The 72,089-nt window shown below is 40.6% G+C and overlaps 1 long non-coding RNA gene across 1 annotated transcript; it reads right to left on the reverse strand.

Annotated features, from left to right (window-relative positions):
• Window positions 1-10,878: 10,878 nt before the first annotated feature.
• On the reverse strand, window positions 10,879-54,638 carry LOC137143089 (uncharacterized). The gene is made up of 3 exons (XR_010917110.1): window positions 54,573-54,638; window positions 44,390-44,477; window positions 10,879-11,097 (listed from the first exon to the last, which is right to left on the reverse strand). It is a non-coding gene; the product is annotated as an uncharacterized lncRNA (long non-coding RNA).
• Between the last annotated feature and the right edge of the window lie 17,451 nt (window positions 54,639-72,089).

Here is a 72,089-nt window from a genome sequence, read left to right on the forward strand (position 1 = left end):
TCTCCAATAATTATTTATTTCCTCTGTCTGAACTGTAGTGGTAGACTCTTCCTCCTTCTTTGCCTCCTGGCTCTAATCAATTTCTGCTCCCAAATGCAGTGCTACCCCCAGTGGCAAGTTAGTTATCTCCATCAGGAAGATATCTATATGAAAGCTATTCCACATACAGTTAGAGAACTATGCACTCCAAGTATTATAGTATATACCCACTATTGGCAACGAACATACTTTCCAGTTCCAAAGTCAGCCCTGCATCTTCCCTTACCCCATATGAGGTTTTGTTTGTTTTGCACTTACAGCACCTTGTGCATTACCAGTATGCCACATGATCAACTGAAGAAATGCAGCTACCTAAGGTGTGAAGATTGTGCCTATAATGAGCTCTTTCCAAATTATGCTTCTGCATTTGATTTATATTTAGATATTTTCTTCAAGCCTAGGGTGCAAAGTGGTATGAGAAAGATGTGATAAGAGACACTCATCGCAAGGAATATTGGGCTAAATGTTTAAAAACCAGCCTTTAATTTTACATTTTTGCATCCACAATCAATTGCAGATACTAACACAAGGGCAGCAGGGGAGAAGGGAGTGTAGCGTTTAGATGTCTAACTGATCATGCCTGCGGTTGTTATAAATTGTGACTGCACCTGATTACACTTGTTGACTTAAGGCAAATTTAAAAATTTGCTCCCTTACATTAAATGTGCCTCCTTCACATTTTAAGAGGATTTCATTGCTTTCATTTTCTTGTAACTTTACATAGGTGGCATCCTATTTTTCTCTATCCATGATGCTCTTTGAAATATTAATCCTTTATTGTTATCAACCTATACATTTCAAAAATACAAATCTTTGCAGTGTGGCTAAAAATCAACGGGGCAATTCTACCTTTTCCATAATTATATAAGACTCAATAGGTCCCCCAAACAAACAGAAACCATCTCCCTCCCTCTAAAACTATTTATTGATTGTATACTTTCCCCCGCCTCTACAAAGTTTAAAAAAAAATAAATTGCAATGATGATACTTCCTCAAAACCTGTTTCTCTGACCCCTGGACCCCTCGTTTGGTCTGACATTAGTAGGGTAACTCAGCAATGAAAGGAGAGGCTATCTGAGCAAAAATGATTTCAGTATTTTATTTTCCTGCAGATTATGCCAATATCTTAAACATAGCTATGTCAAGGTATGTGTGAATACATGATAGAGGATTTAAAATAAGGCCATTGATATGTTATTATTCTACTGAGACTAATACACACTGATAAGGTTGCTCATCACTGTATTATCTGGGTGAATTTTACCATGTTTAAATCAAGATAAACATTTTCCCCACAAGCAGGCAGCAGACATGCTACATCTCTCAACGCAATATAGATATTCTCGTGTTTCTGAAAGGGAATATTCTATCCATTCCTTAGACAGGTTTTCAGTGACTTCGCCAAGCCAAGCCGAGCCAACCACCTACCCATTCCTTTCATCTCACACACTTTAGATCTAGCTGTTTTGTTTTGTTTTTCTTCCCCCTGATATTATCATTCATGGAACCATATACTTAAGATTCTGTATAAGAACTATAGTGCCCTCTGGTGGTATTTCAACCAAAGTAAAACATTCAGTTGACAATCATTGTGAAGAAACATGAAATACAAATACAAAAACAGACTTCACCGAGAAACTGCAGAGTTGGAACTCATATACAAACTTGACACAATCAAACTGGGTCTGAATAGGGACTTGGAATGGTTATCTCATTACAAGAAGTAATTGTCACTGTTCACACATTCTCACCATCTAATCAATGGTTGTGAATAGGCCTCAACTACTCTAACTGAATGGACTAAATTTACACCTACCCTCCCCATTGTTGCTTCTTACCCTTGGATGTATATATATATGTCCTATATGATTTCTATTTCATGAATCTGATGAAGTGGGTTGCAGCCCACAAAAGCTTATGCCTGCAGAAATTTGTTAGTCTTAAAAGTGCTACAGGACTCTTGTTGTTTTTGCTGTATACAGACTAACATGGCTACCCTCTGGAACTTTTATAATGGCTATGAATTTGAGTCCATTTTAGAGGGTCATATTATAAAACACTTGTAAGTATTAACAAAAAAGTCCAAAACTCTCTTAAAACAGTATATTGAGGACATGAATCTTTGGTCATTTAGTTAATGTGCATATTTTGTGAGCTAACAGTCAGTCCTTGGAAAACAAAGTCAAATTTATTGTACTTACAATCTCCAGGGTAAAGCAGAAGGAATTGGCTCAATTTTATTTTTGACAGCAAAATTACTGCATGGTCTGACTGTTATTTTACACAGTGCTATTGGTGTCCATGGCGATTAATTATTTGTGATGAGGTCAGAGGGCCTGATGCTCCAACATACTTCTGCAGGCAGAGGGGGACAAACAGCAGTACATTTCAAGAGAGACAAGGGAGAGGGAAAGGCAAAAGGGGACATACTCCCGACATCTATGGAAGCCCCACTATAGGCTTCTAGGGCATGGGAGCTTGTAGGCAAGGATAGGACAGGGCACATACACAAAGCAGCATCATGTCCCCACCAGTGCCATGGGAATCAGCAAATAAAATAGTACAGATCTGTTAAACCTGTAATTGTCTTGCTAGCAAATACCTAGCTATGGATCAGAACAGGCAGGCTGAGAACTCAGTAAGACTCTCCTAATGGGCTCAAGAAGTTAACTCTTTTTGAAGCCACATGATCCAATTAGCTGGCAACCATGTTAAGGTGGGTGTGTGAGCATGCATGAATCTATGGATATGCCGTGGAACATTCTCAGAATTGTAACTGGAATTGTACCAGCTCCCTTTACATAAAACATATTTTAAAAGGTTTATTAGCTAAGTTTCTAAAGCACATACAAAACACCGAAGTCATGCCCCACACACACACACACACACACACACACACACACACACACACACACACACCTCATGAAGGTACACGTCTACTTGACTGGCAACTGCCCAGCCAAAGATTAGTTAGGGTATTCAGAAGGGAGGAATCATTCTAATTGGTCAAAGATTCGAATTATATGCAATATATTATTACCATAATTATTTCTAAATATCTTTCCACATGGTGCTTTAAATTCTTAATAATTCAGGCAAAATTGTATCTTTAAAGATGATCTCTAAAAACAGAAAAAGAAAAATGGGCCTGACAGGTTTGGTTCCTCCCCAAAATGGAGGGAAAAAAATCTGTCTTTTTTAAGAAATTCAGGTTTTGTCTCCTTCCGGAGACTCTAAGGGCATCACTACACACTGATTTTGAACTAGTTTAACTATATCTGTTTTGAAAATGATATTGGTGCAACACCCTAGTATGGATGTAGTTATATTGATCTGAAAGTGTTGATATCAATATACCACTACCAATCTTTTTCTAAACAGATATAGTTAAATTGACACAAAAACTGGATGTAGACCAGCTCAAAGATAAATGGGGATCTAGGGAATTTGCGAGGCAAACTTAAATATCAAGAGATAAAAGATTGAAAGCTGAGCATCTGAGAGATTAGCTTTCCAGTCCGACTATTTCACATTTTGTTAACATCTTCAGTGACTGACTAACATTTTGGAGAAAGGAAGTCTCTGTCACACATTAAACACCCCGAATCTTCAATTCAGATGCAAGTGCTTCCAATACACATTGTTTGAGACTTTTACGAAAACAATAAAGACCAGACTTCACATTTAGGTAGAGAGAGCCAGGAACTCCCACTTCCGTCTTCCCAAACCTTTCACCCATAGCTTAAAATAACCACATTTTAGCTCTTCTTATACACAAGAAGCTAAAATAGGCACAAATTCAATTTTTAAAAAATATTTTGCAGAACAATTTTAAGGTTCTGTCCATGGCCGGTGGCAATGGTGTATGTACTTTGCCCCAGCTCCAGGAGGCATTAGGCCTCCAAGAAGCAAAGGGGCTCTTGGAAAGCAAGGGTTGTGGGACTGCTGCACCTCTGCTTGACAGAGTGCAGTATGCACTTGCCCTCCCTCTGCCACGAGTCAGTTCTGCTGTCAGTACTGGAGTAGGGATAGAACACTGCTAGCACCAGCAGCCTAATGCTGTTCTCTGCACTCAGGGGAGCAGATGCTGCTGTTGTGCCTTTCCCTGCACAGGGAAGTGAAAGGAAATGCTGCTTTTATCCTCCTCCTCTCTCCTGTTAATATTTGTGCTCTCATGCAGGACTGAGCACAGTCTTGTGTTAAACATATTGATCATTACGTTCTAAGGACACCACAAGCAATAGATATTGTGAGGACCCCCCCCCCAATCCACATTATTAAAAAATACCTCCTACTAGATTTTCCAAGAATTCCTAGTCCTGCCTTTAGCCACCACCAAGTTCAGATTTCAAGGGGATCAGAAGGAATGAATACAGTTTCTCTTTTAGATTTCTTTGCTTGAGGAATGCTGTAGGAAAAGACATAAAGCTCTCTTTAAAAAGATTGCTCTGAATTACTGCAGTGTATGAAGGAAGACTCCTATGCTCTTTCTTTATTAAGGAGAAGAAAAGTGGAAGGAACCAGTTCACAGAGTAGCTCAGTTTGAGCATGGGTTTGGGCAGAACATAGTTAAGGTTTCTGCTGCTTTTTATTTTGCCTCCGGTTCAGGATCGCTGAGAACAGAGTGATGTGAAGATTTAGCTTACTCCTCGCCCCAGAATCAGGGTGTAGGTAGGCCTGAATTTCCCTTGCTCTGCAGTCTCTCTCTGATGGTGAGGTGATGTTGACCATTTGAGAGGTTTGCCCTTTTGGCAAAGCAGAAGCTACTCCCTTTTCCAGAGCAAAATTAGAGTCCCAATAAAAGCTCAAATCAGATACTTTAGCCCTCCCTAAGCCGAACAATCCTTATAGTTGGCCCTCCTGGAACTGAACAACCATTTTTGCCCTTCCTGTGCTGAATAGTCTTTCACTCCTCAGTGCAGTGGTTTCCCCCTTTCTCTGTCAATCATGGGCTGACTGCAATCTGTATTGAAGGGCCTGGTAGTTCCTCACTCTCCCTGGCCTTAACAGTCCTTTTTCCTTTGGTGCATGGGTTTCTTCACCTCCTTCCTAGGTGGCATCACGGGGAGGAGGGAGCGAGCCCTCCCCCTTTACTATAAGGTGCAGCCCTGAGATCCAATACCATGAAGTAGCATCTGCCCTAACCCAAGACTGCCCTTCTCCACTGTTTCCCAAGGCCACCTCATGTGATTCCTCTTTCTGGTTACACCTTCCTCAAGTCTTTACAGCCAAATGCCTTGCAAACTCCATTCCCAGCTCTGCTGGCAATCACATTAGCCCTAGTGGGGAGGCTAGCCCTCTGCCCCACCCCTTCTGCCTAAGGCCTTGCCTCGCTCTTCCCTTTGCGCCTGATGCTCCTCTCCCACTCTCACCTCGAAACCCGGCAAGCACCTGGAGCAGTCCTGAGCCCTGGCCGCCCAGAGCAGCTCTGAGCCCTGCCCAGGCCATACACAGTGAGCGGCGGGAAGAGGGGGTTGAGTGGAGGAGGGAAGAGGCGGAGCCACCATGGCCCAGGATCTGGCTGCAGGTTGTTGTCACCTGTACCAGGGGAGGCTTAGCCTCCCCGGCCTATTATACCCACCACCCATGGTCAGCTTCCCAAGCCAATTGGATCTCCCTCCTACTGAGAGCAGTTAGCTATCTGTATGCTGCTTCGCCCTTCTCAGTGGGCTTTTCATTTCTCTCAGCCACAGAGTCTATTGTATTAATTCCCCCTACAGAAGGGAGCAGCTTTTGAAAAATATGAGCTGGTAAACCACTTGGACCAGCCTTTCAGGAAATAATGTAGATTCTTCTCTTTCACAGAGAAATACAGGAGAGCGGAAATGCCCTGGAGAAGCTCCACTGGTCTGTCCAAAACACTGTAAAGGACAGGTCGAGAGCAAGGAGAGATGCCTAATGGATAGCTAGACCAATTCAATAACATTACTCTGATGAGAAATTAGCTTCTCTACCATCCTGGCCTGTGAACATTCAGAATTAGATGGCAGCAATAAATAAATCTGTTCATCATTTGCTTAACAGTAAGAACTCAGCTTCATAAAAAATAAATCCCAGTAGCAACCAAGTAACAAAAGTGAAGGCAAGTCAAATGGATTGCACCTAAATCCTTACCCTCCTCCCCACACTGTTTCTGATCACAGACATAATTAGAGATTACTGAGCAGTATAAAACCAGCCCAAGGCTGTCTGAGACAATTCCATCAGCTATTTCAAACAGATCAAAAGAATGTCATGATCGACCATATCAAAGGTCCAAGGAAACCAATAAAGAAAAAAACCCTCATCTACACGATCACTATAAGCTTTTAAGCAATGTTGTTTCAGTACAAGGTTGAATATAAAATCTAGACAAATTCCTCAAACTGGTCAAATTGTACCATATGAGAATATAATTACAATATCAAATGTCTAGCATAGCATTTAAGATTATCTCCCCCCTCCCGGAAAAAAAAAAAAAGATGGGAGAAAAACTGGAAGATTGTTTAATCATCCACAAAAAGGAAGTTTAGCTTTTTCAAATGTTTTAATCTAATGGAGGAAATAATGTGCTCATTTCTATGCAATTAATTTGCTGGTTGTAAATTAATTGAGGACAAATGATCAAACATTACTCCAATCTTTAATATGCTTTCAGTGAAACCAAAGTCAGTCAGTCTGCCCTCCTGCCACTTCTATCTTTCACCTAAGCCCTTTCTCCATATCATTCACTATGTTTTACATGTCCAACATCTTAGACAGTTCCTTTAAAGTCTCTCTCAGTCAAAGGCCTGTACTTTATACTGGACCACTCTCTTTTACTGCCAAGAATCTTGAGTTTCTTTCCTGGCTGACAGTAATTATTCAGTTCCTGGACACAAGGACGTAAATCCTTGCTGTTCCCCATTCAGACTTTTCTTAAATTCTTTGTAGGCTTCAACTAAAAACTTTTCATTCAGTCCTGGTCTACACTGACCGGCAAATTCAGCTTGCGCAATTTACGTTGACTTCGTAACTTCTGTTTTACGCACTGTCTCCACTACACTGAGCCGATGGGAAATGCGTATCTGTTGACGCAGCACTATGTTTTTTCTAGAGGTGGTTTTAATAGATCGACTTTCAGATCGATTGAGTGTGTCTTCACTGCCATTCAATCGAACTGGATAAATCAATCTGACGGTGGTGAATTTGCCACCGTTAGTGTAGACATAGCCTTTCTGGAGGTGGTTTCAGTAGATCAAGTTCCGGATCCATTGAGTGTGTATTCACTGCTGCTCAATCGAGCTGGATAAATGATCAGCGAATTTGCTGACGTCCGTGCAGAGATAGCCTCAGTCAGTTCAGGAAACTCCGGACACTGAGAATTCAAGCGTCAACTTCAATTTGTCTTTAACATTCTTCACTTTTAATACTTTTCTACAGCCACTTGAAAGTGCTCAGGAAGTCTGAAGAAAAAAAATATTCTGCCAGATATTTTTTTCTTTTCTCTTCTTGAGCCAGAGGTTTCACTCTCCTATTTTCTTTCTATCCTGTGAAGTGTCTTCTACAAAGGCTTCAGGAAGCAGTGAGTCTGCATAACTCTAACTGATGCTCTCCTAAAACTAAACAGCACCAAAGCATCATTTAATGTCATTTAAATCACATTTTTCCACTGTCTTTAGACTCCTGAAGTCCCAGGAAAGAAATAGGGTAGTTTATATTTAGTGATACACATACGTAAAATAAACTATCATGATAAATAAAGTCTATCACTTCCAATGACAAGCAAGAGCTCTTCATTAGCCATTAGAATCTACAAAGTTTCAGCACTAGCAGGTGCCCCTAAGTTTGGATGTGTAGCCTAGAGGTGTGGCCTACAGAAGGGCCAGGCTATATACTGCTACTTGCCCTGCCAAGGGCTCAAGACTGTGTTCCCTCAGTGCTGGCCTGCCCTGCCAGAGGGCTAGGCCTGCGGCTGGTTCCTCGCCCCTCTGGGGCTAGGGATTGCTTCCTCCCCTTGCCGGCCTGCCCTGCCAGAGAGCTAGCCTGGAGACTATTGCCTCGCCCTGCTGAGGGATGAAGGCTGATCCCTGCTGCCGGCCTGTCCCTGACTGAGGGCCGGGCCCTAGACTGTTTGCCCGCCCTGTGAGGGCAAGGAACTATTCCTCTTTAGAAGCGGCCTGAACCCAAGGCTTGCCCTACTAAAGGCCGGAGGAGGCCCCCTTTAATTTGGACTCCCAAAGGGCGTTGGCGCCAGCAGGTGTGGCCTCCCTCGGAGATTGACACCAAGGGAGAGCCACCGGCGCCGCCCCCCCCGCAAGGGGATCTTCTACAGGATGCTTATCCAACATCTTGGAGCCTGCAGACTTGGACTGGATTTGTCACAAAAACAGGCTCTCTTGATAATGGCCCCTGGGAGCTGTTGGCAGTAGGTGTCAATCAGAGCTACCACAAAGGGTGCTCTAGTTTACACCTGGGACTGGACTACACCATGAGGAGGAGCGCACAAAAGCATCTTATTTTTGCAACCCCTCACTGAGACTTGCACTACGTGCTCTTTTTCTAGTAGTGTGGCTACTGAGAAGGCACTGAGGCTAGAAGACATGTAAATCCCAGTAGAACTTGAAGGTGATGGCATGATGTTAAGACATGTTTCTAATATGGAAAGGGACACTTCTTAAAGTAGCATCATGGGATTCTGTGTTTACTGTGCCCTGTGAGGTAAGAAAGTATTACTCCATTTTACAGACTGGGAACTGAAGCACAGAGTGCTTGCCCAAGGTCACAGAAAAATGACTATGGCAGCGCTAGGAATAGATCGCTTACACCTAGAGTATCAGTTCAGTGCCTTAACATCGACATCAGTTGGGTTGAATCCTGCTTCCATTAAAATCATTGACAAGTTTCTTATTAACTCCAGTGGGAACAGGACTGGACTACTGTAAAACGTAAGTCTTATATTTGAAATAACCTAAGCACCCGAGTTGAACAGGGGTTCATTCCCAATTGTTATTAACACAGGGAATATAAAAATATCAGTAATACTGATATACAAAAAAATCCTAACTTCCCCCCTTTATTAAATCAGGATTTCATCCACTATTCACAATATAACACCCCTGGCAACAACTACTGTGCCCCTCCTGGAGAAAGGCCAAACTTAAAAAAATAAAAGTTTGCACTAGCCTTGTAAGGCCATATTCTGCCTCTGTTACTCATACTTGAGTCTTTATATTGTCAGTAAGTTTACCAAAACCACAAGGGCTTCTGTGAGAGTAAGGTATTACTCAGTGTCTCACCTATAATGAGTAGTGCTACAATCAGAAAAGTTCCTCCACCTGAGACAGAAGTCGAAGTGATTGGGTCTTGAGGCTCTTAAAGGCTACTGGATAATCTGAGTTTCTAAGGAATCAAATTTGGGAGGCAGTATTGCCTGGTGAAATATTGAACTGGGACTCAGGAGACCTGGGTTCTATTTCCAGCCCTACCACTGTCCTGCTGGGTGATCTTGGGCAACTCACTGACCTCCACGGAATTATGATACTAACCTCCTTTGTAAAGTGCTTTGAGACCTACTGATAAAAAGCAGTAGAGAAGCTAGCTACAGTATTATTGTTACCATTACCAATGTACAATCCAACTAGTTCAGATTTTGTAACAAAAAGTGTTACAGCATATCCCACAATAAATACATTCACAGTAGAGAATGGTGACTGAGTTGAACCTACATTATAATTGAAATAGTTGCTTAAATATATTTTATAATGCCACATACATTAGGAAATCCTTCACAATGAAGCAGAATCCCCAGACTACCTCAGATCTCCCATTGTGACAGTTGGAGCTGGATAAACAAGACTCCCATTTCAGTGTTACTAAATATAAAATTAAACATAAAACATCTAAGGGGTGGTGATGAAGCGAGGGGCGGAGGGTAAGGCAGAGGAGGAAGGGGAGAGAGATTAAACATACTCAGTACATGTGCGTTTTTATTGTAAAATGTACCTAATCAAACTCAGACCCGTGAGCAGACATCCAGAACAGGAAGCAAAATTCAGAGTTTCCATATGTTCTAGGGGTGTGGTCACTGATGGAAAAAGGAAGAGCTGGGGGTGGGTTGTGAGGTAGTAAACACTGGTAGTTTACACTGGTAAATCTTAACTTTCAACCTCCACAACCATGAGGACTAAAAAGTGAACCGTAAAGGTTCAGAAACCAGAGGACAAACAGTATCCTAAGTTCTTTAAATAAAAAAAATTATGAAAAAAAAAAAAAAGTCTCATGATTTTTGGGAGCCTTAGTCATTTTTTAACACAAGAGGATGGCTATACTAGAACTTTTAATTTTCATTATACTTATAAGCAAAAGTAATAACTCAATATTAAACTACTGTCTTGGAGTCATTCTATTAAAAAAAAAACACATCAGGTTGTAAGTGCCCTACTGTGTTATTGCTACCACTCAGCACTGTGTCATACCAGCAATGCCACAGAAGCATATTAACAACACATCCCTCCTTTTCTATGGCTTAAGTCTCACATTCCTGTCTAATTAAAATTTCACATCACTACGTAATTCCATCATCTTGTATATGGACACCAAAACGTAAAATACAAAATGCAAGTTTTCAGAAGTACAATCAACACGATCAGAGCAGAGACATATTTGAACTTGCAGTACTCTCCATCATCTTCCCTCCAGCTGCTTTCCAAGGCAGAGAGAGTAAACAGCCTTCTCCCAGCTTCCTTACTTTCCACAGCTGAGAGTGTAGGATGTTTACAGTACCTGCCACTCAGAGCTCTCAAGAATGAATCACAAATCAGCTGGCTAAGTACAGACTTCATAACTAAAACTGCAGGAAATATACAGACATCAAGTCAATGGAGGAAAAATATCCACTATATTTTTATACCATAAAATTTTTACACTTTTTTTAAAAAAAATCCAGATGTGTCCTTCTTCCTTAGTGTATGGTGGGGAAGGAATAGTAGAAGAAAGTTCACAAGAACATTTAGTTTAGCATCACCAGAGGACATTCACCATCAGTTTGATAGTTGTGTTTCAAAATTTCATGCCAGCTCAATCCTGATGAAGTTGTGCCTGCAGACAGAAGAGATTTAACCATTTTAATTAGAGTTCACAACAGCATGTTAACGAAAGGAAAATATGGAACACAAAGAAATCCATAAATGCTGTCCAAACAGAATTCAAAGGTTTTTTTTTATTATAAGTAATAAGGGGGAAAAAAGAAGTTCTAGAGTGATGGGTTAGAGGAATGAGGAAAAACAACCTTACCGACTAGAAATAGCTACCCAGTCAGTACCCACTAAGTACTCAACCAACCTGCTGGGAAGCAGGATGGGGAAAAATATATAGCTTTAAGTGTTGTTTGCCACCATGGACTGTAGACACAGTTTAACATAGCATTTGAAGTTGCAGAACAGGCCACATTACATATAATTTGTAATGCTTTATTTCTGGAAGCACCCACTGTATGCTAGATGATGTAAACATAAAGAGTATTCATTCATACTCATAACACTGCTACTGCCAGAGAGATGCAATGAGGGGAATTTTATAGATTCAGATTAATCCACCCGCAGAAGACAAAATTTAGCCTGTTGTGAAGAGAGGGTTTTATGATACTGTGCTTAAGAACAGAAGATTTGAACTCACTCCTGGACTGGTTCTGGCACTGTTCTGATCAAGCTGTTCACTTGTAGCACAGAAGACTGGGCTAAAATTCAACGCATAAGTTGAACTAAGGTGTACTTGGACCAGAGTTATCATTCCTGTACCATCAACTACATCTCTTTCCAGCACTTCTGAAAAATCAAGTCAATTATTTAGGAGCCTGATTTGGCACTCATTTTAAAAACTCTTGACCATGTTTAAGACAGCAGTGACAATATCAACAATAGAAAGAGCAAGTAGCAGACTGATACTTTGGCATGAGCAGAAGGTTCACAACATTGTGCAAGTCTGAAAAGTTCAAAGAGACCTGAACCTTTAGATCACCTCTAACATTCAGCCTGCCACAAGGCCATGTGAATTGCCTCCACGTGGAATTAGGTGCCTCACTTACAGCCAACTGGCAAACGTGCAGGTACAGAAAGAATTAAAAGGTTTACTTCTCATCTCAAGCCCTCCCTGAGGAGTAAATCATCCCTAACTAGCAACTAATAACACAAATTCTAAATAAGCTACCATGCAATTTTTCAATTCTGCATTCACAGGATCTGTCAATTTCTAAAACACCCATTAACTGTTTAATAGAGTCAGGCGTTGGGTGCCTCTCAGAGACATTTGGGGACAAGAGAAACCATTGATCTTCAGCTGAGAAGCCAGGCTTTTGGGAGTGCCAGCTAACCCTTCAAGAAGCAGGATGGCCTGGTGCTGGCCCAGATACAAGTTAAGATACAAGAGAAAACAAGTGCATATAAAGCTCAGAAAAGGGAAGAAGGGCTCATGAAGTAGGAAAAGGAAAGAAGAAAAGACAATGTGTGTGACTGGCTGCTAGTTAAAATGATGAGATTTTTCTCTGAATTAAACTGTTAGTATGTTTGTCAGAAGGGACCACACATCTAATTAAATGGGAAAAAAAAGAAGTCAGGAAATTCAATTGAAGATTCCCATGGTAGTTTGGGCACAACCCTTTTGCAGATACATCTCTGATGGGGTTTCTTTAGAGCAGTGTTTCTCAATTAAATTTGACCACGGAACCCTTTTGAACTCGATAAATAATTGTGGAACCCCCCAAACTCTTAACAGTATTTTTATATATGGAGCCAAAAAAAGGTCAAAATAAGCAAATTATATACAAACAACTAGGTGAGCATTTCTCAATTAAACCTAAATTAAATTACACTTACACTCGATACCCTCCGCCGAAAAATCCGGGACATCTTCTCTTTTTCGGCGGCGCCAGAGAACAGCTGCTCGTGGAACCCCAGGGTTCCGCGGAACACCAATTGAGAAACACCGCTTTAGAGGTACAACATTGTTAGTTCTTCCAAGGGCTCTGACCAAATTAAAAACCCACAGTGCTCAAATCACACATCATGACGTTACCTCAATAGGAATAGTTTCAGAGGGGTAGCCATGTTAGTCTGTTTTTAGCAAAACAGCGAGAGTCCTGTAGCACCTTAAAGATTAACAAATTTATCTGGGCATAAGCTTTCGTGGGCAGAAACCCACTTCGTCGGATAGGAATATTCAATAGGAATAGTTTTACAGCTCAGTTAGGAATATTGTCATGCATTCATTGTGAATTCTATATGGAGAATAGTTTTCAAAGTTGAGCGTGTGTTCTGGCTACTTTATAGCATCCCATAACAAACTTATTTATCTATTACTTGTATTACAGTAACATTGAGAGGCCTCCAATCAAAACCCCTTTGTGCTACACACATGTAAGGAGTGACAATCCATTTCAAAGAGCTTACAATCAACCCAAGTGACAAAATACAACAGGTAGAGGACATGGCAGCAGTGAAATGATTGAATTGAGCATATATTTTGTATTTTTATTACTTTTCTATTTACCACATCTCCCTTCAACCTTCATTATTATTTATATTACTGTAGCATAGGAGCTGATTGAGACTGATGGCAAAGGAATAGATACCCTACTGGAAAAGGCACCTATTACTGTCAGGTGTGCCATTAAGTTTGGGTTTATTATAACCAGTGTTTATCCCTAGCATATCAGATAGTTTATCCAATGCCTATGAAGACTGAGAATGTTTGTGGGATGGGAGAAAACACAGAAGAAATAACAGAGATTGTATCAGCCTTCTTAACTGAATTAATTGAATGTTTGTTATGCAGGCTTGCAGAATGGGGGCTTATGTTGGCTTCTCATCTACTACTAGATGAACAGGTAGCAGCAGTAGCTAAGGGTATTTCTCCCCAATCTGTTGATAAGAATACTGCAACCTTTACAGTCAGATGCAGAGCTCACCACTATTATTCATAACAATCTCACCATGACGTTAGATTATTGCAGTAGATGTTACCTAGGGCTACACACCTTTAAGCCCTACCTGAAATTTTAGAGATTGCAGGTGTTGCTTATGAATCCTGTTCCACACCACAAGTACACTACACGATATGCACACACTTTCATTTGGTTTCAGAGTGATGTTTAAAGCTGTGGCTTTTGTTCTATAAAGCCCTTAATGGTGATGGCTCCAGCTAGCAGAGAGACTGTCTCATAATTTACAGAAATACCAAAATGTTGGAATCAGATAGGACACCTAAATCAACAGGTCTCATTTTCAGTGGAGAGGGATGGTGGAAGGCCATTTTATGTGGAGAGTCCTTTATTTTGGAGCTTAATCCCACCTCCACTACCAGAAAAAGATCCAGATTCCCAGAAATGTACATTAATTCTTTCAGCTTTTCACCAATGGGTGTAGAAGTGAGAGATAAAGGAGAATTTATGGTATCGTGGAATCCTGGATATTTATGCACTGGGATGTGGTACAGATTTTTGTTTTAAAATGTAAATAATGGATAAGTATCTAGATGTGAGAAGATGCACTTTTAGTACACACTAATATGTTTCTGGAAGAGTCCAGGAATCCACAGTATTTTCAAGATAGCATTCGGGAGGGATTAAGGGCAGATTAATCTGCATCTTGGGGTCTCTCATGCTAGAACTGTGGACTGGCAGAATATCTGTGTACTTTTGTGGGGGAGGGAGCAGAGACAACAGGGTGGAATGGAGGCCTGGGACCTTAAAAAAGGTCATTATTCAGGCCAATGGCTGCTGTTTGAATGCAATGTTTTACTTCACTATACCCTATGCATCTTGTTATCCAAAATGCCTCAATGCCTATCAGCACAGTCACAGTATGCATGAATTCCTAATACTGACATAGCTGGACCTACTAATACTGACATAGCTGGACCTACTAAGATTAAAGTGGTGCAGCAATGGCATAGGAGGACAGCTTAGAAGAAGCCATTAAGGTCTGAGGAAGTGTGGAGGAGAGGGGGTGAAGGTAGGCTGCTGGAAGAAAATCTTGTTCCCCAATACTTTAAGTAGCACAGTACTGGGCCTGAGCCTGGGTTAGCTCCCAACTGTCTCACTTTTGTCTGTTCTCATTACCGTTACCCTTCCCTTCACCCCACCAACCTACTACCAGTCAATGGATTTGAATAAAAAACAAAGAATATAGAGTGATTTGAAGAAAGCAGGAAGCAAAACCAATCCAATCAGTGTACCATGGCCACCCGGAACAGACTCCAATTTGCAAGATATAGACAGTGTTCTAAAGAGACTGTGGTCTTTCATGAACTTTTATTCCACATTAAGCACTAAAAGGAAGGACTTTAAATACATCCTAGTCCCTAATTCTTCTCTTTTCAGTAAGTCATCACAAAAATGTTAGGTGCGTTCTTACACAATGTCTTCATAACTCCGTTACATGTTTGTTATATTTAATAAGCCAACCTAGTATATTAATACACACAGCAGTTTTTCCTGATTTTTGGGCCAAACTGAATTCAGATCATGGGAGTTTAAATCAGGTATCTGAAGGAATTATTTAGGTGTCAGCTTGTAAACATGGAAGCAATGGGACATTACGCAAGTGCACACATACCTGAAGTATGCAACATTCTCAAGACTTGGAGTATCTGAGATCACAGTTCATTTACATGCTCCCTGACCCTTCCGGTCACAATGTTATTGTCCAGGGAGATGTTTTCCAATCCTCTGCTGGCACACCCTAGCTCAATGGTGTGGCTTGGAACACAGTAAGGATCTCTGGGAGTGAATGAATACTGGAGTTGTGCGTAGGCACAGAGAAAATGGCAGGTGCTGTTAGGGATGGCTGTGGTTCAGGTGTACTCCCAGTGTCTATGTCCACACACATGAGGGCACAGTTAAGGCTTCTAGGTGAGTGAGATGCATGACCTTAACTGTATTTCTTCTTTTCTTTAAATGCATTTTTTGTGTGGTTGAGTAGTTTATTGGTTCTCAAATACGTCTGCTTTTGGATGCCAACTTCTGGAAGGGTACCTGACATTGCTAAACAACCTTAACAGTGATTTTTGTTACCAAGCTTCTTCTTTGTAATACCGAAAAAATGGTAGTACTGAGGAAGGTGTGATCAAGAGGCATCGTGGGCTGGGGGCAAGATGTGGCTTCCTGTCACATCTCACCACGCACCAGCTCCACCCTGCCCCTGATTCCTCCACATTCCTGGCAGAGGTAGAAGGGTCAAGTTGAGGAGCGAGCCTGGTAGCTGACAGAAGGTGAAGAATGCATCTACCAGGTGTAGGCAGCATCAGTGAAGAGCTGTGGAGTTTTTGCTTCACATCGGGACTGGGGGGAAGAAGGGGCAGAGAGCGCTGCACACCCCTTGGCTCCTGAAATGGGTTATGAGGAATGCCAGAATCTCTTCCCCTGATTAGGGAAGGAGCTCAGGGCTCCTTCTACTTCTGAGGGGAGAAGGGAAGGGGAAATGGAAGCTCTAGAATGCCTCACCTGTCTCCAAAGCCCCAGGAGGCACACCCAGGCATTTGTACACCTCTGGAGCCATGCAGTTATATGAACTACTCCATGCATGTCCTGGCCCTGCCCCTCCCAGTATTACAGCAGTTTACCTGTAGAATGGACCCAGAGTGACTTAACTGCTCAACACGTGAATGCCAGCACTGTGTGCCAAGGGCACGCTCCAATCATTTAAAAAACTGGACATTTTGGAATTGGGCCTGCAGGAAACCTTTGTTCAAGTAATCCTAGTTTGTGCTGCACAAACTATTACACACCCTAAACTTGCATACTTGTCTCCTCAGACCAGTTTCCTTAAGTCTGTGGATTTTAGAGCGCTATGCAAAAAATGGCTCCCAACATAAAGCTCCTCTTAACATCAATTGCTTCAAGGGCCACTTCATAATACAAACTTATGAAATAAAGGTTTAGCGGATGGTTTTACAAGTTTGAGAGAAAGTAACAGCTATATAATTTGGTTTTGCACTAACTCGCTGGCTTACCTTTACAAGAATCTGAAGTAGGATAGTAGGGAAGGATAGCTAGCAGAAGAGTCAAACTGTTTCTAGGCTCAGTGAAAGAGAGCAAGAGCTGAAAATTAATAAAAAGTTATTTCCCCATCTCGGAGTTGAACCTATTTTAAGGATAGTATACTGGCTGCCACCAGGTGTCAGCACAACCTAAAAAATTGCTATTTGTCTCCTCTATTGCTGTTAGTAAGGCTTTTTACCCACTTGTTAGCATGTACAAGCAAGTGGCTGTATAATAGGTTTGGCATAAGTCAGGGGCCTAGGATCAATTAGAAAGTTAAACTCTTGAAGGAGTAGGTGGTTCCTCAAGGTCTGCACCTGAATACCATATGAAAATGATTTGCACATTTTCTAGATGAAGGGAAAACTTTTTTTTTTTTTTTTTTTTTTTAAAAACAAAGCTACTTAAATATCTCACGGTTCATCCCATCCTCTTCTTCCTCTTCCACCACCATTATAGAAGGCATCAGGAATCAGCATTAAGGCTCACTTCTGGGTAATTTATCCTCTTCTCCCCCTCACAGGCTTTGATTGATCTCTTCCCTCTGGCAATCTATTACACTCCTCTTCCTCTGCTCTCCTCCTCCTCCCCCAAATGCTTCTGCAGCAACTCTTCTTTCATAAATACCCCCTGAAGCTCTTCAGACTATACTGTTACTTGCCTGCGGGTGTTTATGAAGATAACTAAATATAGCTTCCCTCTGAAAGGAGTATTGCATTATTCAGATGGGCACATACTAACTGCTGTAGAAGCTCTGACTCCCACATGCCCCTGGTTTTCCAAAAGAGTTGCAGGAAATGGCTTGATAAGTCTTTCTGGTTGAGATCCTATCAGTGTACTTGGAAAGTTCCAGTAGCAGAGTTTAGCGTCAGTGAATTCATTCAAACGGGTATCCAACCATTCTACAAAATTATCATTACAATTCAGCAAGACAGACTGTGTAAAAATACTTTGCTGCATATAGTCTAATGTCAGTTGTGTCTTATGGCTTTTGTCTTACAACCTAAAATAGTTCTACTCAGGGCTGATTCACACTGACCGCGCGATTCAGCGGCTGTCGGCGGGAGTTACGCAAACTACGCAGAGTAGTTTGCGTAACTGACGTCGACTGCTCAGCTTCCCTTCTGCGCGCTGTTCACACTGCGCTGAGCTGATGGGGACTCAGCGCTATGCTACTTGAGGGGGTGGACTTACTCAGTCGACTTCCTGATCGATTGAGCGGGTCTCACTGACCACTCAATTGATCCTGAAAGATCGATCTGGCGGCGGCGATTTTGCCGCCGTCAGTGTAAACGTTGCCTCGGTTTGTTTCACAGGATACTTACAGAGATTATATTACCTACCTAGAATTTTAACGTACACACTAAAAAAATGTTTAATCTATAGCTATTTGGTCAATTTTAGCAAGAATTTGCAGATTCAGTAGTTCATACTGTGTGTGGTTGTTTTTGTTTTTAATTCATGGAAAATCTTCCTCAAAAGTAAAAGTATAAGTTAAGGCAGTGGTCCCAAACTTTTTCCCCTCCTACCCCTTACCATTACTGCACAGTTAGCTCAGTAGCGGGGCTTGGGCTGAAGGCAGAGCTAGGGGCAGAACTGGGGAGGGGGGAGGAGTTGGGGCTAGAGGCAGAGCAGGCCTGGATACAGAGGGGGAATGAGGGCAGAGCTGGACTGGGAGCGGAGCTGGGGACAGAGGGGAGCTGGGCTGGAGGCGGAGCGGAGCTGTGGCAAGAGCTGGGCTGGGAGCAGAGTGGAGTTGGGTGGCACTCCCTCCCTGCCTCCTGTGGGGGCTGGCCCAGGTGCACCCCCTGACCCATGCCTCTCCTAATGTCCCTCTGTTCCACAGTTGGGGACCACAGAGTTAAGGGAATACTAGAGCAGTACACATGAAATAAAGATAACTGACCAGTGACCCAGAAATACAGATTAAAAGGTTTCTAGCTAAACCAGAACAAAGCCTAGTAACATGCAAGGTGTTTATCAATGTCTGATAAAAGATGCCATTTCAGATGTCAAAAAATATTCAGGTAATCGAAGTGGCAGACGCTGTAGGTTCACATATGGTTTGTTTAACAACTCAAGACTGGGTGCCGTCAACTTTTGAGTTCTAACCAGGGCTCTGATATCACAGTGATAGTAGCACTTATCTTCTCTTACCATGTATAAAAAAGGCAATATTTCATATAGTGATATTATGAGAATTCATTTGTGTTTGTAAAGGACTTGGAAAATGAAAAGTATTAATGGCTTATCAGTGTCAAGGCTAGATTTTGTATAAATAAGAAAGAGGTCTCTTTGGGCAAATGTCTAGTAATAGGGCATCTCTATCTCCATATTTAGGGTTGTGCTAAAGCCAAAAGTTTCAATGCACCGAAGTTTTAAATATACCTCACAGGTGTATTTATTGTGCACATTTTCATGACTCCTAAATTTTGCCCCCCCCTTTTTTTTTGGGGGGGGGGGGTGGACAACCTAGAACCTAAAAATCAAATCATGTAAGCAGAGGTATTTAGTCTGGAGCATCTCTGCCTTCCAATGTGAAGTAAAAGAAACACTAGTCGACCAATCTGAATCCTGCTAGTCCAGAAACAGTAGGAGAGAAATTAGGAGAAATGGCAAATGATCATCACCCAGAAGATTCCATGGTGGGAATAAAGATAGCTAGAGGCAGACTGATCGTTCCCCAGGGACCTGAACTGATGAAAGAGTGGAACCTAGCCCGGCAGGGCCAAATAAATCCCACACTGAAACTCAGTAGTCCAAGTGTTCACGGATCTTCAGACAACATTCAGGCTGTTATGCTGCCCTAAACAAGGATAAGTATCCTATTCACAGAACGGAAGTGACTATGCCAATGCTTGTGTTAAGTGTCTGAGCATGCCTAGGGTGAACTAGATGTTCTCAAAAAGAGGCCATCCGAGTTCTCAAAAGAGGCCATCTACTGACAAATGCAACAATGCTTATTAAATATGGTAAAAGATCCTCAAGTGACTTTCATCTTGTTTTGGGTTTAATTGTGAAACTTTTGCACATCTCTGCTTATGCCATAGAAGTGTTAATCTTTGTCATGTTTACATAGGTTACCTCATGTTTTGAGACTGCAAACTGGACTTGCTGGTTCTTCAGTCTTGTTCCTAAACAAACAAGGACCCTTGAGACTCAAGCTTTCCCTCGCTACACTAATTTTGATTTGAGGATCTCAAATTTTCCATATCCAAACACTTGTGTTTGCCATATGTCCTCTACAAACATTTAGCTGAGTACTGCAGGGCCTGCCCCTCACTTTTTAATCTGAAATGACTTTTCATGCATTCAAAATATGTAACAAAAATAAACTCTTCAACATTTAAGCATTCCTTCTGCATACTGAAAGGGTCTGAGGTGCACATCATGCAACTTCACTCTGTCAAACTTCAAAACAGAGACTTCAAAAAGTGCTAAGAACATTACTAGTATCTAGAGTATTTGAATCAAAAGGCAGTTTTTTGTGGTAATAATGGAATAGTTAGCAAGCAGTCCACTTTTTTTGCTTTATAGACTATTGTGTATCTTTGAGCTCAAAGAAATAAAGGAATTCTAGCTTCTACAAAAAGGAAATAGCAAAGATGATTTAAAAAAAAAAAAAAAAACTGCTGAAGACCTTGCACCAATAACAGAATTAGTGCTGACTTTAGTCTCAGAATTTAAAGAGAGCAGGTTTTCTTTTATTTAAGCAATCTTAAATCAAAAACCAGTATTTAGCATTGCAAGCTTACCCTACAAACAACACTGCAAACCCTGAGCACATAGATATTTTGATGCAGGCTGTAGTGATATAAAGCAAATGTTTCAGGGCAGTCGAAACCCTGAATAAACTGGCAGGTGAGTAAAGGAAAAAGACGTTTCAAGCTTTTTAAATTTTTTTTTAAAAACCAAGTGCATTAGTTGATTATTAACATCATATGTGCAGGTTTACAGCTACTCAATTTTATTTCTTAAAATAACTTTAGCAGTTTATCTTTAAATCAAAGTTCACCTTTTTAGAAGGATTAGGCCAGTTCTTCCAATCCTTCTCTTCACCATCTAGGCTCTACCCGAGACAGCTTCTAACATTCCACTACACCCACTAACCAAACTAGCTATGCTGTTGAATGAATGCCATGTGTCACAATCCAGCCTGTAAAGCTCTGATGTGTGGTGGCACTTCAACAGTTACACTGCACTACTTATATGATGGAACAGCTGGGGAATGATGTCAGGGATGCATCTTTTTCCCACTGACCTAGTTTTCTAGATAAAGATGCACTTAAGAAAGAGAAACAATGTCATCTTGAAATCTTGTCTGTTAAAAAGTTACAAGTAGATTCAAATAATACACCTGTTCCTAGTCCCAGTGTTGCTTTGTGAAATAATAGGACAGAGTGAAATTGACTATAAAAAGTACTAATAATTGTACAAAGCAAATAAGATGAAAAAAATATTTCTTTAATATTTCATTTATAAGGGCACAATTACAATTACTCTAAAAATAGCAGGTAAAACATTTTAAGACAGGAGTGATTTTTAAGTTGATAATGTCACTTTAGTGAAAAGTTTGAAACCGCAATTTGAAGGAAATATGATTTAACATTTATTGCAGCTGGGGACTTTTAAGAGCTTAATTTTAGTGATAAGATAGAACAAAACACTTTAGTTTAAACTGCTACTGAAAAATCTCAGCCTTCCAAACAAGCAAGATCTAATAAGCATCAAATACAGAACTCTTTTAGAAACTTCAAACTTGAAATTGAGAGACTATTTATAAATTGCTAGGAGTTAAAATGATAGTTTTACAGATATACCTTTGAAAAACTCTCCAATACATATCCTTAGTCTCCTGATCAGACATTCCAGATAAAGTTTCTTTATAGGTATTTGTATGGTATCCATCACTATGGTATCTCACTGCCTAAAAGATGAATAATTTGATCTGTGTAAAACGATAGTAGTAAAGGGACACAAATAAGTGCCAATTCAGTTGAAAGAAGGGGAGGTTTAGATCCCAGTCCCATTTTATCTGACCCCTCCCCATGTAAAGCACTGGAATGGGTTACCTAGGGAGGTGGTGGAATCTCCATCCTTAGAGGTTTTTAAGGTGAGGCTTGACAAAGCCCTGGTTGGGATGATATAGCTGAGGTTAATCCTGCTTTGAGCAGGGGGTTGGACTAGATGACCTCTTGAGGTCCCTTCCAACTCTAATATTCTATGATTCTATAAAGGGTTCAGGTGAATACTCTAATTCTGGTTCTGGCCTGCATGGACACACACTACTTTTCACCACCCAGTCTGTTTTAACAGTACTATATCTAATTTAACATTTAATCAAATTCCATTTTTAGTTTCTCACCCCTTCCTCAAATTAGTAGATTACTGCTGAAGCAGGCAAGAAACGTGGCTTCTCCCACTCATCATCAAACTCATTTTGGCAAGATTCCAACTCCTTTTTTCCCCTGTAGAGGATACAGCTTCTGTAAATATGAACAATCTTGAACAAGAGCTTATACTCATCAACTCATTTCCTCTGTTGGAAGGGAGTCTCCCAACTAATTCTCTGCACAAACAGAGTCAGGGAGCCAGCCCATATATACTTTGTTTACAGAGACATCAATATCACTGAGATGACAGTTTCAGACAACAGATACTTAATAATAAGGGACTTGATGCAAAAAAAAAAAAAAAAAAAAAGTCACTACTAAAGAGCATATCATACATTAGATCAAATATGTATATATTTTAGTTACTTAAATAAATAGCCCATATAAAAACATACATTTGACTGTGGTAGCTTTTATTCAAGTAAAAAGTCCTGATTTGGCACCAGTTCTGCCTCCCTTACCCCACCCTCCCTTTTCCTCCTGCCTGCTTTAGCACACACACAAAATAACAAGCCCACATGATGGCAACAAAAAATAAGGGAAAGACTTTTTTAAATTGGACTGGGACACAATATTTTCATGGACTGGAAGTTTTGGCAGCATGAGGCAGGGCTAACTGAAGTATTTAATAAAATAGTTACAATTCTTCATACATATGCTTTGGTAATTCTATGTATTTAATTGGCAATCAACCCTTCACCATCTAGTGAACTACTTAAGATTGGTTTATTTATGTTAAGGAAATGAAACAATACAATAGATCACATCAGGATAGTGTATGATGTACCTCAAGCTTAGGCAAATAAATAAAACTATAGTCCTAGAGCAGGACATTGAAATTTAACACTTTCAGTGCTGCAAAATTTACTTGAATAGCAACTCTTGAAAAAGCCAGTCCAATGGTCAACTCGTAAAGAAATGCACTGTTTTAATCACTTGGCTATTGAACTGAATCTAAGACATCAGCATTAGAAAGTTATCAACTCATATTTTGACTGCCCACATAAAGTAAATTGGTCTAGTATTCTTAGCAGATGTGTGTTATACTGTAGTTCTATTTGTCATCTTCTCCACGAGTTCTACAATCTAATACAGCAAGTATTACAGACCTACCTGCTAGACAGCACACAGCAAAGAACCGTCAGTCACGGGCAATATAAATACTCACGCTTCACCCAAGAAGCAGAAAGGAAGAAGCAAACTGTTGAAGATAAGGACAGAGACAGGCTCTGGCACTAGGAATCTGACTGGCAATGGAAGCAACCCAAAAAAACCCCCCAAAAAAACAAAAAAACCCATGTCTCCTCCACAATAGTAATTGCTAAATCACATCTTGCTGTACTATTTTGGACTATGAGTCATCTTGTTAAAATGGAATTATTCCATTCACCTCCTGAATTTGGCACTTCCTATTAAAATAATTAATTGAGCTACTTCTCAGATAAATAACTTGAATCCAAGAAAGCCTTTTAGGACATCAAATACAATACAATGGATTTAGGGCTGATGATACAACATCTTCCTCTCTCAGTTTGGCCCATTTCACAACAGCAAGAAAATCTAAGAAGTACTGCAGGAAAATCAAACAGCTACCTGCAATTCTGCTTCAGGCCTTTGCTACCTAGAGTCGAGAGCATCCAGGTAGTATTTAAAAGCCATTGCTTGATGCAACTAGCCTATCCAACTACTTTGCTTGCTCAGGAGGCTAATACAGTAAAGAAAGAAGCCAGCCAAGGGTTAAAGGGATGGAGACAGGTACTTCCTTTATGGAGGATTTTTTTTTTTTTAAATCAATGCTGCCTTTTCAGAAGTCTAACCAAAAACCAACTGCTGGGTTGTATCAAAGCGTCAACAATACACTAATTTAAAGCCACTGTTCTGGGGTACAAATTGAAGGAGGCACTGACAGAAGGTGTTAGTAGGAAGTCTACAGATCAGTGGTTCCCAGTCTGTGGTCTGCAAGGCTAATACAGGGTGTCCGCAGAAGAAAGAAATAACATCCTCACCAAGGAAATGTACAATTTCAAATAAAAAATAAATAATTTCAGAGAGTTTCTAAAAACCAACTACTGTAATTTATTTTACAGCTAGTAGCATGTGGTAGTCCGTGAAACATTTGGAGGTTGAAGAGGGCGCCACACACTTGAAAAGGTTGGGAACTGCTGCTATAGATTAAGTGGCGTTTCCACAGTGGATTTCTCATTTTTGTTTCTCTTCTGCCCCCTCCATCTGCTCTGCCCCCCAGTCCCGCCCTCCTTGTCCTCTTAATGAGTCTAATAAGAGAAAAAAAGGGGGGAAAAGTTACAAATTGATTGTAACAGGAGATCCAGGGCTCCATGTCTCTAGCTTTAATGGGGGGAAGAGGAATAACCAAGATGAAGTGTAGGAAATGAATATTTAAGAGTCCCCCATGATTGACACTTTTGCCTCTTGGTAGGACAGGGCTACAGGATAGTGCGCACTAGAATTATTGGAAACTGGGATTACAGGACATACAATTAGCGGTCATCACAATTAGCACCATTGTTAGCAGTCTCAGCTGAGGCCAAGACTCAAATCCAAGAGGCACAGTAACTTACCTATACTCTCCCTCTACAATTCGGAAAAACCTGCCCAGCTGCTGCTCATTCTGAAGATGGAACTTTGTCCTCTAGAACTGCTGAAGTGATACCTTTCACAAACATGACAATACCTTTAAAACAAAAAAGTAGCAATCTATTCTCATGTAGCATTTAGAGGTAAATCTCAGGGCTAAAATGAATTAGATTCAGAAACATGCCCATAGTCCACACAAAGCAAGCTCTGAGAGGACATTTAGCACAAAAAAGTTTTATGTAATTTTAGAAAAGTTCCCTGATTCACCTCCTCTCTAACACAATCACATAATTCCCATGGTTCAGTGAAGATCTTCCACAAACCATCATTTTAAAATATCAAATGCCTGATGGTTTGCAATCCCATAGTATTTCAGTTTGCCTTTTGCATGTCTTACAATAGGGTTCCAATTCTGCTACCACCTCAGGTGATAGTTCCCTGGATCAAAAAGCGTCAAACAGCATATGAAATGCAAGCCAGGCTTCTGGAAGATTTCAATGGGGGATACACAACCAGCATACCATCTAGCTGTCAACAACAAAAAATGACCGATTCAAACAACTATGTCTATATATATTGGCTGCCTTTGCTGTGGACAGTCTGTCCACTCCAAAAGGCTTCCCATACCAACTCAACCCTGAACATCAAAGACTGCCAACTGCCCACTCAGAAAAAATAAAGTTATTCCCACCAAAGCAAGGACAAGGAACTAGAGCAACATATCAGAGGTGTAAGGTCAGTTATTTATGTTTCTGAACCTGTCATTTCTCTGTAAGAGTTAGTAAAATGCAAATTTCAGTCTCATCAGAGAGATGATTTACATGATTCTGATACAAGGCTGCGAGATTTATACCTTTAGATGACCTTTTCAGTTACAGTGACTGCAATTCAGTACTGGCACAATGTAGAATACGATGTCACAGCCCAATTTGGCTCACAAACCACATTAGCAAATACTGTTTCTGCTCATGCACTGCAATACCAAAAACTTAAAGGAGAAAGAGCTATTTAGAAATTATGGTTAATAATAAGTTTAAAAAGCAAAAATGTTTGCATATCTTAAAACAAAAGAAAAAAAATCATTGTACTCACATTAGAAGCTGAACTACATAATCCTATTAACCGCTGCTGAATCTCATTAAGGACACTAGAAGCAAAAGATACTTCATCAGTGAAAACAGACAGCAGACAATCTCTTTACAGATCCAGTTAGAGTGCTTGCTTGTTTTACAGCTTTCATGGAAGAGAAAGCATCTCTGCGTACAATAACCTTATCCTGTAATTCAACACATCTAACAAGTGTAGTCTGCCATCTGTTTAGAAAGGTTTTCTTCCGTAAAAGAAACCCTTAAAATTTAGCACAGAACAGTAGTTACAATAGTTCTAAATGTCAAATTGTGTGTGAAGTACCTGTACGAGCACTTTAAGCACCAAATGCCATACCCACAATCATGAACCTTTCAAAAACAGTACATTTCAATTCTGTTTAATCAGTACATTTAGCACTGAAGCCAATGGTAGCAACAGACACACAGCACCCTCTGAAAGTCACATGTGAGGAGGTAGGTGGGCACACAAAAGGAGTAGACATTTCTTAAAGTTATGGCATTAGCAACTTTTGCACTATTAAACAGGGAGCCTATGGTAGAAAGTGTTCTAATCAAATGTAACCAAGATAAATGGAAGGAGAGCCCCACAAAATAGCTTTTCAAGCTACAAGATGCATGTAAGCTCTTTAGAAATTGAGCCCAATTAACACCATACAAGAACAAAAAGGTTTGTGCACTTACCATGGCTTTTCTGCCTCCACCATTAGTTTAAAAAAAAAAAAATTGTCTCCTTTGCAATGGGTCTTCAACCTGTTTTGCAGGTCAGGGGAAGAACCAGCCCTGTCAGTCAGCAACAGAGCAGCAGTGACCCAGTTACTGACAACCCAGCTATTCTGAAATAAGTTACTTCTATAAGCAGCAATGTGGAAGAGATATTTTAGTTTTTATAAAAAAAATTGTCAAAGCATATGCCCTCCTCCTTCTGGAGCTACCAATATTCTCCCACCTTGTAGGAAGTTACACAAGGTGGGGCAGATCTATGGACCTTCCTACAACGAAGAAAGCAAATGTGCCGATAAGCAGGGATAAATTTTCATGTCTTCTGTGCAGGAAGGTGTACAGATCCTTTGTGGTGGGATTTTACCAGCAGTGTATAGCCAGGGAGGTAAGTGTCAGATAAGAAAAACTCCCCTATATATTATGCACTACTATTTACAATTGGTATCTCCAATCACTGAGGTACCACAGAGAGTGCACTCTTCTTCCCAAAAAGCATCCAACACACCTATGTTGCAAGTCTTTGTTTTGTGAAAAGCATGGACAAAGGATAAAATGTCTCCCTTCCATGTTTTCTGACATAATGCATAAAGTCTTTCCACACAGATAGTTGCCATGGCTTTGACTTTGAAGCAGGGGTCAGATGTCTTGTTTTACAGACCTCCAGTATGATCCATTTGATCCATCTTGAAACTGAAAACCCTTGAGCTTCTTGCTTTTGGCTGCTGGATTGTACAGCACTCTTCAACAAGTGTGGGTGTGTTCTACATGGATCTTGAGAACTCTGTGTCCATTTAGCAGATGGCAGAGACTGTCTAAGCAATGTAATAGTTTCAGAGAATAAATTCAGCATGGACTCTTGCATAAATATGTTCGACTTGGGAATTAAGGCCACATTAGTTCTGAGCACTACTTTCTCCTTGTGGAGATCTATGAACAGTACCTTGAGTCTGATATCCTTCTAACTGAAATCATGATTATTTGGAAAGTTACTTGGAAAAGTAGCCAGATTGATGTCTCAGGATTGTCGATACGGTAACAATGGGCAATCCTTCTCTAATGTAAGATGCCATCCCATATGGCTTGTGATGGTTATGAGCCATGACAGCACAGTTTAGAACAGGAAGTTGCACACTGGTGGTGGAATGTGTTTCCTGAAGCAAGAATACATGTGCTTTAAGGTTTGTAGCTAAGTTGGAAGCGGATATCCCTTTTCACCACTGATTTCCCCTCAATATTAAAATGCAGCATCTTCAGAACTGCCCCTAGTGCTAGAGTTTGTGGCACTGGTCCTGAAAGAGGTCCCATTGCAGAGTGGCTCTTTCAGGCTGAATGTCACTTACAAGTGTGGAACACACACTTCTGTTCTATTTTCATCCATTTTCATTTTATTTTGTGCTACTCACAAGGGAGACCCTGAGAAGGGAGTAGACAGGCCTGAGGGTTATGTCGTATGCATTAAAGGAGGATTGATTGTAGATTCCCGTTTCCACAATGAACTTCTGAATGTCTGGGTAAAGTGAGATTCATTCTCTTCCGACAGTTATGAACAGTATGGTGGATAAAGCTGCCACTTTCACTTTAAGGTCTAAGGTTTAATATCTGTGGTCAGATCTCTTGCAGGAATTTCAGGACATGTCTGTCCTTGGACTTAACTGAGACTACATTATAGACCTTATGCAACACCAAGATCATCAGGCAGGTCCAACAATGTCTGCTGTGGAACCATTTCTTTCTAGATGCTAGTCAGGTGATGAGCTTGCTAAGTCCCCCTTCATTTTATTGTTTTTCTTTCAAATACCATGCAGCTAGGGTCAGCTGGTAGCCATGATGCAGGATCAGACCTTATGAGAGAGTGCAAGTGAGCACAATTCCTGCAAGGAAGAAATAGGGGCAGTCAAGCTGCCAACTTCTTCAGGTGAGAACTAGGATCTCCACTGTCAGCAAAGGGCTATCAACATCACTCTCCTTCCTGATCTTCAGCATGGATGGATGTGCATACAAGAGTGTAGACAACTCTGGGAGGGAGCATCTTATTTTCTTTTGGTCCTGTCTTTTTTAGAAGAACCTGAGCATCTTATAGCTAAGTCAGTTGTTGCATTGCCAAGATTTGACTAAAAGTCTGACCACCTCATGGTGGAGACTCCATTTGGCTTGATCAATCACTTGTTTGAGCCAATCTTCCTTGATAACAAGCTTCCCTTTTACAGCGAAGGCATGAAACAATGAAAAATTGTCTGCTCAAGAGAACAGCTTTTTGCTGTAGAGTTGAAGTAGTAGTTCCTCCAGGTTTTTGATTTAGACCATGATAGCTCTGCTGTCCATCATTACTGGGACTCTGCTGTTATGCAGTGCGCGAACAGATATACTCCAAAGCCATTTCACACCCCTCTGAGTTCTGGCCAACTTAGATTGTCTACTCCAGTCTCTTGAATATGTTCCTGGTACAGATCTCCTTTTTCCAGGTTCTCTACAGCTGCTTAGATTGGCATCTGTTTTCACAGTCTGTGTGGCTTAGAAATCCTATGTCCTTGTCAGATACCTACTGTAGTTCATCCATCATATTAAGGATTTCATCACTTTCTGTGGTATTTCAGTCTGACAGTTAAGTTGGATAGTGAGCAAAGGTAACAAGAGGAGGACATTTTGAAGAGCTTTGTGTATGTCTATGCACAATAGCATCATTCCAAGGAGGACACCAGTGTTTGAACCAGGGATTCTGTGGAGTTCAGGCTCCCCATGGTTGTGAACTTCAGTTTTCATGTCCTTTCCTTTGAAAGGAAGACCTTGTTTTGCCTGATATTCATGTAATCCAAAGCCATAATTAACTGTTCTGTATTAATTTGGCTTTTGCACCGATTTATGACAAATCTATGGCTCCACAAATTGGATTGAACCCTGAGGTCAGCTAAACTTTTGTCCCATGAGTGAATTTTGATCAATAGAGAGCAGATGAGCATCCCTTCCTATTTAAGGGTTGCTACTAGTGCTACCAGCACTTTGGTAGGCAGTACTGGAGGGATGATATCCCACCCAGAGGGTGGGGCTGAAAGTAGTAGTAGGCTGAAAGATACTGCAACTGAAGCAGAAGAACAGGATGAGTTCTTCAGGAAAACTGGGGCACTCCCACTCAGCCACTGACTACCAGAGCTGGATCTGAGAATAGTTTTCCATGCATTATGGTATACATATATTGCATACATAACTAACCAGACAATGTATGGTGTGTGAATATTACATATACCTATATTTACTGTCAGTTTCTTCAGGTAGCTCACTGTACAGCTATGTCATTTGGCATTGAAATGACTTCAGTCATGACCTATCTGTAGTGCCATTGCAACACATAGATTAAGTGTAAAGCCATAGTCACATTCTAGTTTCGTGTTACATGAGAAATAAGTTTCCATGCACAACTCAATAAATATACTCAGTAGGGAAGAGTTCTTATTTTAAATCACATGTGGCACACAGTCCTGGAAATTCCATGTGTAATTTGGTACTTAGTTTTTTCCTACCTTTTTCTGATATGACTTGATAGTGATCCAGATTGGGTTTCCCCTACCAACACCCATCCTGAGGGAACTGTACTCAGTCAGACCACAGGAAACAGGAATTAATTCACACAAGTCCTATGGCCTTTATCATACAGGAAGCCAGAAGGGACTGTTCTGATCTAGTCTCTCTTTATGATCTATGAAAAACACTCCCAAGACTATGTATCTTAGCAACTTAAAGTGCTGGCTTTACCATTCAGCTTTCCACTGGAGGAGGAGGGTCTAGAGCAGGGGTGGCCAAACTGTTTGTGAGCTGCATGCGGCTCTTTTATAGTTAAAGTGGGGCTTGTGGAGCCCCTTACGCCCTTCCCCCTCATTCTCTGCCTATCAGACTGGGGTGAGGAGCTCGGTGTTTCTGTCCTGCAGAAGGGTAGTGGGGCTAGAGGATTCTGCCCAGCGGGAAGAGAGGAGGTCTTGAGGGGGAGAAGGGGGTCAGTAAGTTCAGCCACGCCCGGTCTAGAGGATATTAAGGATGCCTAAATTAAATGGGCGTCAGGATAGCAGTTAGGAGTTCAAAGCTGACTTTCAATAGAGGGACAGGGTAAAACAGTATCTGGCAGAAATCAGTGTGTTGAACACCTCCATCTCTCTGTGGTCTGAAGTGTTAATTTAGAAGAATAAATCTTCCTTCTACAATAGATGCCTTTAGAGAAAGAGTGTCCAATTGATGCAGCATTGAGGGCCACACTAGCAGCTTGCTATAGCTTTAGCGCTCTGTCATATCTGTTCGGGAAATGCAATACAATGAAGAAACAGGACCTGTACTAAGTTTCAAGCTATGTACTGTTTTTCTTGCTTTCTTTAGTCCTGTGTCCTTACGATAAATATCTAGAATGAAAGTGGGGAAAGTATCTCTTCTCATTTTGAAAAGCTCTTTTTATTCTTTTTTGCCTTTAACTTACCTTGCTTTCTTCCTGTCCTGATCTCCAATCTTGTCTATATCGGCTTTTCTCCCCTGAATTTTCCCATCATGAACACTGGTATAGCTCTACTACCAGCAAATGCTGATTTAGATGACAATGGTTAGAATAATGGTGGCTAGCCTACATTTGTGCTACCACCAGTACAGTGTCAACCATGGGAAATTTTAGGAGAAGAGACATCCTATATGTTGTTTCCACCTCTCTCTGGCTTTTCCACTGCCTACGTTCTGAGGCTGGACTCCCAGAAAAGTGTTTAAGTTCTGACTGCCCACAGGTCCTCTGTCTGTGGGCCCATTATACCTGCAGGTTTGCTGGACTCAGCCTTTAGCCCCACCAGTTATTCTCCAAGGCCAGAATAACAAAAAGCAGCTAGCTCTTTTGGTGCTATATAAAACAGTTTTACAAGATGACAAAATAAAAAAAAAAAAAAAAAAAACCAACAAGGAGATTTGATGTTCTTTGCTGTTTATTTAACAATTATCTGAATTACTCACATCTGTAACAGAATTCTTGCAGCCTGAACAGAGATTGCAAGCAAGGAAACTAACCAGTGTTTAAGTGTCTCTACAGCTGTGTGTGTTACACGTAAGTCATTTAATGTGAAGAATATTTTAAAGACATTCACTGTGTTTTCATGTGTAAACAACTGAGATAGTCTGTTTATATTCCAGGTCTACTGAAAAGAGAGAAGAGCTTTTGCTAAGGTTAAGTTTTGGCAGACTGCATCATCTCCATCAGTATTCTAGCTTGCCATATTGCATTTGGATTTTACTGAACATGCCTACTTTTTCAGTACGTCCAGGGAAGTAGAAACATTTGTTGCTGCAGAGAACTTGGTTTACTCTGAAGATTTGGAATTGTGCTCCAACAATGAATCAGAAACAGATAGATCAAATCAACCAATTCTCACCTCACTGTTCCATTGCCAATATCTTGAAGTGTTGGAGGTTACACAAATAAGTTAAACTATTTCAAAACTTGAGAGTTCAAACTAGACTATTCCATAATCTCTGATTAGGACAATTTTTTAAAAAACGTATGATTTTATATGGATATCTACAGCTTTCTTCAGAAACATGGCCCAGCTCAAGTAAGGGCCATTTTACCAGAACCGTATCTCACTGTTAGAAGCAGACAACAGTTATGACATCTTAAAAGAACAGGCTCAAGAGGCAGCCTCAAGAATGACTTCTGGAAACCCCAGAACATGGCCAAGATTTTCAAGAGTGACTCATGATTTTGGGTGCCCAACTGGAGACACCTTAAACAGGCCTGATTTTCAGAAAGCATTGAGCACCCAACCTCTGAAAAATTAGGAGCCTTTAAGAGGACTCTAATTGGATGCCCAGAATCACTAGTTATTTTTTAAGATCTTGGCCTATATTTTTAGTCCTAAGCTATTCAAGTCTCAATTTTCACCATCATACTCAAAAACAGTCAAACTGCTTTTGCTCAAAAAACTTTAAAAACAAACCTCATTTTCAGGCAGAGGTCAAACCACAAAACTTTAGCCTGACAGAGGAAAGTCATGAACAACTCAGAAATAGTAAGTTAGAGTCAAAATGTTTAAACAGCTTTACTGATATTGCTTGCTACTATGTTTTGGACTTGTTTTATCTCCCATGTTTGCCCATCTCATTTTTTAGACTTCATATTAGCTTGTTCTGCCTCATACTTATTTTTCTGTTTTGTGAATTAAGTCATTCCTTCTCACTCCAATCCTACTTCTTCTATCTCCTATGCTGCACGCTTAGTCTTTCATCCGCCATGGTCTTCCAACAATCCTGTCCCCCTCCCTCTTCCCCCCACCTTTTATTCATAGGAGTTGCTACATTGGATCAAAGCTATGGTCCACCTAGTCCTGTATCCTGTCCACGACAGTAGCCACTACCAAATGCTTTAGATTTGCTTAAACCCAGAAACATGAGGTTTTATATCCCTGATAAAACCTTTATTACAACAACTCTGGAAATTCTTGTTATGCATGTTAATATCCCATCTGTCTTTGAACCCTCAATCTCACCTTCCTCTTCAACTATTTTTCAACCCATTTAATATCACACAAAAGAAGAGTGGAGGACTGGGGAAAAAGTGACCTGCCACAGTTAAGAAGTGGGAGGATGAAATAAATTTAGGAAGAAGAAAATCTTAGAAAATTCTGTGCATTATTTTCTTTCTTGAAAAAAGGCACCTATGTAATCCTTGATAAGTGGCCCAGTAGGTCATGAAGTTTTATCCTTGTTGCTGCCAGTGCTTTAAATGTATGCTGGGTTTTATGGGAAGGCAACAGTGGAAGCCCCTCAGAAGCATTCAGGGGTCAAAACTGACAGCATACATACACATTCCACTGGGAGGAATGGAAAGCTCACATTTCTAGTATTTCCCAGATTAAGGTAGACAGTATTGCATTAATTCACATTTGGAAGGGTTTTGTTTGTTAAACGTACAGAAAATGATGAGCAAACTCATCCACTTGTCAAGGAAAGACAAGCTCAGTACATTTGTCAAGCTCCAAAGTAATGTAATCTGTTCATCACTTACCATGCCTTCCCTTGCAATTCTGTAGAGTCATACCCATTAAAGGGAATCTTAAGGGCTACTACTAACACTATAACATTAACTGCCCAGCTCAGTATAGTTACAAAGAATGACAAACTTACTGATTTCTTCAAACTATAATTGCTTTTTTGTATGTTTGATGGCTATATATGAATTATGACATGGTTGTAAACCTACATTACTACTACTGTAAAATCTTGAAATCCTAAAAAAAAGTGTGGTATATTTTACATTTCAATGTTTAGCGCCTAACATTTATTTCTATATACTTATTCACTCCTATAAATCTTAAATCACATCAGATATGCAAGGAAGCTTTACAATTACATAATTTCCATTAATTAAGATAGTTCATGCTATAAAATCCTTTATATGTCAGAATTTTTTTTTTTAATCACTAATACACTCCAGCCCCTGTATTATGCTGCTGGTACACTAATAAGTTACCTTGTTCCAGAGGAACAGAAAGTATTATACTGTTCTTCATGTAGCAAACTAGATGTACCAGATAATTTAAAAAAAATATCATGTTAATGATGCAATGAATTCCTAGCAGCAACTTCAGGTGTATATGGAAAGTTTATATTTATTACTGTAACTAATATCTCAGTCATAATTCTACAACCTTGAAGTTGGTATATACAATTTTAACAGATTAAATGGATTAACATTATAAAAAAATTAAATGAGCATAGGAGTTTATAAAATACTGTAATAGCTTTGCTGCCATTTTTTATAATTTGTGCTTTACCTTTCCTGTTTTACAAAAGGAGGTTAGACAGCTCCCCTTACAATGGCAGCCTGCACTGAAAAATGCAACCATCATTTCCGTATAACTGAAATTCTGGCTAGAAGTTACTAATTCCAGTCTCGTGTTACATGGAAGGCAATAGCAGCAGAAAATGGAAAAAGATCTACCACAAAATACAAATTGAAAACTATGTCTAGGAATGATATACTTAGGACTAGATGTGATTAGCATTAGGGGTGGTATGGAGATACAGCCATTGCTTCAGGATCTCAGAGAGGAGCTTCAAATTATGGGCCAGAGCACACCAACCTCAATCTTACTGCCCCCCCCCGGTGATACATTGCACTTCCCCTTTTCTCCCAGGTGTGCACAAAGGAAACAAGTACAAAGACAGCAAGTGTGGCTGGCCCTCGTGTGGGCCATGCAAGAGATTGGGGGGAGGAAGGGGAAGAAATCTCTAAATGCCAGCCAAAATCTGATCCTTAGAGATCAGAGTCATTTTCTTTGAGTTTTTCTCCTTTTGCATAATAAAGGCAACTTTTGCTTCTGTAATTTAAACTCTAAGAGAGCAGAATAAAGGAGAATGCCCAGATACAAACTCCTCTTTATAGCCACTCCTGGAAATTGAATAGCTTCCCTAGCAAATTCCTCCCCTTCCACACACACTCATGCCTTACCAAATGAGCAGCCCAGGGCTCACAGTCAGTGTCTTTTTTTTTTTTTTTTTTTTTTTATTAGCAATATCATTGAAGTGCATGTTTAGTAAGATGCCCCCATAAAAGTTTTCAAAAACAGCTGCAAGGAAGAGATGGATCACAACATTTTTAATTTTCTGAAGGGAATTTAAGTTTGTGTAATATACTATGGATAATAGAAATTACTAGCTATACAAGAAGTTTGAATTTATGCAAGAGTGTGTTATGCTTACTATTTAACTCAAGAGATTTTCAATTAAAGGAAGTTACCTTAATACTGAAACTAAAGAAACGCCTACAATCATCATCTGAAAAGCCACTAACTAAATGCAACGTGTAGGGTTTTCTCCCCATACCCTTCGTCAGTTTAAATAATTAAACTGTGTAAAACATTAGGAAGTCAGAAATGTGTGCCTTAGTTTTGATATTATATATTGATAAAAGGAAAGACCCTAACCCTAGATTTCACTCATCTTAATCTATAAAATATTGTTTATGGAGAAAAAAGCCTACTCAGTCCACACTCTGAGAGCTATACCTTGAGAAAAATCTGATCTGTGTTCCATAACTACACAATTAATTTCTAGACAGCGTATGTCTGTTTTTTATACTTTAGCATATTGTGTGTTTTGTTTTAATATGCAAAGTACATATTTTAGTTCTATAAGATCTAGTCCTCACATCACTAAGAGATTGAAAAATTACTGAGTTTAGTAGTCAATAGATAAAAACAGTTAAAATGTTTATCTAACCATTTTGTTTTAGTGAGGCTTGAGATAGGATAAGAGTTCAGTACTGAAAGCTTGCCTTTCATTCAATCAACTGTATTCTCTTCATAGCAAGTGCACATGTAGTCCGGAACATAATGCCATTTCTGGCAGTTGCCCAGTCATTTTACAGATCATTTCCACAAAGGACAGTCATGGACTCATGGTTAAGTGGTGCTGGTTCATTTTTCTAACAGTATGCAAGACTCTGAGGGGTCAACTCCAGGAGTCCTTAGATACAATACCCATGACTTTAATAGGAGTTATTGGATACCCAGCTTTTCTGAAAAATCAGGCCATTTCTTTAGGTGCCTTAAAAAAAAAAAAAAGGCTTGCAGAGTCTAACTTTAGGCACCCAGTCCTGGAAATCATTGTCTATGTGTCTAGTTTAATAACACTTTCTTGCTGGTAGACATAGTAACAGGATTTTAGGTGACTGAAGGGATGACAGGTATTATGGAGCCTCTACTGAGCTAAAAAAATGTCTTTCCACAATTCACATTTGTACATAGTAAAATTAGAGATTAAGGAATTCAACCCCAACATATTACTTCATTTTCCCAGAGGAAGTGAGCTTTTAGTTTTGAGACAGTATGAAATCCAGGAAAAGAATATCCTGCCAAAGCACAATCATCATCAATATGTAAACCTTCACAGGTACTACTTAATGCTCATAATATTAAATACTTTGACTTTATAGGGTTTTTTCCCAGTTGCCCAGTCTTCTTCAAATATAGTAAAACTTCCAGATGAACAGGGTATGTTATGCTTATTCTTATTAGAAAGTGCTGATTAAGCATGTCAAATCTTCATAATCTAATTGTAAAATCACATATGCATTCTCTGAAATGTCAGCAAGCTCAGCCTGAAACATGGCCAGAGTGCAATACCATCTGCTTAAGAATCCACCAGTACCATGCATTTTGAGCTCTACCTCCAAGCCAACATACTGGTGGGCTTCAATTAACATGGAGTTAAATTTGCTCACACATTTCCTCTCCTCTGTGCTGATCACAGCACTCAGACAAGCTGTAGGGATACAGTAACTGTAAGAGGCTGCTGCTTTCTTGCTGAAGAGTAATGGCAGAGGTAGGGACAATCCTCCCTCTCTTTCATGAATGGTGGAAGCAATCTTCAGTTTCACTTTCTTCCTTCAGCCAGTCGAAGGGCACAGACTTGGTTGTGATTTTACTAAAAACCTCTCTTGTCCTGTTCAAATTTGGCTTTAGAACACCTTTTAAGCCTCTCACCACCAGCAGGTGTTCTAGCTCTTTAAGGAGTTACTGAATTCTAGGGTCAGGGCAAGAGGTACACGTGGTATTCCCACATTGGTTTGAAAAGCAAGCCATAACCCATACTGGATCTGCCCTCGGCATCCTGTAACCAGTCTCCTCATTTCCTTTAGCATCATTCACCCATCCCCGCCCTGACATCTCTCTCTCACCACTTCTTTCAGGATCTCCAATTCCACAATGCTTTAGCTCACCATCACTCCCAGGTCCTCCCTACCCAGGACCCCTACATGGGGTGGGGGGCAAGGCTATACTTTATCGGGGCTCGTCCCGGGCTGCAACCCCCATTACCATGAGGAAAAAAATGTTCATGGCTCATGAGACTGTATGTATGGGATGAGGGATTGTGGTATATGTGCAGGAGGGGGCCCATGTTACAAGTTTGTACTGGGCCTGAAAAAAAAAATAAGAGTAGGGGCAGGGCCCAAGCATAATCTACAGACACCCCCATTCCATTCTCCTCTCCACCATCCTACCAATCTTCAATCTAGGCTCACCTCCCACATCTGCAATGTCTGTCCTTACTCCCTCGCTGCCAAATAACTTTTTAGGAAGTCTCATGACCCATAGACTCCCTCCACTACAAATTAGTCCTCTCCTTCTTCAGTACTGCCTTTCTACTCTGACCGACTCCCATGCCCATAATCCCAATGATTTATTCATCACATTTGACTCTCTCCTAGAACGCACGCACACACACTCTACAAGGATCTTCCTGACTGATGGAATCCAGACTTCTCTTTTGAAAGCCTAGTCCCACAGCCTCCCCAATCACTCTCTTTCCTTCTCTTCTGCTGTCACTAATACTGCTGTCTGTCTAGATTTCTCCTCTAACTCCTCTGCCTACCCCTATAACCCCAACCCTGAGGCAGGACCAAGTAAAACTAAACCATCCCTGACAGCTGTTTGTCTAACCTGTTCTTATAAACCTCTAATGATGGAGATTCCACAACCTCCCATGGAAGTTTATTCCAGTGCTTAACTACCCTGATAGTTAGAAAATTTTTCCTAATATCTAACCTAAATCGCCCGTTACAGATTAAGTCCGTTACTTCTTGCTCTACCTTCGGTGGACATGGAGAACAATTGAACACAGTCCTCTTTACACAAGTCTTCAAATATGTTAAGGGCTGATCAGGTTCCTCTTCAATCTTTTCTTAAGACTAAACATGGGTTTTTCCCCCCCTCTTTTTCAAACCTTTCCTCATAGGTCAGATTTTCTAAACCTTTCAGCATTTTTGTTGCTCCCCTCTGGATTCTCTCCAATTTGTCTGCATCTTTCCTAAAGTTCCGCACCCAAAACACCACAAGGTTTCACTCTGCTCAGCACTGGTGAGAATTTCCTCCTACATCTCAGAACGATATGTCCCAACTGCAGCATGTTGTGGGCTCCTATTCAATTTGTGATCCACATCAGCATTATTACTGCCTAACCTCCCTCCCCACCCCATTCTGGCTTGTGTTTCTTCCCCATTGTTGTTCATATTGTGTTAAGCATCTGATCACAGTTAATCTTGGAGTGAAGACTGAAACAAAACTGGCATGAAAAACCTCAGTCTTCTTGGTGTTGTCCGTTATTAGCTCTGTTTACGTTTTCCTTCATTTTTTTTCTTGCATCAAAAGTATTTATAGAGCCTCTTCTGGTCTTGTCTGTCCCTTGCTAGGTGCAACTCGTTTTGTGCCTTAGCCTTTCTGCACTTTTTTTTGGATTCATCCTTAGCAACACTTCCATGTTTCCACTTTTAGTAGGATTCCTTCATTTTCAGGTCATTGAAAAGTCTACAAACTATTGAACTGAGTTTCTCTCCTCCAACTGTCTCCTGAATTCTCTCCAACCCAGATTCTCACTTCTCCACTTAACACTGCTCCCACAAAAGGTCTCCAACAACCTCTTCTTGCAAATCTCAAGGCTTCTACTCCATCATCGTTGTTATTGTCCTTAATCTCTTGCCTGCTTTAGACATCACTGATCACAGACTCCTTTTTAAAATCTTTTTGTATCCCTCCCTGCTCCTCACCATACTTCCAGCTCAGTACTTAATTTGTGCCAGGGCCGAGTCCTGGCACTTCTAGGCTGGGCAGTTCATACCCCAGCACCTCTGGGCTTGCTGCATCAGTTATGAAAGTTAAAATCTGCTTGAGCCCTGGCATTTTTCATTACAAATTAAGCACTGTCCCAACCTCTGAGACTGTCTACATCTGATTCTCCTATTTCTCTGGTTATTTCTTCAGCATTTTTTTAATGGACTCTCCTCCCCCCCCCCACTTGCACGATCTGTGGGGTCCCTTGGGGCTTAGTCCCACTTTCTCTCATATAAATGCTGAGTTAATTTATGTAATGTGTTCTTATGGTTACCCTCATTCACTCTCCTTCATCCAATTGAGTGTGAAGCCCACTTGTTGCAGTGTGTCTTAAAATTAGCTTGTTAGGTCTGTCCTGAAGAGCCTCTCTCTTACAGTGTGTTGTACAGCTCCCAGTACAATGTACAGCACTGATCCTCAATGAAACCTCCAAGCACTACTGAAATATAAAGTAAAACAAATGAACAGCAAGCCTGCAAATCTACCTTAAAGCTGTTTGCTAAAGCATGGATTTAGTGAAATTGTGTCAAATATACATCATACTTCCTTGACCTCATAGATATGGGTTTGAATAAGTATGTCAATATAAGTATGGTGTCCAGGAATATTAACTCTTTTATAACACAGAGCTATAATAGGGTTCAAATGTCTCCTTGGTCATTTATTTTGTATACAAGTATGTAAGGAAATATATTAAACATGTACATATTGTTCTGAGAAAGGACACTGACAAATGGAAGACGCATTAACACAGAACTACATTTATCTAAACATATTTAACAGATATATTTTGATTAATTAAAATTGCTAGGAAAAGCACTTAAATGCTAAATTTTAAGATGAGATAATGAGCTTTTGATCCAGTTTTTTCTTCCCTTTCCTCCCTATCATGAAGTTATAACTTATAACCCCAATTCTGCAAATTTTTTTGTGCAGCTGAACCCTGGAGTTTTATGCAAACACAGGGATCCACAAGCATAGAGAAGTTCACAGGATCAGGGCCTATAATTGTCTTACAAAAGCCAAACTGGCTTTAAGAGTCCATTTAACGTTGACTTGTTTGTTTGTTTTTGGGGACGGGCAAGAAATATCATTAGAATTTTTTTTTTTTAAATACTTAAACATTTGAGACAGCATAGTATAGGAGTCACAAAAACTAATCCAATGAAATGTTGCTGTTTTCCCTGTATTTTGTTGAAAATGTTGATCCCCTCCAAGAATGTTGAGTTTTGAATTCTTATTTTATTGCTACAGTTGGTATATTTCTCCCTTCCCAAGTCTTGCAAGCTTCAGTTATAGTTTCCTAAAAGGTTTCATCTAAAATTCTATATGAACTATCAAAGGTAAGCTAAATACACAGATTCCTCTTATAAATTTTAGTGTGGCCTGATATATGAGCCATACAGTATAAACATTTAGACACATGAAACCTACTTTTAGCTTAACACTTAAAGTTGTGTGAGTAGTTTTCTAAATCAGAGATCTACTTTCACTATAATAGTTCAGTGTCTCAGGAATTCCTATTTCATCCCTCTAAGATTTTATCCATTTACATTTCACATTCTTTCCAAAACACAATTAACTATTACTAGATATTTAATATAGAGATATTACAAGAAACATTAAGTCAAACATTTCCACTCTTGCTGTTTTAATTCCATATCTCTGAAACAAACAAAAACCTAGCAGGCTACAAGTTTTCAAAGACTACTCTACCTAGGTGTCAAACATTTCTTGACGTCTGTGGCAGTTGGCAGCTGCAAACATCCGACTGAAAGCCCCATCTGCTGCTTCACAGCTTCCAGTCGAGGATGTTTACAGTCGCTCACTGTCAACAGCAATACACATTCCTTAGCTGCTTACTTTACATTACTAACCTACAGGCGAATCCAAGCAGGTTGGTTGAGAAGATTGATACAACCTCTCTCCATGTTGCTATATTGCTACATGGCAATGTATAGATGGCTTGTTTTTATACATTTTTATTAATAAAATAACCGATGACTTCTAGGTTAAACAGTTCCAAACATATAGGTATATTTAATACTCAAATGTTACATAATTTACATATTTCTGTTTTACATGTGGTATACAATGATGGTAAAGATTTATGGAAGTAGTGATTGCTCTGTTGCAACTTACTTTTGTCTCCAAGACACTAACAGAACAGTCGCGGTGGTGTTTATTATTGTATTAATAGGCAATCCACTAAATTCAGCAACAAATATAGTGAAGGATCTTTTGTTATCTACTGAAATAGAAGGTCTAATTTAATACTGTTTTAATGCAATGATGGGATTTGACTTTCTTCTTTTCTGAAAAGAGGAGTGGCGGAAGCTATGTGATCTTAAAATTAACTTATCCAACCTTTGCTCCCAAATGAAACTGTAGAAGAAAAATGGGAAAGGAGGGGGGTCTGAAAATGTTAACTTGGTTTACATAAGCTTTTACAAAGTTTAAGTGGGTAATAAACACTTAACTTGCAAGTGGTTATCCAAAACAATTAATTAGTAATCAGAATTACAGCATTTACCACAAAACAAAACACAATGAGTCTCAGTGGCGCAGTTTTTCTTCATCCTGACTGCTGTTTTCTTACAAAGATAATGAAGGGGGAAATTGACGATTAAGAACTTGACTATTTTTCCAAATCAATTCAGAACGATAAGTGATTTTCCTTCAAACTTGCCTTAAAATGAAGTTATCACATGGTAGTTTATGGAAAGATTATAGCTATTTGAAATGCAAAATAATCTGTGGTGAATTTACAAAAACTCAAATGTGAAGAATCCTCATAAATCACTATTTCAAAACACAGGGGTTATATTTTCTATACTAAGGTTAAGAAAGTTAATCTTCTAGGCAGCAGGTGAAAACAAGCCCAATTATGTTGGGGTCTTTCCCTTTATTCACTACCAACTTTGAGCTATTAAACCTTGCTAGGGAACCACATTTTCTCAATGGGTCAAGTCACTAAGGGAACAATGCAAACTTTATTAGTGCTGTGGCAATTCTACATTCCAGGAATTCTTAGCACTTGGCATCCGTATGACTACTCCAGAGGAGAGAGATTGATCCGCTCTCTACATAGCAGTATGACTGAGACTAACTTTATGAAATTCTCACCAAGATGCCCACTTCAGTGAGTTACAGACAGAATTACTTAATAAATCCCTTTGTAGAGTATATACAGCAAAACAAAGGTTAAGAAAATATTTCGATTATGGACTCTTGAAATTGAACACTCCTGTTTCTATTCTGGAATCTTACATCTTATAAAATGAAATCCAAGCAGGAAACAAGCAACACCATACAAGATAATGCACACTGAATGCAGAACTAGATATAATTCAGCGATAGCAGAGGGCAAAGATTTCAGTTTAATTATATCTTGTCACAAACTGAAGATTAATAAATTTACAGATGAAAGGCTAATCTAATATCTACAATTCATTAAAAGAAAAAAGTGGGGAGACAGAGAGACTAACAAGATCTTAGTTGTTTGAATTCATTAGATGAAGGACACGGTGTCAGCAAGAATACACTATATCATTTTCCTCATGTATGGTTTCCTTTCAGCTATTGCAAGACATCAAACAGATCATATCTATATGAAAGTCAAAGCAAGGTCACATGTGAAATGCTAGACAGTTTTACCAGTAAGGTAAGGCTCATTTATATAAGACAATTGAAGATTAGTTGTTTCTACTATATGGTGATTTTACAATTTATTTTGTACACAATTTGTGTGAAGTAATGCATTCAGCAGAATAATCTAACATTTAAAGAAAAGGTCTTAAAGACGGAAATATGAGGTAATTAAAGCTTATTTTTATGTATTAGTGGTATAGTTGCAGATATTTTGAACGACCATGACTGAGAAATTAAACAGTATTCCAACAGGTTAATACACTTTTGGGGTGGTCTTCATAAACTGTTCACATCTTGGCATGATAATATGGAAAGTTCAGTGGGAGTGTAGCTGACATAAGCCAATTGAGTTTTTCACAGAATGTCAAACAAAAATTATATGAATTATCTGGTGAAGGAGGTACAGAAGGGCAAGAGAGAACCAGTGTAAGCTACACCAAATAGTCACTTAAACTAATGCTAAAATTGAAAGTTAGCTGGGCAACTAAAATGACTCCACTGTTCCACCACCTCAAATGCAGATAGAATGACACCGGCAAGCGCACAAAGGTAAATTAAAGTCATTCAGTGATATTAATCTAACATCAAAATGCTAACAAAATTAATGAAATACAAACCAAAATATGGGGAACTTACAAGACCCATGATAAAAAGTCACTCCTTAGCATGCTGCAATCCATTCCCCATCTGCACACAATCTACTAATTACAACTTATCTGGGCAGAGACTTCGTTCTCATATTTAACATTGATTCAAAGTTCTTCATCCTTCCATTTCTATCACTGAGTACAGGAAGGGATAAGTGAGAAGTTATGACTTAATTTGGCCTTCACTTTTTTATGAGATATTGCACTAAAAGCTGCATTTGTTGTTGATATCTCAGAGTTGGGGGTATAAAAGTTGTTTGTGCCTGTTCTGAAATGCCTTGGACTCAATATTTTAGAGATGTGGGTTGATATATAGATTCCCATGCATTGAGCAAACATGAGTACAGTTGCAGACAATCAGGTGAAATTCAGCACAATATTTTCCATCTCACTTTGGTAAAGCGATAGTTCAGATATCTTAACAGGAAAGATTTATCCGTTTCTCAAAACATAGCTTGAACAGCACTTAGTGCACTATATCAGACCTCTCCCCATATTGTCTGATGTAAGTTTAATCTTTTTATGTGGTATATTTAGGTGAATGAATAATATACTGAGTTATATACCAGTCTTTTAACAATAAGGAAATCTTTGGGGAAAAAAAAACCCAGGAACTTACTCGTTGGGCCCAATTCTTCCTATTTCAACTTCCATTATAATTTATGTTGGCTGCACACTCAATCACGGAACACCAGACTGCATGATTCCTGGAAATACAAGACATGAACTATATTATATATTTACAAAAAGTTAGTTGAATGGATTATTGTAATTGCAAAAGCTCAGTTAGCATTTAATATCACCTGGCTCCCATTATCAAAATTGTTTTCAAGAAGCAAATTAAAACAAAGTTGAGTCAAATAGTTGGACTGGAGAGCAAGTGTCACTCTATTGTTCTACGTTTTAGAAAACACTAGGAAAATTACTTATTGGCTGATAATGGTTGTCAGAAACTGACCCCTCTGGCCTCCTTCAGCAGGTGTTGAAAAAGGTTTAATAGCTTGTGTAGAAACAGTTTTTGGCACCATTAGCTTACCAAACCCCATCGGCCACAGGACTAGAGAAATCAAAATGCCACACAGATCTAGTACCAATACGTGCTACGAAAACCTATCAATTCTTAAATATTTTTAGGAAATTTATACATAAAATTTTCCTATCCACTCAAGAGTTTTCCAGGTAAACTCAATCTCTATGATCTCTGACAGAAGTATCCACAAGAAAGTGGAAGCAATTTTCATGTGATAATGGGAACTAACAAGTTGCTGTGGATATAGTTTAAAGTTGCACACACAGCTGTTGGATCATATCTTCAGTTCTTCTGGTGGAACTATTACAAAGAAAGAACAATTACTGAAATGCCAGTATTGCATGTCTCGCATACCTTTTTCTGTACATAGACTATAGATAGATACAGGTTTCCCAGATTTCCCATCTGCCCCAGAAACTTACAGTCTTATGCTTGGAAATCAGTCTACACTGTAAGCTAGAGGTGCTATTCCCCTACCTGTGTACACATACTCATGGTAGCTCTCATCGAGCCAGCACAAGTATAAACAGCAGCATTGTTGCCAGCAATTATGCCGAGTACATACCCACCAGTTTTAGACTCACATGTAGCTCTGCTGCCGCCAAGAGCACTACCACACAGTTACATCGCTACTTATACTTGAACTAGCTCGATGAGAAGTGCTGTGAGTACGTGTACATGAGATGGGGAATCACACCCCTCGCTTGCACCATAGAGATAGCCAAAGACTGAACAGAGAAGCAGTGAGGAAAAAGTTTAGGCACTGCAGTTACATATATTAAGTCTCTCATTTTAGACAAGTTTATTCCTTTTCCACAATAACCTAATTTGTACTTTTATTAATGTAAATTATTTACATCAGAAGCACTAGCCATGAGACTGAAGTTACGGAAAATAATTTAGAGAATTGAACTCACTTCATTTTAAGCTTCCCTTTCTATTTTTCTTACATCCGTCCTTTTGGGTCTTCAGCCCACAGTATCCCACATTTGGGCTTCAGCCAGCTGAGAGGCATAATCAGGGCTGGAAAAACCCCACTGGCCCACAACAAATAGAAAGCTTTCCCAATATAATTTGCTGTAGAAACTAAGCTTTGATTTTTGAAGAATTAAGTTTCTAGCTTTCATGGTTGAGAAAAAAGCCTTCCAAATGCAAACCTGGGACAAACGGATGCAATGCTTTATTACTAAAGCTTGCTGACAGGTAGTTCCAGAGCTTTTGCCACTGCTCATAGCTGTCCCTGGCTGCAATGAGTGAAAACTGATCACTCAATTCTCAGAGCTGTTTTTCCAACTTTCTGTAAGCAGCATTCAAAGTGACAAGAATCAAGTCAATTTCACTCTACTGCTGACTGAGACAGCTTGGAGCAGCAGCAAGAGGAGGCAAATCCAAAGAAACATATAGTTGAGGAAGGTTAGAGTAGCAGAGATACACATCTCTATTGCAGCAACAAGGAATAAAGTTGGGCAGGAATCAGTTTTCACATCCTGTGAAAGTTTTCACAATTTCAAAACGTTTTTGCATCCCAAATCAGATGAAGAGCTGAAATCTCAAATTTTCCACACACTGAAAAGCCAAAAAAATATGGTTCAGATCAACTGAAACATGGTGATAATTTCTACACATTTTGTTTTGATTTTAACCTCTGTTTCAAACTTGAAGTTATTCGATAGTGTAAAAGAGTATAAAAGTCATTCCTAACCAAAAAACCAGAACTTTATATTTCTGGTTTAACCAGGGGGTTGGACTAGATGACCTCCTGAGGTCCCTTCCAACCCTAATCTCCTATGATTCTATTTCAAGTATCAAAATAATTTTCAAAAACTTTCAAAAAGAAATTTGTCAAAACCAATCCTTTCGCATGAAAGATTTCATTTCAGTGAATTGGCATTTTTCTGTTGTGAAAAAGTTTTATCCAAAAATTCCTGACCAGCTCTAATCAGGAAGCTGGGAAAGGAGTAAAGTAGTGGAGAAGTCCCACCAACTGTAGGAACAGCTGAGAAGCTCTGAAGTGGGAGTGGGAGAAACCAGGGTGGGGCAGAGTGGAATACTGCTTATTTTTTTTAAAAGCCATAGAAGAGGCAGAGATAGCTGCTTCAAGTTTCAAACACCCACTAGCTAGAGTTTCATACAAAAGATGGAGCCACTCAAGCTGGGTGCAGGATCTGTGGTCAGAAGAATCCCAGCATTCTTCTGTACAGGAATTTGTCCTTAGGGAGTGGATCACCTGATCTTTCATTGCCATTTCTGGTTAGTAAGTTTATTCTATGGTTATCAGGTGTCATGTCAAAATTTTGAGGTCCTATGTCTGGGTTCATGAATATACACATACGAGGGAGGAACTAATGGGATAAGGTAGAACAGAGAAGTATAGGGGCGGGGTTGGGGGGGGGGGGGGGGGCAGGAGAAAGTTTTAGGAGAAGACCACAGCAGAGAGAACGTGATATAGGGACAAAGAATAAAAGAAAGGTTATAGAAGGAAAGAAGAAAAAGGAGAAACAAGACAGCTTAGGATGATCCACTGTGAACATACTGTAAAACAAAAGCAAAAGAAATGCACTAAGTAGGACCTGTTACATAGCACTGAAATATATTTTACAAATTTCACCAATATTCAGTGAATCACAAAAGATTAGGGATGGAAGGGACCTCAGGAGGGCATCTAGTCCAACCCCCTGCTCAAAGCAGGGGGTTAATTCAGTGAATATGATACACACTTTTTGCAAAGCACAGCCAGCTCTAGGTGATCAAGTACTATACAGAAAATTGGTCTGAAATTTATTCAATAAATATTTTTCTGCCATTTCACCAGTCCCATCAGTAATTTAAAATTAAATATTAATAGTGATTGACACAAACAGTATACAATTGTTTTATTCTTCTAAGTTTCAGGGATGGGAGTTAGGTGCAGATATTTTTCACTCTGGCAGGAATGTATCAGGTGATTATTTCAAGCCCTAGGCTAAATATTGGTTAAATATTGAAATTCCTAGTGTAGAAGAAAACGGAGGCCTAAGGCTCCTTTACACCACTTTGCAAGAGAAGATGATGATGATAGGGCACTAACTTATGTTAGGGGAGACGTTGGTGCAAGCCATTGTTCGACTAGCCTTCCTATGTGCTGGTGGACAAGTCACTTGAGGAAGTGAAAGACAGAAGCCTATCTTCAAACTGCAGATAGTGCATCCCCTATCTCACAGGGCTGTTAGGAGGATAAATACCTTAAAGATTGTGAAGTGCTCAGATACTCCAGTAATGGGAGCTATTAAGTACATAAGATAAGAGCTTTTAATTAGGCAAAAGGCAGCCCCTAAGTATACCCCTTGAAAGATGGGCTCCCTAGATGGCATAAAGCTGCAATGATGTCAGCCCTTGCATAGTAGCATTCCAGGGCAGGGAGTAGGCAATCCCAGAGTACTCTGTGCTCTAACTAGTTTTGGCTTCCCACTACTTGGAGACCGCTCTAATTTGCATCAAGGAGCAGGCAGGCCCTGTTACCCCCACACCCCCATGAAGAGAGAGAACACGAAGTGGTGTAAAGCACCTTTGTCTCTCCACTGCCACTCTTCCCTTGCAGAAAGAGAACAGGGAAACCTACACACCCGGGAACAATTAGCTAAAATCACAACAGGGTCTATTGAGCCTCAAATAATTAGATGTTGATCAGCACACTTCCACTCTTACTGTACAGAGATCTTTTAGTCAAGATCTTAACAAGCAGAGATCTGTGGGGATTTCACAGATCCCCTGGCACTTTTGTAAGTGTGTGAGAGTTTTGAACTAATGACTTTAGTCAAAAAGTTTTCCCAGTAAAAAGTTGAGCAATGTATTAGCTTGTTGCTAACTTCACACCCATGGTATTTGAGTACCAGTTTGTACCAGATGTAATAGGAAATGTTGGGCGCTGCACTGAGTAGGCAATTAAACTATTTTCTGGGTGTTCAGCACACATTAAAATCACTAACACCGCATATTAAAGTGATTTTCTAAGAGGCTTGTTTATACAGAAGTTAATAGCTAAAATACGGGAACATTTTTGTCCTTAAAGAAGCACAAGTCTTAGTAATGAACTCTATCATCAGAGTGAGGTATTCACTGCAGGCCATACCTGCTTGAATTCTTGCCCTCAGTTGATTTATGAAGGATTCCCTCTCCTGGGGTATCAATATTGCATTCAGGTGAGCAGGATGAAGAGGAGACCATTAACACCTGTATGTTTCCATGGTTGGTAATTAAATACTGTGACCCAGGAGACAAACTGTGACATTTACTGCCAGGGTCATGGACCTGAAACCCTGTTAATGTTATACCCTTAAGTTTCTATTACCTCCAGTGCAATGACTGATTAAAGAGTTACTTCTTATAACTAAAAATGTAACTGAGCTCATATGACAGATATTTTTTAAAATGCACCAGTTAAAAGATTCCCATTAGATCAGCCACATTAGGAAAAGGGGGTTAGCTATTTAAACAAGCCACAGTTAGGGCTAACGTGTCCTATGTGCACTAGTTAGTATGCAATTCTCATTTCCCCAGTACCCACACATTGGAACTTTAAACAAGGAAATGGGGAGTGAAAATGTCAAGTGAGTCCCAATTATTCACCATGTTCTTTGCCAGTCATTGGAGGTCAGAATTATCTGGTTTATTTCCTCTCTTCCTGTACTAGTTACAACTTCTGTGACACAGCACTTCAAAAAAATATCCTCTTAATACTTCAGATATTTTCTTCCTACTCTCTGAATGCCCAATGTAAACACAAGATCAACTACTACACAGTTTAGATCTAGTCTAGTAACGTGATAACGAGCTAGGAAGAATGGCATAAGAACTGTGTTTTGTTGTTGAACAGCAGAACAATTGCTAAATGATTAGAGCTGGGAAAGGGGAGTGGGGCCAAGAGACCCATGTTCTTTTCCCGACTTTGCCACTAAGTTAATATTATAACAGTATAGAAGGGGCCCTTTGAGCTCTAAATGCCATACCAATGCATAAGAAGTGTGGAGATTTCCAAAGCCAATTAAGGGATGTGGCCTCACTTTGAAATTGTGTGGCGGACTGTCCTAGTAGGCCTTGAAAACCTTGACCCTGTTCCCTTCACCAAAGTACTTACCATCTATCTATGGCCCTCATCATCAGTAGTATCTGAGCACCTAAGATTATTAATGGATTTATCCTCGAAATACTTCCCTCTATCACTGGGGTATCACCTCCATTTTACTACATGGTACACACAGGGTAGGGTAAGTGACATGCCCAAAGTCACAAAGGAAATCTGTGGCTGAAACAGGAACTGAACCCAGGTTTCCTGAGTCCAAGTCAATAATGTAAAAGTGTTTCCAGATCCTTAGTTGAAAGGTGTTTTAACTGCAAAAAATTTAAGAAGCTAATGAAACCCTTTTCTAAGGTAGCTGTTAGTTAATACCTACCGGTAAGTAATTATAGAGGATTTTCTTCATTAAGGGCTTGCTTAAGTCAGGATTAGAGGGGCGTGAATTCTAGAGAGGAGTTTGTTAGTTTCATCTAATGTCCAAAAGGTACCTCACAAAATCACCCCATGATATTATCTCCTCACAATTGCAGTCAGAGGCTTTGATAGTAAATGATTAATAAAGATTTGTTAGACACGCAATCAATGTAGGCCTGATTGGTGTTTTTGTTTTTTAAAAACTGAAAGAGGGCACTAAGATATATTCACTTCCATTTTGAGGAAATACCTCAGAATCAGTCATGTCTTTATCACGTGCATCTCTCGCAAGTCTCCTGTCATTTGCATGGAAAGAACACTACCTTCAGGAAAAATGTGGTATATATTGCCATTTCCCATCTTGTACTATAAACTTTTTAACCCAGGCAGAGCATGAGGTCTCAGGAATTATTTTTAAACCATTCATTCAACAGGAGGCCCTTATGAGAAATATGAATTTACTCCAACTATACAACCTTATATAATTCAGTTAAATTTATATTAGTTCGTGGCCTGATACTACAGTCCTTACTCTGGCAAAGCTCACATTTGTCTCAGAGTGAGGACTGCAGGATCATCCTCTTTAGCGGTATTTGTATAATCCAGGAATACTACAAAATGAAAGTATATCAGCTACAGAATATACAGAGAATCTCAGCTCATCTTTCTATAGACACCAACATGAATAGACTAAGTTACTTAGGGTTCTTATCTTATTTCATTAACTTCACACAAAATACAGACACATGATTGTAAATTCACTAAAATAAAACTGAGTGAAGTAGGCAGGGGGTCTGCCTGCATCCATGTAGTAGCAGGATGAAGACTTAAGAGCTTGAACAACCATTTCCAATTTTGCATTGTACGCATTTTGTTCAGAGTTGAGGGTTTTAGGATTTGCTTTTTTCAGTGTGAAGAAAATAGTTTAGAAATCCAAACAACCATCATTCTCTTTTGAAGCCCAATCTTTTTAAGTAAAGTCATATGTTAAAATAACTAATCAATTAATTTGCAATGGTAGTGTCCAAGAGACGAAGGGCTATTGCTATTAGGAATTACAGGTATTAGATTTCATACTATGCCTTTTAATAGTTAGTGCTTTCCTTACTTTCTATAAAGAAAGCTTACTTGTAAAACCAATACACAAGAAAACAAATTTAGTTCTAATCTACAAAGTACACAAAAATCCCAGAAATGCTAAAATACACAGCAGGAGATATTACCTCAATTACACATCTGGCCTTTAATGTAACTAGTTAATCCTTGGTTAGTTCCTTCACTAGTGGCCTCTCAGTAATATTGCTATTTTGAGTATACATACAGTTTTTGATTAAAATAGTCCTGTGACTACAAGCCATAATGCAGGTAGTGTAGTTTTTATCTCATATATAAAACTATTAGCATTTAGATCCAAGGTTTTTGCCAAACCAACCTTTTATATTCAGAATGTTAGTATTAAGACAACTAGACTTTACTTTAACAAGAGGCTAACAAAGGACCATGAAGAAAATATTGAAGCCCTGCATTTTAAATTTGTACTAGACAAATATAACCTTCAAACTCTTCAAGGTTACCTTTCTCTATTTGAAAATGCTTCAGGAAAGAGAAAAATGCAGTTTTAGGAGACAAGAATTTCCATTACTCTCTTAACTAGAGGCCACACCCTACACAACAATTATTGACATGAAAGTATTTTGATTCAAAACTCTACAACAAGTAACCAGCCTGAGGCAAAGTAAAACTTTCTCATTTTCAGAGAAGAAAAGAAACTCTTATTCAATAAGTAGCAATTATGCTGTAGAATTTATATGCTGAGCACGACTGAATGTAAGAACACCAGAGCAGTCAACCATAGCTTTAGCGCTGAGTATGATTAACAGAATGAACTTTAAAAGGTCAATTAAATGTCAACACATTTTAAAGAGATATTCTTCTTAAGTATGGTCAATGTGTAATGGCAACCGCTAAATCAGTAATGTCATCTTTACATTTAAATTCTACACACCCTAAATATATGTATGCACATATAGGATAGATAACTATTTTCTATAGATTAATTAGTATTTACATTGTTGGCTTTAATGAAACTAAGCTGTCTTTTATTACTTGTGTTTAATCAAGTACACTGAGGCACCCTTTCTTCATTTCATTCTAACCCTCAAGGGAAAGAGGGTTTGTTTCACAGGATGAAAGCCTAATAATTTACTACATTAGAATGAAGAGATTTTCTGAGAACACAATTGAGTACCTTAGGTGGCTGTAACTCTCTTGAAGAACGTAACTTTTTCAAGAGTTTGGCAAAGAGACTGAACAAAATGATTTTAAAAGATCACATATGTATTTTATTTTGCCTTTTCACTCACTTGTCTTCACAGGTAAGTTTTTTAGTGGCTAGAGATTCTGGGTACATCTTAAAGCCTGATTTTGAGTGGATCAGTGTTCAGGACTTTCTGAAAATCATGCCTCTTTAATGGTAACTCAAGTTGGATACCCAAAATCACCAGTCGTTTTTGAAGGGAAAAAAAAAATGTAGGCCTTTATATATTTATACAAGGCCAAGCACAATGGGACACAAATCTTGATTAGAGTATCAGGAAACTACTGTAACAACAACAACCATATCAGTAACAGTTCTCATCAGCAAGACCTTCAAAATAAGTTAATATATATTAAAGCATTTTATGGGTGAGAAGGGAGGACAAAAAGAACAGATGGGGGGGGGGGGGGGGCGGCATAATGCAGAGTCGCTTTTTCTGTAATTAAACAGTTTTCTGCAATGGTACTTGATAGAACTACATACTGATGCATTACACATTCCACTACAGGCACATTTTAACTCTTAATATGAATAACAGGTTTTAAAGTTGCTACACATATTAATATGAGGAAAAAAGAAAATGCTCCAGAGGACTTGAGAACAGTCAAGATTAGTTTACATGGTCAATCACATGACAGCAATTTTTAAGTTTGAAGTAAATATTTACAAGTGGAATTAATTTGAAAGTTTAAGAAAATACTTTCTAGTGTTAGAGATCTGATGCAGTTTATACTGAGGCTTTTTTGCACACTGATGCTGCCTGTGTGTGTCCATTATCATAACATTTAAAAAAAAAACACTAACTTTTCATAGTTTTAAATGAGGTATGGGGAGAATATTTTTCCTCTGGATAGTTATTTACACAAACTGACATCTGTTAAGACCCTATGTTACTATGGTATGTCAGAGGATTAAAGTCACTGATAGTGTTACTAAAAATGTGACCAAACTTAAAATTATGTGAAGTACACAAACACTAGCCACAATTAAAGTTACAAAAACACAAATATGCTGGTGTCAAGCTATCCTAAAGAATGAAATTATGCAATCATTTGAAGCACCTCTTCAAATGGTTTTCAAGCCTTCATTAAACTCAGACACCAGCTAATGATATAGTTATGTTGATGCTTCCCGCAGCGACACTGGAGTTCAAAATATAGCTGCTATATGTAATTTCTTTCTACCTGTGCCACTTTTCGTTCCTGCCAGAAAGGTATACAAGGTATACAAGCCCAGGGCTAGGGACAAAAAGCAGGCGAGAGTGGGTAAAAGTACCAATCGCTGCACCTGCAGATCTCACTCCAGCTGCGTCCCGTACAATACACTTGCGGGTGGCTTGTCACAGCTTGGGGCAGCAGATAAGACCCAGCAGACAGGTTGCTCCTACCTCTGCGAGCCTGTTCCCGCGTCGCTCACCTTTGGGGTTCACCCCCGCTGCGCTGCCAGGCGGGACTCTCTTTGACAGCTGCAGAGAGGGGGCAGGCGGGGAAGTGGCCCGGCCCGCCGGCAGCCCAGAGTCCCGATCGGGAGGCGGGGAGAGTGTCCGAGCCCGAGCCCCAGCCGCACTTCCCACAAGTTGCGAACAGCCGGTGGGAAAGTTGGTTCCCAAGCGCAGCTGCTGCTTCCCCGGCTGCAGTTTCGCCACCCCCGGGAAACGCCTCTCAGGGCGCGTCCCAGCGCGGGCGGGATTGGTGCCTGCTCCCGGCCGGGGCGCGCCTGCCTCTCCTCCCCGCCCCGAGCAGGGGCACACCCGGGGCAGGTCCCTGCAGAGGAGCGAGCAGCGTCCCCTCTCCCTTCCCTAGCCGGGCCAGCTCCCAGGCTGCAGCCCGAGCCCCCGGCAAAGTTCCCGGCTCCGGCAAAGTTCTCCCAGGCAGCCGGGCCCCCGGAGGGCTGCTCCGCTTCGGGGCGCACTGCGGCGCGCCCAGCACCGGCCCCGCTCCCCGGCACGGAGCGAGGGCAGGGGGAGCGAGAGCCCAGAGGCCACTTACCGGAGACACCGACTAGGGCGTGCGGGGAGCCCTGGGAAAACAACCCTCCTCCCCCGGGAGCTGGGCCAGAATGAGCTGGGCATTGTCCTCTCTCTCCCCGGAGCGTCCTTCGGGCGGGGGAGCGCAGCTGCCGTCCGCTCAGACTCCTCCTTCCCTCGCCATGTTCTTTGTGTTTCTCGCTTTTCTTTGGCCATTTCCCCTGACAGCGGCGGGCCCGTCAGCTCCAGAGCCCCGGCAGTAGCGAGAGGCGGGGCTGAGCCGCAGAGGCACAACAGCTGCCCGAGCTGCAGGTGACCGGGCATGACTCCACTCCCCCGCCCCCCATCAATAAACCAAAGGGGGTTCCGTCCCCCACCCCATCCCGGCTCCTCCAATTAGCTCAGGGGGAAGGGGGCAAGCCCGGCCAATGAAACGCCAGCAAGCCCAGAGAGTCCCATAAGGATGAGCCAATCGAGGGGCGAGGGGAGGCTGCAGATCCGCCCCCTCACAGCTCCATTCCGAAATAAACCAGCTGTGGCAGATGTGCAGGGGAACAGCTGGGTTGAAGTACACCAAGGCATTTGCCGTAAACTGGATAATCTTTCTGCATGAAGCGGGGGGGTTTGTAAAACAACTTTCCTGGAATGTAATATCCACTTCGGTAAGAAGTTGTACTAAAAATGCATTTTTGTATACATTCTTTATTAAGAGATTCTGATTATATGGCATTAACTCATGATATGTAACAAACTTGCAGGAAATGGGGCAATAAGTATTAATTTAAAAAAGCTGATGTCTTTAGTAATGTGTTTATGTTAAACTCAAAATCAAGTTTTCTAATTCTGTTTTAAAAAATGCATTTTTTGGGTTTTGTTTTTTTTTAAATAGTTCATCTCAATTATTTTAATCTAATAACTGCAGAAGTTTCTGATTAATAATGGAGAATGTGATTAAGCTTTCACAAGAAAGTTATACAGCCAAATTGCAAAAATAATTGACAACCTCATTGCAAAATGTTGCTGGGATAAGAATCCCTTCTAAATGCTCCTTATACCAAAAACTTAGAGACTAGTGCTGTGAGCCCTCGGTGCACTAGACTTCAGAGACTGCAGCCCATGGTAGAAGTTCCTATAAACACTCATATTTCAAATAAGTAACTTTGTTTTAAAAACTAGGGCTGGCAAAAATAAAGGCTGCAAGTATCCAAGGTGGAACTTGAATAGTTACAATAGAGATCAGACTAAGTTTCTAACTCATCTACTAAGGGCAGTCTGGTACAGGGGTACAAAGATAAGAATATTACTGGGATTCCTCTACATTTTTTCCTTCTGGACGCTGTTGTGTATCCTTCTGCTGTGGCCACTGCTGTGCTAACAGGATGAATAATTTTGGCCTTCCAGACCCAGCTCTTATGCTCCTTGCTGTCTCATCTTCCTCTGTAGCCAGTTCTCAGGATGCTACCTCTGGTCTGGTGCTCCTGTTTCCATTCAGCCTTGGGTTCTTTCCTGAGTCTGGTCCCCACTGATCTCAGGATATTACTTCCTTTTTTGGTACTCTAGGGATTATGGATTCTTCTACTGGCTGGATGTTGAACACATAACAGTAGCCTCCATTGAGAGCTAAAACTGGACACAATACTCCAAGTGTGGCCTCACCAGTGCTAAACAGAAGGGTATAATCCCTTCCCTTGATCTGCTGGTCTGGTCCAGCCTCACTGTGAAGTCAGCTCTGCGCTTTCATTGCTGGTGCCAGTCCATCCTTCCGAATCCATCTCCAGCTGGGAGAATACAGAAAAACAGGACCTTTGGAGAGAGCACTTGGCCCTAGTCTTGCCAGCTTATTATTTTTTTGTGAGTGATGGGATTTTGGCTGGGCAAGAGCCCATATGCAGATGACAGGAGAAGCTCCAGCTCTCCAGCAAATTTCAGCCTGGCCTGGGAGAAACCCTGCCTCTGATGGGCTGCTTTCCCCTTTTGGGCACCTCCTGAGGAAGTGTAGCCAATCAGGGCTGCTGCAGGAAGCAGGCAGTGCTCTCTCCCTCTTCCCTCAGCGAGGGGACCCCATTCTCATTGGAGGCAGAGGGGAAGGGGAAAGAGGGAGCAGAAAGAACTCAGCAAGTTGAAGGCAGCTCCACTCCCTCATCCCTCCTGTGAACAGGCTCTTTTCTCCCCCCTCCTTTTCTGCAACACCCTATTGAGAAGGGGCAGAGTGGAATGAAGAGCTCCTGAACTGCTCCACCAGCCTGGAAGGGAGAAGGGACCCCTTTGCAGCTGGGCCCCAGGCGTGGGAGCAGGGGGTGAAGAATCCCAGAAGGAGCAGAGGGTAGGCTAGAGAGCAAAACTGGTGGGGAGCTGGGCAGATGTGGGGGCTGGGGGACAGATAGAACTGATGCAGAGGTAGGAGGGAAGAACTGATGGCAGATAAGCTTGATATGGAAGTTGGGAGCAGAATTAGTTGCTGGGCAGGGCATGGAAAAATATGGGGGTCAGAACTCCTGCAGCAGGGGCCAAAATCACCTTATCTAAGGTGTTTGGGAGAGTGGGTGATACTAATTATCTCACATTCACAGGGGATAGACACAGGGATTTCAAAAGACAAACCCCAAAACACAATATAATCTTTAGCCTAGAAACTGTAAGATTTTTTTTTTTTTTTTTTTTTTTTTTAATCTCATGATTTTTGAACCTTTGACTCTGATTTATTAACTTTTGGTGTAGTCAATAAGGTGAGCTTGAATCCTGTTCCCAAACCAGAGTCCACGACCTATACGGTCACAGTGACCCACATACTCCAAGCATATCTTACACAATACCTATGCCCTTTCATGAGTACAGTTACAGTAACAATCAGTTATCATTTATACAATCAGAACCAAGATAAATTCCAACTAAAGTAAAAAAACACAGTATATGGACCTGTAGGCAACCAACATTATAATTTATGTAAATGTGACTGCCTGAGCTGAGTTTTCCCATCCCTCTAAGCCTTCTAGTTCTGGGGTATACATTGCCATGTTTTCCATAAACACATTGATAGGGAATTATGTGAGTAAATGTCATTCCTAACCTGCTCTAAAGTCCTCATGCTGGGACAGATCCTCAGTTTGTGCATAGATTTATGTGTAGTTACACCCATTTACACCAGTTGAAACTCTGATCCCGTATGTAGACTCTGAATTCACTCTCTTTCTGGTTTATTAGCACAATTTAACAACAGACATTATTATTTTATTTATTATTGGTATTGCAGCTATGCCTAGGACACAAATCTGGCATTAGCGCCTTACTGTCCCACTTGTTTTGCAGACACCCAGCAAAAGACAGTCTTCTCCCCCGCAACCTCGCAGTTTAAATTAGACATAGATACAATATGTAGACACGGGGAGGAGGAAGGATGATGGAATAGTAAAGCAAGCAAATTATCATACATTGAGCAGTGATGTAGAAACCCAAGAAGCAGCTAGGCTTTGGGAGAAAGTTTGAGCTAAACTTTCAGCTCAAGCCCAAGGCCTAGCTGCTTCTTGGGTTCCTGTATCAGTATTGCTCACACCATAGTCTTTAGATCAGTGGTTCTCAACCAGAGGTACACGTACCCCTGGGGATAGGCAGAGACCTTGCAGGGGACACATCAGCTCACCTAGATATTTGCCTTATTTTACAACAGGCTACCTAAAAAGCACTAGCAAAGTCATTACAAATTAAAATTTCTTACAGACAATGATTTTTTTATACAGCTCTTTCTACTATACACTGAAAATTACAATATTTATATTCTAATTGATTTATTTTAGTATTATATGGTAAAAATGAGAAAGTAAGCAACTTTTCAGTAATGGCGTGCTGTGACATTTTTGTATTTTTATGTCTGATTTTCTAAACAAGTAGTTTTTAAATGAGGTGAAACTTGGCGTACGCAAGACAAATCAGACTCCTGAAAGGGGTACAGTAGTCTGAAAATGTTTAGAGCCAATGCTCAAGATCCTCTCTCTAGCCAGTCACTCCCAACTCTTTTATATCTGGGTGAGATTAAGCCTGTGCTTCAGAGTGTCACCAGGACCCAATTAACCTTTTATCAGCAGGAACAATCCAAGTGTTTAACAGAGGAATATATTTATTTTAAAGTTAATGCTTTTGGTTAAAAAAAGGGCCAACTTCATCTAAATGTAAAACATATAAGGTTATATTTACTGAAGCTTGTAATCAGTATCCCTTATGGTAATCTATGGTCATCATTGTTACAGAAGCTGAGAGATCGTAGAATCAGTCAGCTGAACTGCGCTTTGAGTTAAAAGACAGGGATTCCTCTATATTATGGGTATTTCAGTCATGAGTGAAATTAACAATATCCTTATGGTGATCCACACAGGGAAGTCATTCAGAGTCTTTGGGTTTTTTTTTTTTTTTAATTAACAGGATAACTTTATCATCAAATCCACAGCCCAAAGATATAACAACTGTATTTTTACTCACTTTTCTTGTAGTTAAATGAAAAAGTGATAATATATTCTCCACAGAGGTCATCAAAAATACAAACAAGGTTGTAGATCAAACCTATGCACACAGACTGGTGGATAAAACTTGTGCTGCCACGCTTGGGGCTTACTGTGCTGTGAGAGGAATCAAAGCCAAAGAGAAGGAGGAGGTTAAACAAGATATTTGGAAAAATTAGAGTTGCCCTACACGGCACGCCACTTACATAAAGGTTGCTATGTGGGAGTGTGAAGGAGTGTACTATCCATTTAAAGGACAGACTGGAGCTGACATCCTGGCTAGGATGTAATCAAGGAGCCCCTGCTGTAGGGCTGGGCTGTATAAACAGGAAGAGGAAACTGACCAAGGGAGAAGGGAATGGAAGTTATGCAGACTGGATTGGTTGTTTCCTCTCAGGCTCTAGAAGGCTAGTCTAACTAGAAATCTTGTTTGTGAACCTGAAGTTTGGGAGTTGAACTAAGGCCCTGATGTGAGGACCTTATGAACTGTGTATTGTACTTTCTACTGTCCTTAAACTATATTAAAAGGGAACATGCCACTTTTTAGTGTGTGTTGGCTTCTCTTTGCCCCAGACTGTTAAAATATTGCCCCAATTGGTGAAATTAAGGTGGGGCACACCTACAGTGGGTCACAAGGAGGCGCAAATGGACTGTCAACACCTTTACATGTAGGGCCTGAACCCCATCCCATTAAGGAGGGTTGAGAATAGGTACCTATGCTATCCTTGGCTGTGAGATGTCAGACCTCCCAGGGTGAGGGATGGAGCAACAGTGACTACCTCAGAAGTTCCAGTCACAGGCTTGGTGGGCACCCAACAGAGCATGGACAGACCAGCCCATCACAAACACCAAAAAGAAAGTACACATGTGTTCCTGACAGTCAGGGGCATGGACTGTTGCCAAGAGGGGCATGTAAGTTGGATCTGCCTTGGGGAACCAGAGACTGGATGGATGGATGGTCAACACCGAGCACTGGACTATTAAGGATACTGGGACCCAGAAAACAGGGACCCAGACAGCTGAACCTGAGGCGATGCAGTTTTGGGCCAGGAAGAGTGATACACTGGGGATACACTGTTGTTAAGGTGCGGGGTGGTGAGGTAAGTTGGAAGATGCTGCCATCAAGAACTTTGGACTGAAGGGCTATCACTATCGTGACGTAAGAGATTGTTGTTCTGGGAAAACCTTGGGTAGCTCCAGAAGCAAACACCAGGAGGCAAGCTTTTGAGAAGAGATCAAAGTTGACACGGTGGGAAAAAGGTGGTCCAAAGCTCTGCTGGTGTTATTGAAGAATTAGATAACTTGCAGGTCCAGATGCAAGTTCTCTTATGGAACCTGGCTGAGCAAGAGCAATAAATCCAGCAATTAGCAGACAGGCAGAAAGAGCTGGTTGCAGGCAAGCAGGGAAGCCACTTGGTTGTGGCTATGTTGAGGAAATGTGGAAAGTGAGCATGGTGTTCTTCAGAGAAAGATCCGGGTTAGCTTCCCAGCACAGCCTGTGGCAGTGAGCCTCCCAGCCCAGGTCAACAGACTTAGGCTTGTGGGGCTCATGCTACCGCACTAAAAACATTGGTGCAGCTATTGTGACTCAGGCTTTGAAGCTTCCAGAGTCTGAGTTCCAGCCCAAGATACATCTTCAAAGCACTATCTACACAGCTTTTTTCAGTGGCACAGCTTGAGCACTGTGAGCCTGAGTTTGTCAAGCTGGGCTGGGCGGCTTGCTGCGACGGGCAGTATAGGCATACCCCACGAATCCTGGCAGTTAGAGGAAGCTCCGGTACCTGCGTGAGCAGATGAAGGCTGAGATGGTCGAAAACTTATGGCTGATGAACACGGCAAGTGCCAGACAATGCATAAAAAAGGATGGTTTGGTGGTAGGGACTGTCAATTCCCAGGTCAAGAAGCACTTGCCCTAGAGAAGAAACAATGCTGGGCTCAGCTGCAAGAAGAGTAGAGCAACAAGATAGTGTACAACCAGCTCCAGGAAATAAAACTGCAGGTCAGCCAAGTTCGAAAGAACAATGATGTCCAAGTACTAGTCTTTCCTCATGGCCTTGGAAACGAGGATAGCCCCAGTGGAAAAGCCAAAGGACGATGAGTCCAAGAAATCCCAGGCTGCTGCCACCAGGAATCCAAGATGGAAAAGGAATTATACAAGGGGAAAAAAACTACCCAAAAATTGGAACTGGAAGGCCTTGGACAACCCCTATAGCGAGAGAAGGCGCAACCCCTGAATGAACTGCAGGACATGAGCAGGGCAGCTAAAAAACTAGAAGAATGTGTACCAAAACTTCCAAGCCTGTGGCTCCAATTAAAAGAAAGTAACCAAGAAAATACTAAACTTGAGCAATAAAAGATTGAGCTCCTGGAAAAACTTATGGCTTTGGAAGGACTAAAGATGACTACTTTGGAAAGGACAGAGGTTTACGATAGGACCATTAATACGTGCAATATGGAGGAGAGTACAGTAATCACTTACCAGGAGGCTGCTGTCCATACAGGAGAGTGGAGTGGTGACTCAGGTATTATAGAAGATGATTCAAGGGGACTGGGTATCAACAGGCACAAATAGGGGTTAGTGTGTACATGGAAGCTGCAGTAATGGGGTACCCTCTACATCTGCTCAGCAAACTCATCAACTAATAAGCTGGAAATAATTAGAAGAGAAGGATACTGCAGCTGAGTGGAAGTCCTTGAAGAGGTGAACACCTACAGCCCAAAAAGCAGGGGCCTTTCAGGAATTGGAAGAGAGATACTCCTCCAGGGACCATGTCCTTAGCTCAAGCCATAAAATGGGAGCAAGAGTTGGCCTGCTTGAGGGCAAAAGAAGAAAACAGTGAGCAACAGCACTTGATGTTGGAGAAAGACCTGGAAGAGCTTTGTGAGGAAATCCTCCAGCAGTACCAGATCATCGAGGCTCAGGATGAGAAGGTTGAACTTCTTCAAGGCTGCCTTATCCATCTCTAGACAGGGGTAAGCGTTGGGAAATGTCAAGTGAAAGATGGGCTATGTGAGGCAGTGTTTCAGCCCCAAGGAAAAGCCACCATTTTAGTTATGCAGAAACCTATGCAGGAGGAAACCAAAGTAGATGAGTGAGACAGGGGCTCACTCCTCAGCTAGAAGCCTGGAGATAGCATCACAGAGCCCTAACCAGAGTAGGGCTGGAACTGTCCATCCCAAAAGAGATGACCCCATAAGAGGAGAAAAAGAAAGGTGATCCTCCAGTTGATCCTATCATACTTAAAGTAGATTGGATGCAAGGGGATTGGAAATGGGCACTGTGACGGGATGGGCTTACTCTACACTGAAAGAGTTAAGCCTACACTATGGGCAGTGGAAGTCCTGCATCCCAGACTCTGCTGGGCATGCTCCAACTGCTGCCCTAGCATAAAAAGGAGCAGCCCAGATCATTCAGGGCTGACCACTGAGGAGGGAGCAGGCATGCGGGAGGATCCAAGCCAGAAGCTGCTTTAGCCCCTGATGGTGACAGCCAGGAACCCAAGAGATCTCACGAAAGACGGCTGCCCTTCGTCATCTGCCCAGAGCCAGACACCCAAGGAGCCACCTTCACCAGTGGGCCCCACGACCCAAGGGAGACACGGACGGCGGCTGCACAGGCAGGGGAACCCGGATGACCTACAGGCCCAAGGGACAGCCCCATTGACAACCAGGTAGGAAGTAGCTCGGGGGGCTTGCATGATGTAACCGGGGTCGGAGAGAGGCACCAGTCAGTGTGTTGTGGGAGGATCCCCGCTGACTTGGTGTCAGACTACCCCAACACCAATAGGGCCCTGGGCTGAGGCTCAGAGGAGAAGGGAGGGCCTGAGCCGCCCAACCCCAGGTGCCACCCCCCCCCGCCAAGAGAGCGTCCCACTACCTCAACGGGTCACTAGGCCACGCTGCCCTGACCCGAGGGTGACTACGGACTCTGACTGCTAGACCACACTGCCCCGCCGCTCGAGGCAGCTGATAGGCCTCAGACCTGCAAAATTCAGGGCCGAGGAAATCCAGTCTGGTAGACTGCACCTGCGGAAGCACCCCTTTCCCCTCATTACCCCCTCTAACTTTCCCACCAGGGGGAATGACGGGGTGGGCTTACCCCACAGCAGGCACTCATGCAGGAGACTGTATAGAAAAAGGTGTGGTCAGTAATAATTAGCAACCTCACAGGGAGTTAGGCTAGATGAAAGACTACTTGAACTGCAGAGGTGTTCCTTTGCGCGTATCCTTCGAGGCTGCTCTTGAAGAGACTGGGAGGCAGTCTTACATTACTCTAACAATGGTGCAAGCCTGGTGCTTGTAATTACCTCTCATACAGCTGGAGGACTTGTCTTACAAGGTGTATAACTTGTTTTGAATTATGACACGTCAAAGATGATGTAGGAGTTTATGCATTGGATGAGCTATGCAGAATGTTGGGGAGTGTCACTCCTGGTCTAAACATACATCACTGATGAGAATAAAACTATGGCTAAGGGTCTTGAAGATTTCCTTTGGGCTGCTAAACAGGAAGTGCCCCTCTGGCTGGAGGATACGGTCAGGGAGAGCAGGTCAGCTAGGGCAGCAGCCTTGTGATGTCAATTAGGATGATTGCCCAGTTGCAGTATCCATTTTGTGTGGGTGAGTGTATTTGGAAAAAAAAGCAGCTATCTGGTCTTGAGCCAATCAATAACCTCTGAATCGGCAGTGTTCACCTTGAGAAGGCCACCAGGAAGCCCAGTGTACAATGAAGGTATGTTCTCATTGTGTACCCTGTTATTACCACTTGTGGGAAACCAAAATTGCAGCCAGTGTACAGGCTGCAGGCAGGTGATGATTGTTTCCTCTCAGGCTATGTCTACACTGACCGCGGCAAAGTTGATGCCGTCAGATTGACTTATCTGGATCGATTGAGCGGTCAGTGAAGACCCACTCAGTCGATCCAGAAGTCAATGTCCTAAAACCACCTCCTCAAGTGGCGTAGCGCTGCATTGATGGGAACGCGACAGTTCCCGTCGGTGCAGTACAGTGAAGACTGCGCGCAGAAGAGAAGCACAGAAGTCAACGGGAGTTATGCAAGTCATTTGCGTGCTTTGCATGACTGCCGCCGAATCGCCAAGGTAGGTGTAGAACAAGCCTCAGGCTCAAGGAGACTGGCTAACTAGAGACTCATTTGTGAACTTTAAGTTTGGGAGCTGAACCTGGGCCATGAGAACCTTATGAACTGTGTAGTATACTTTTTCCTGCCTTGAAAACTTATTAAGAGGGGACATGCCATTTGTTAGTATGTGTCAGCGTCTCCTTGCCCCAGGTTGTTAAAGCAAACCCATTGCTGCCTCAGTTGGGGGAAATTAAGGTGGGGCACACCCATGGTGCCCCATGTGAGTGTGTCCTATTGATGCACCACTCTTACTCCAAAAAGAAGCTGAACTGCCTCTTACATTTATCCGGCATGAAGAGCAGCTGCCATACTTTAATGAGTTTTCCTCCAACTTCCATCATAACAATTACATATGCTGAGAGATATACTCCTGTAACACATAACTGGATTTAAGATTTTATTTTGCTTCTTTGCTTTTAAAAATTAAATGTAAATAATGATGAAGCAGAGAATTGCCAGGCTGACACATACTATACCATATCCACAATCCAAGGTATCCATTTTTCCATGCTTTCAATATATTTAATTGTAACAGAGTTAAAAGGTGGTGTGATCACAAGTGGGGAAACTGCTCCAAGCAACACTTGCAGTTGTACAAAATGATTTTTCTTTTATTTTTTGCATGTCCATGGCTTTTAGAAGAGCTTCATCCAGATAGCACTCTTTCCTCTAACTTTTAATTAAAACATGTAGCTCCTAATATGCATTTTCACAGCAAATAAAAATGAAATTTCACATGTGCAAAAGCATCATTAATTATATCCATTCCACACCCATCAACATTAGAGCAAGGGGAGTGGGCTAAGAGGTTAACCTCTTCACTACTGTCTTCTACATTGGAAAACAGCTGTATTCCTTTTGAAGTGTTGACATTCCTACAGAATCTGTCCTTCAGTGTGGCATGCCTGATGTCCATTTTGCACTGCATAAACTGTACTGCTAGCATGCACTCAAACAGTTAAAATTGAGTAGTTTACATTAATATAATTATAGCAATTAACTATTTCTCTGCCTTGTAAACCCTTCAAAATCAGAAGATTAGGGCAGCTGGAAAAATATCCTGCATTTTTCTGTCTAGAGACCATACATCAACAGACTATGAAGTAAATACAAAATTTAAAAATTGCAAAATATTACATTCTAGTTGGTCAAGAGTGATTAAGCCACAGAATTCAGGTATAGCAGTATAATACCTAGCTCCTATATAGCTATTTTCATCAGTAGATCTCAAAGTGCTTCACAATATTGAATGTATTTACCCTTACAACTCACCTGTCAGGTAGGGAAATATCCCTATTTTACAGTTGGGGAACTGAGGCAACATTCTTGTTTAGTTGGTGTGGTTATATTAGAAATACCATATAATTGCGGTAACTAGATGCTCATCACAGTATCTTAATAGCCACTGTCATTTTTTGCCTCTTTGCTCATTTCTACTATAGTTCTAAATAAATTAAAAGGAGTATATGCTAGAGGAAAACACAAAAGATTTCTTAAAGGTATGAATGAATACAGTGCATTGAACACAAGGTGGTGAATGCATGTTATCACTGCTAGTCATGGTGGAGCAGTGTCACAACTTTATGAAACTGATTAAAAAACTAGCTCTCTAATACCTACACCAGATTCCACATTCAATCAAATAATCTCAGTCTCTAACAATTTATATAATTATTTGGGTTTTTTTTTAAATTAATTTTCACAAATACTCCACTCCTTCACCAAAATCTTTAGAAAATTCAACACAGCATATGTGATTTCTCCTCAGAGTATGTTTTAACCATATGGTACAAGGAAATCAGATTGTCAACACACTGGTGCTAATACAGACATGCCGCGCTACAGACATGCTACACCTGTTGGTGTAGGAAATCCTAACACAGAGATTCTCAAAGGATCATTCATGCCAGTTTAAAGGATCCTGTCTCAGTGGCAGCACTGAACTATAGAAAGATGGCAGGTGCGATGGTAGGAGGACTAGTTGGAAGGCCAATACAGCATTGCTGGCGCCTGATTCTTCAAAACACCCATTGATTTCTGTGGTGTCAGAACAGGGCCTTGCCCCCATCAGTCTGCTCTGAATTTTATTATTTATATTGTGGTATTGCCAGGACTCCTTTCTGCTAGATAATATACAAACATAATAAAAAGCTGGTCCCTTCTCAAGAGTTTATAGTCTAAATTTCAGGTGTGACAAGAAGTGTATGGGGGGGGGGTGGGGGGAAGAAGAAGAAGGGAACAGTGAGGCAGTTATGAACAGTTGAATAAGCAGCAACCACAACACACTAGCCACCTAACTACTAGAAGATATTCTTTCCAACATGTCATTAAGAAGGGTAATGATAGACCCATACACTAGTGGACATGACAAGAGACAGGTGATCACATTCTTTGCACATTTAAGTAAAGAACATTATAATCAAGCACTCAGAAACAGCATTGGTGTTTAAAGAACTGTCTTTTTCCTGAATCTTAGAATTATGCTAGTAGCTCCAGCAACAGAGATTTCCTATCATCAATTTATCCCACCAAGAAAAATAAAGTATAGGTATAAATGTAATTTTTTTCTCTTAATTTCCAGGACCATCTGTGGTTTTTTTTTTAAGTTTAAGTTAAACAGATCCTTTTACAAGTCCTTAGTGCCTTTTAAGGTGCATACATAATGAAAATGTTCCCTACTCTTGCCTTCTGGTCCCACTGAAGTCAATGAAAGTTTGTCTCTGAACTTCACTGGAGACAGGATATCACCCTATGTAGTCTGTCAGATCTGTGACCCTTATACACACAGGACTTCATTGGTCTCTGTGCGTCTTTATTTTGCACAGCTTTTATTAAAGGCAATGTTCTTCTGAAGAAAGAAGAAACATTCATATAGTATAGTAAACTAATCATGTTCGGATATTGGATGTGGTAAGAGAAATGTTGTGGTAAGAAGTTATAAAATAGCTGATCCTCAGAGACCACAGAAATTACATTGGACTTAGATATCTCTTCAGGTCAATCTACCAAAGTGTGTGCAGTCCCTGTTTGAAAACAGCAGAAACAAAAGTGAATAGGAAGCACACAGAGAACCTGACATTTTATAATATATAAAACACAAATGTGTGCTATCTTTGCCCAGTTTGCATCTGACGAAGTGGGTTGCAGCCCACGAAGCTTATGCCCGCAGAAATTTGTCAGTCTTTAAGGTGCTACAGGACTCTCATTGTTTTTGTTGCCCAGTTTTGTTACCCAAAACGTATTACATTTTTCTATGACTGAATTTGTCTTTTTCTGAACTTGGCTGCTTTTGAACAGGGTGAACATTTTTCCACTAGTTGTCTTGTACTGTCCTCCCATACTGCATGATAACCTCATTAGCTGAAACCTTAGCCAGGGAGTCAAAGTGAAGCTGTGCATGATGAAAGTCTTCAGTATTGAAAGCTGGTGTTAAGGGCAATGTTACTTTTTTTATCATTGTTTATGAAACTACAGCTCCACTTCTTCCACCCCTACACACATTGGGGCTAATACTGATCTCACTATCTGTGGAATAAATAGTCATTCCATTAAGTCAGTGGTGTTACACAGGCATGAAAGAGATCAAAATCAGACCAGTTGACCAGTACCTTATTCCCTAAATAATCCCACTGAAAATGATGAGATAATTTAGGGAGTAAGAGACTACTCAACATGAGTAAAGATGGCAGAATCCAGCACTGAAATGTAACATAAGGCAATAACCAGGAAGAATTCTAGCATGTATTTTAAGGCAGAAACAATTGTTCTCATGACAAGATATATACATTTTTCAGAAGAAGATAAAACAAGATATTTGTGTTGTTACAAGGTGACAGGAAACCTATATCTGTGTGAAAATTTAAAAGAAACGATGAAGTATAATCTATTACCATGGAAATATAGTTGAAATTTGGAGGAAAGGGAAAGGAGGGGAGGACGGAAATTGAGGGACAGGGAATATGACAGAGTCAGATCATTACATTGTCAGGGCTTACCTTTACATATTTAGCCACTTTTGAAAATGCTTATGCATATGCTTAACTTTAAGCATTTAGGGCCTATGTCATTAAAGTCAATGAAAGGTTGGTTATTGCCTTCTGTATCAGACCTATGAGTAGTCCCATTCATTTCAGTGGAACTATTCAGATATCTAAAGTTTCTCAGGTGCATGTGCATAAGATTTTGCAGGATCAAGGCTGTATAATTCATATTATCCATAATAGTTATTAATTCCTTTGTTTTACCACACAAATTGTTCTGTTCACACTAGTGTTTAAGTTTCATGGCCTTATATCTTATCTTCAGGTCAATGGCTAGGGGAATCACTAATCAGTCTGTATCCCTTGCTTTTCTGGAACTTAATTCTACTTACCTTAAAAGCTTTTTTTGCCCCAGGCTTTCATATATTCCAGCTGTTCATTAGATGCTCTTATGAAGAGCTAACAAACAGTGATAGCAATATTTTACAGCATTATTGTTTTAATCATTGAACATGTTGATATTTAGTATATTGTTCTATACACTAGGTTACCACTTTAAATAGTGGTATTTATCCTCCTGCTTGGCAGAACAATATCCAAAACACAATGCATGTTATCATGTAACTAAAGACTGTATCATAACTAGAGCTGGTCAAAACCTGGAATTTCTATTCCATGTGAAATTCTGACATTTCCAAATCGTTTTTGTTCTTATTCAGAATATAACTTAGAAATTTCAAAATTTCCCATGGAAAGAAAATTCCAATTTTTTTTTTTTCATTTTTTAAAATGAAGTGTTTCCACTTGATATTTTCCAGATGAAATGGAGCAGCCAGCTTCCCTAGTTCTTGGGGATTTTTTGCACTCCCTCTGTCCTAGGGATTCCCCAGGCTGCTCTGTGGCAGGCCGTCAACCTTGAGAGCCCATGCTAGAGTTGAGGATTCCAGGCTTTACAGGCTCTTACCTCTGCAACACACCCCTGACAAAAAGGCTACCCCTCCGACCATTTCAAATCCCTGATCAGAGAATGGGTGAAATTTTCCAAAACAATTTAGCCTGAGACCAACACCCAGCATAAAAGATTTCAGCCCAAAACAGATAAAGTTTGGCAAAAAAAAGTTATAAGTAACAGAAAACAAGGTTTAATAATGGGAAGTTTTGGGCAACCTTAATAATAGGTGGTCTGACCAGCCTTGCCTCTACTATTGCACATGGAATGTATGGCACTGTAATTACAGTCAAAGGAGTGGTCTGAATTGTTACAAAAAAGTATAAATCATTATTGAAACTCATGACCGGCCCTCATCTTTTCAGGCACAAGCCTCTGCAAGTTAGAAGGAGCTGCACAACAAAGGGAGATGGCAGAAGTTATCCAGGATAGAGGAGGCGAGGTAGGGGTTTGAAAGTGAGAAAGGAAAAGTGTATCAGGAATGGAAAGGAGGGGGAAGGCAGTGTGGCCTAGTAAATACGGCATTGGACTGAAACTCAGAAAACCTGGACTCTATGCTTGGTTCTGCTACAGACCTGAAGGGAGACCTTGGGCAAGTCACTTCACCTTCTGTGCCTCAGTTTTTCCATCTACAGAATACTGACCTTTCTCAAGTGCTTTGAAATCTACCGATGAAAAGTGCTATATGAGAGCTAGATATCATCATCATCAATTTATTTATTTGACAGATAAATGTTGCCTGCAAGACTGGATGTCAGGGTGTCCTGGAGTGACTCAAAAGCATGAATACCAACCTCAGTGCTGACTGTTTAGGAAACAAGGCACTAATTACAAATTAGTTTGAGGTCTAAACTTAGATTTCACCGACCAAGTATTAAGTGTAAACTTCTCAGGCACTTTAGCAGTCTAACCTTGGACTCACACACAGTCCCCATAGATGCTGTCTCACCACCCAGGTGAGCCATACTTTGTGATAATTGGTCCCTTACACCAAGAATCACAGCAATATTCAGGTTACTCCCAGTCCGTAAGGACCAATCACTTACCCAGGTCAGTTGCCCCTTAGATCTCACACAGAGACAACTCTTGTAGCCACTCCTATAATAAACTACATACATATTTATTGAACTAGGAAAAGAAAATAAGAGTTATTTACAAGGTTAATGCAGGTAAACCGATACATAGATGAGTTACAATCTTACATTTCAAATGGTAATAGAAGCTTTTGAAAGAGCTATCTCAGGCTAACCACTAGGGTTTTCTTCCTTATGCCTAGAAAACCTTGTGCCTCAGAGTCCAAGTAGCATAGACATCCAGTTCCTTCTTGTTAGGAGTTTTTATTCTCTGCCCTCTACCCCCAACTCCCCATGTGTTTTGAGCTGCAAACTCAGCTAATGGGAAGAATCCACTTGCATGACTCATCTTCATGAGTGGGGCGGAACAGCAGAACAACAAAATCTTCTGTCCTCTTTAGATGTTCCACAGTAGTCCATCTGGTGTCAACGGGCCTTGCCTGTTGGGCAGAACATAACATCTTTTGCTGGAGACCAGCACTGCACATTAGTTAAGGTCTCTCTCCTGTCTGGTGATTTACAATGTCCCAGAGGCTTATAATACAAATCCTTAAATATTACCTTATAACATGGGATACAGATGCTGTAAGTGAGATTGATACATGCAGCAATTTCCAAGCGTTCAATAAAGTCTAAACACTAAACAGTCTTATAATGCTAATACCTGTTTTAACATTACTCACACACAGCTGGTATCAGTCTGGCTCGTCTGTGTATTTGTCAGTGTTCAGCTGAGACACTGGTCTGCCAGCAATACATTGGGGTCTGAATAAAAAAAGAAGAAACAATAGTAAAAAAACAAAACAGGGGGAGGAGTACTCAGAATAAATGAAATAAGATACGTGAGATACAGATGCTCTAGCTGTACCTGTAGAACTGGCATAGGACTGGTATTTCAGGTCTGATACTTGGTGTAGTAGTAGAGGTACTGAATTTCTACTGTCCACCAGATGTCCACATTTAAAAACACATTATAGATCACAGGCCACTGTATATTTTTGAAGTTAATAATTACAAATGTTCCAGAGCACATTCCTCCTGGCCTGCTTTGGAGATGCTTTTGAAGTGTACTCAATTATCAAATATTAGAGGACATAGAGATACACAAACATGCTACCTCTTTTGTGTGTGGGTACTGAGGCCTAGGGGAGGCACACTAAAGGCAGCTGATCACTCTTCTATACAAGAATTCTGTCATTTGAGAAGAGGTTCCACTCAAGCCCTTATCTCACTCTTATTGCAGTCATTGGAAGTTTTGTCATGGATGTGAGCTGGAGCAGGAATTGGACCCCCCTTAGTCAGCATTTCTAATTCCAGAACAATCTGATTATCAATGTTTTCATAATAATTTGGGAGGGAGGGTTTCAAAAAATGCACTAGGCTGAAGCCATTGTAATCCTCAGCTGAATATTCCTGTCCCAAATAGTGTAGTCCCCCATTCCCAAACAGCAGCTTTTGCTACTGCCTGCTCTCTCAACTAAGCCTAGAAATAGCACTGCATAGACGGATATGAATGAAAATGAAGGTTCTACAACCAGCTCAATAATATGCTATCATTATTTATTTAATAAAGATGCAAATGGGTTGCTGTGAAAGTAACTTAAAATGACAGGCTCTGACTGCCAGGCAATGCAGTTTATATTAGGTCACTGATATCCTCAGTATTTGAGACAAATATTGGATTCATTGGTGGATCGTTCAACGGAAGGATAATATGTAAAAAGCAGTTCTGTCAAAATGACTTTACTGCTGATCATTTTATAACAGGCATAGAACTTGAAATCTAGTTTATTAATTGAATCATATCAACAAACATTCTGAAGAAATCAGCATTGCTGAAATATGTTCCAGTTATACAAGATAAAGAACATGACAAAAGTTTGTCTGGTATGCTTTGAGCCAAATTT

This window comes from Emydura macquarii, unplaced genomic scaffold, assembly GCF_026122565.2.
Source record: "Emydura macquarii macquarii isolate MOO-44397 ecotype Brisbane River unplaced genomic scaffold, CSIRO-AGI_Emac_v2 contig_3295, whole genome shotgun sequence".
In the NCBI taxonomy this organism is placed as follows: Eukaryota; Metazoa; Chordata; order Testudines; family Chelidae; genus Emydura; species Emydura macquarii.